At 37.9% G+C, this 72,089-nt stretch overlaps 1 protein-coding gene across 1 annotated transcript; it reads right to left on the bottom strand.

Moving 5' to 3' along the window:
- Window positions 1–64,600: 64,600 nt before the first annotated feature.
- Window positions 64,601–67,949, bottom strand: LOC107824872 (putative galacturonosyltransferase 9). Its single transcript, XM_016651677.2, has 3 exons — window positions 67,513–67,949; window positions 65,423–66,649; window positions 64,601–65,246 (listed from the first exon to the last, which is right to left on the bottom strand). The coding sequence occupies exons 1-3, from the start codon at window positions 67,651–67,653 to the stop codon at window positions 64,971–64,973; spliced, it is 1,644 nt and encodes a 547-aa protein (XP_016507163.1). The 5' UTR covers window positions 67,654–67,949; the 3' UTR covers window positions 64,601–64,970.
- Between the last annotated feature and the right edge of the window lie 4,140 nt (window positions 67,950–72,089).

Below are 72,089 nucleotides of genomic sequence, written 5' to 3'. Positions count from 1 at the left end.
GTCATGATGGCGCCTAACGCCGCTGTTAGACAAGCCAACGGTGATTAATCAACTTAGTTACTCGTTTTATTATTTTCAAAATCATGAATCCCATTAAATAAGTTGAGTAAAATCTGGTACCAGTAGAAAACCCGTGATTTTATTTTCTAATTTTCAATACTCGTGATAATAATTACGTGAACTACAATAATAAACATCCAGTAGGAACCCCCAAAAATCGGTGTCACAAGTGTATGAGCATCTACTAAGGAGTACAATAATAATAAAACATATGTCTGGAATACAAGTTAGATCAGAGAGAATATAAATAACTCTGATGGAGACTTTGTATGCTGGGGATCGTAACATGGAATGCAACTCACCGTAACAAATCCCCGCAACAGTCGCGCCTTTACGCCCAAAAGACCACCAAACATATATATAAATACATGCACAATAAGTGCAGCAAGTGTAATATGAGTACGTAAATCAACGCATATCTAGTAAGTATCTAGCCTAACCTCGGAGAAGTAGTGACGAGGGGTCGACATCGACACTTACTAGTGGTCTAATAACTCAAATACAGTAGGAAGTAAACAAATATACGACAGGGTAATAAACAGTATAAACAAATATAGGTATGTGGTACAATCCTCCTCTGAACAGTAAATTCAAGCTTTCAACTATCAGTTACCTCCTCAACCGGAGTATATATGAAATGGACCTCACCAGATAGGTCGTCACAACTCAAATCAGGAAAACACACGGATACGCTGGTTTCTTGTCAAATATTATGTACGACACTGCCGAGGCGAACGGCTCGATCCCATGAGAGTATTTTATAGAAATGTCGAGGCGTACGGCCCGATCCCATAATAATATGTACACCGTCGAGGGTCGAACCACACGAACCATAGATGCATCTATTATACTGTCGAGGTGAACGGCCCGCTCCCATAAGAGTATGGTACATAATCCTGTCGAGGCGATCGGTCCGATCCCATTAGAGTAAGAAGCTTTAACGGGTCCTTGATCCCCTCACGAATAAACGTGTGAGTTATGAACTTTAAGGAAAGTTTTGCAATGAAAACGCACAATGCTGGAGGAATTCATAAGGGAAGCACAAATTATTCTGCGGATTATCAAGTAGCTCGTCACATCTCTACAATAGCGAGTCTATCACCCTATGCAAGTCTAGTCTCAAGTCGTAACGCGAAATAAAGGAATTAAACGAGCAAAGATGACTCAAATAGTTTAATTATAGTATGGCGTGAACCTAAGTCTACCCGGACATAATCAGGAGTTCTAGCATACGCACGGACACTCGTCACCTCATACGTGTGTTAGCTCTCACAACATGTGACACATAAGAATATAACACTTATGGGGTAAATTTCCCTTCACATGGTTAGACAGGAGACTTACCTCGCTCCGAAGTTCCATAATTGGCTCCAACGCCACTCTAACACCTCAAACAGATACCCGTCGCTCCAAAATTAGTCAAACAATGTGCAAACCAATAACAATATACTCTAATACTCGTAATAAATTAATTTATAACAATTTCCAACTCTGCTCGAAAAGTCAATAAAGCCAACCCCCGGGCCCCCAGGCCTACGTGCCCGGAACCCAACAAAACTCACAAAATCCGACAACCCATTTTATTACGAGTCCAACCATACTAGTTTCACTCAAATCCAACTCCGAATCGACGTTCAAAACTAAAAAATTTACTTTATGAAATTTTAAACAAAACCCCTCAAATTTCACTTTGAAATCATCAATCAAATTGCCAAAAATAAGGATAGATTCATGAAATATAATTAAAATCGAGTAGAGAACACTTATCCAAAGGCTCAAAATGCCCCATATAACATAAAAATCATGAATCGACGATAAAAATCTTTCTTTCAACTTTTAAACTTCCAAACTCCGACGAACGCGTCCGAATCATATCAAAATATTTCGGAATGTCGCCAAACTTTACGCACAAGTTACAAATTACGATACGAACCTATTCCAAGGTTTGGAACCCCAAACGGACATCGATATCACCAAAGTACTCCTCAAACCAAACTTAAGAAATTCTAAAACCTTCAAAATGCCAACTTTCCACAATGAGCGCCGAAATGCTCCCGGGCGACCCGATACTCAACCCGAACATACGCCCAAGTCCGAAATCATCATATGAACCTATTGGAATCTTCAAATCCCGATTTTGAGGTCGTTTGCTCATAAGTCAAACCTTAGTCAATTTTTCCAACTTAAAGCTTCCGAAATTAGAATTTTTCTTCCGAATCAACTCTGAACTTCCCGAAATTCGATTCTAACTACGCGTATAAGTCATAAAACATGAAGTGAAACTACCCAAGGCCTCAAACCGCCGAGCGACGCGCTAGAGCTCAAAACGACCGGTCGGGTCATTACATGGCAGATAATTACGTTTAACGGCTCGGCTTAACGGTTATCAGATTGTAAATATAGTAATCCGCTAACCATCCAATAAGACAACTGGCGGATTGGTATCGGATTAACAATTATCGGGCGATTATCGGCTAAACCAAATAAAAATATTTTGAACAACCATTCAATCAATACCAAATAGTTTCAAATCAATACCAAATTTTTAATACCATCTAAGATCTAACCAAACAGTATTTTTTAATTAAAAAGTCTTCAAGACTACTCATACTGTCATACACGTATTAACCAAATTTATCAAGACTGCTCATACAGACATACACGTATTATTCATTGAGATTTTGATTTTTCGACTTCTTTCTCAATTCTCAGTTCAAGAAAGAGACAAAACTGACGACTTCTCTGTCTCCGTTGGCGGCAGACAATTGAGAATTAGAAAATAAAAATTAGGGATTTAGCTATTTAGAATTTCAATAGTACTTTATATACATAGGGGTAAAAGTGTAAATATAAAAATTCTTAACGGGTTAACAGTTTACCCGATAAGAAAATTGAGTAATCTGTCCCCAAATCGTTAAGCCGTTAATTATAAAATCTCAATCTATTCACCATCCATTACCCAGATAATCCGATACCAATAAGCCAATAAATTATTGATTTAATTAACGGTTTCGGTTGGGTTTTGAACCGTAAGGCTACAAGAGAATGATTGCTCTTTTCACTCTTTTTTTCTACTTTTATGGCCCATTGAAGTGATATGTACGTACTTTTAAAAGTGGTTTAACATGGACAAAGGGAGTAAGTAAAAAGTAGTCAGTGAGAAATTCAATTTAAATGTGGGCATAATAAGTCAATTAGAGGGGAAGTTACACTACCACTTTGTCTTTTTTCTGTGGAATGCATAAACTCATTATTCGATGCCCACTGGAAAATTGGAAGTTAATCCACTTTTTTAGTTTTCTTTTTTTTTTTCTTCTTTTTTATAACACTATTGGACACTTTTGTGAGCTCATTTAACTTTTGAAGTTGATGGCAATTGACTTATTGACCCGAGTTTCTTCCCCTCCCTGTTACAGTTATATAAACCATACGATGACACCACACACGGCTTTCTTTTTTTCTTTTTTCTCTTGTCTCAATTATTAATTTTTTTATTACTAGGCAGCCACTACTTCTTGTTCCTTCAATATATACTTTTCATTCTTGTTAAAAAAAAATGTTTTTTATAAGTTGTTTAATTACCAAACTGGACTAATAAAAAAATCTTTGTTATGATCTTATATATCATACAAAAAAAATCAAATATTTTGACAAATGGTCTGCTTGGTCTATATACGTATCCAAAAGTAATCCATTGGATAGGTGGGCTGAGTTGAACTACGTTCAAATTGACCTGCCGTATAAATAGGGAAAATAAAAAATATCATATTTACGATTGATAATTGAAAAATAGTAACAATTTCAAAAGTAATAGAAATTTAGTCATTTTTTTATATAAAGATAAAATCTGAACAAAAATATCCTTAAAATCCGAAAATATTCCAGCATAATATGATGAAGTTCGAATTTTTTACTTATGAGCTTCCAGCATAATGTGCTAGAATTTCATAATGTGTTTGAGTTCCAACATAATATGCGGGAAGTTTATATGCAGGAGCTCTATAATCCAGCATATTATGCTGGAACTTTCCGTGTCTGAAATTCCAACATAATATGCTGGAAGTTTATACGCAGGAGCTCCATAATCCTGCATATTATGCTGGAATTTTTCGCTTTTTAGCAAAATAATGACTATTTTTCAATGACTTTATAAACGCTGACTATTTTTCAGTAACCGGTCCAAAAATTGGCTAGCCCGTGCTATTTTTACCTAATAATATAACACCACCCTCTTTATTTGACATTAAACTAATTGGGCGTGTGTAGAATGCGGAGGGTCGGCAACGTCTTGGAATGAAAATTGTGAAACAAATTAGAAGCAAGGTTATGTGCACTTGAAAATGTTGGGATGTTAGTGTCTAGAAACTTGGTACGGCATGATGATTTATAATAATTATCACAGTAATATATATACCCACCAAGAGAGTCCCTTTCGAATTTGACGTTGTATCCACATATAGGAGAAGTCTCCTCTTCTTTCAGTGGCAGACACTTTTTGCTAATTAGTATGTTCCACAATATGGAAAATGTGTACGATTATTAAGTTCAAATCTAATCCTTCTTCCCATATCTCAAACCCACCCGAAATATTTAAAGGAATACTCAAAGATATGGGGCGTCATTTATCAAATATATATGTGGTCAACATGTACTTCTAACTTAATTATGTGATCAGCACAGTAATACGTTTTTTGGAAATAATTCAGAATAATTGCACTAGCTATATATCGGAGTATCCCTTCTTCTTCTTTTTTTTCCTTTCACACTCTTGGATCTCATTTTAATTGACAACGTCTAATGGAGCAATGAAACTTGAAATGTTAATTTAACTTCTTTTTTTTATATTAATTGGTTAGATGTTGTATTTATCATGAAGAAACTGAGGGGACTAGGCGTAACCTCAAACTTATATCAGAAAAGAATGGTGCACCAGGCCATTCTTCAAAAAATTGGAGCCTTTAAACAAAATGACTCCTGAATTAGACCATAGAAATTAGCTTTATCATATCTAGCTATAAGGCTTGGCAGTTACCACTTATCAAGTTGAAGAGGTCCCTTTGCTTTTCCAGGTAGCTGCTGGAAGCTATAAAAGAAGTTAGCATCCTCCAATGTTGTTGCATGCTTTGCCAATGCATCAACAACATAGTTTGCTTCCCTGTAACAATGCGAAATTCTTATCGTTTGCAGTGGCGAAACCAGAATTTTCATTAAGGGTTGTCAAACAATAAATAATTAGCTACATCGAAAGTCAAGGGGAATCAACGTATAGTAAATATACATAAAATATAAAAAAGTATCTAGCAATATAGTGTAAACTTTCGGCGAAGGGGTGTCATTGACACCCCTTGGTTCAATGTGGCTCCGCCACTGCTCGCTTGGTCTATTCTCTGTAAGATATCCTCTATAACTTCCTTCAATTTGCAATTGTTTGTGTCTATGTTTTGCAGCATATCAACAATCATCAAAGAATCCAGTTGGAGCTCAAAATTGGTGATTCCATGTTGCAAACATGGTTGTACACCAGTTCTAGCAGCTAACACTTCTGCCATGATGTTACTCTTACAATGTACTGGTACTGAAAAAGCAACAATAAGGTCCCCAGCTTCATTTCTTAGAATACCTCCAATGCCTGCCTTGCTTTCTTCCTTCATGTAATTTTCATCAGTGTTCATTTTAAATTTACCTGGTTCCGGTATGATTCATGTAACTGGGAACACTTTAAGAACAGGTTTGAACTTCTCTATAACTTCACAGAGTCTAGTCCAAGGCCATGGAAAATCACAGTTAGGGAAACTAATTCCCAATGCTGCCTTAATATTCCAGTAGATGTTAGGCTCCATACTCCTATTCAAAAACTTTTTTTGAGTACCATATTTACATGAGCACCAACTTTTCCACATTTCCCATACAATCACCACAGGAGTTATCTGCAACAAATATTTGTGAACCTCATTTTTAGGTCTAACTCCCCACCATTGGGACATTAAACTTCTAATAGTGTTCATCTGCCCATTAACCCCCAAAGGAGCACCAAACGTTTTCCATAGATAAACAGCAGGCCGACTCTCTACAAAAAAAATGCTGAATTGTCTCACAATTGGGTATCACACAACATAGACCCCTAGATACCATTGGTTTTCCAAATCTGAATAATGTATCATCAAAAGGAAATTTTTTCTGAAGCAACCTTCATGTTAGGAATGATATCTTTGTTGGAATGTTCCTATTCCACAGTCTAGATAGCATTAAGTTTGTAGGTCTTCTTTTTCTAAGGACTTGCCAAGCTGAATCATAAGAAAAATTACCATCTGTTGTAGGTTCCCATAGTGCATAGTCATTTCTTATTTTGGTCTCCAATCTTCTCTGTCTGAACTTGTTGTACCATGTTTTCTGGAAGTGCTTCACTCAGTTTGTTTTCATCCCATCTTCCATCTTGTATGAAGTCTTTGACTGTAGGCTTGGCAGATCTTGAGACGATTGGATATGTATTGGCCAAAGGCCCTTTACCTGTCCAATTGTCCCACCAAAAACTATAATCTCCTTTGTTAATCATCCAACAGATATTGGCCTCTGCTTTCCCTCTCATTCCCAGTCATATTTCTCCAGATGTATGATTGCTTTGGTTGTTCCTTTGAGTACCACAGGGTGTCCTCTAGAGCAGTATTTTGCTCTAAGAAAATCTGTCCATAGATTTTGTTATGTCCTAAAATTCCACCACCTTTTGATAGCAAAAGTGCCTCCAATGTCTTCAAGGCTTCTTATACCAATATCACCTTCCTCTTTGGGATAGCACAAATTACTCCAAGAGCTCCAATGGTATTTTGTCTTGTCATTAGCACTTCCCCAGAAGAAATTGGCAAAATATTTCTCCAAAATTCTGTATATAGCTTTGGGAGGATTCATTGCTGCAAGAGTGTAAGTTGGAATAGCCTGCAAAACATGTTTAACCAAAAGTTATTTTTCCTCCATAAGACACCAATTTGCCTTGTCATCCATTGAGTCTCTTAGCTATCTTAGAAACAAGACCATCAAAGTAGACTATCCTCTTCCTTCCAACAAAAATAGGGCATCCCAAATAAACAAAAGGAAAAGCTTTATTGAGAAATCTTGTACTTGTTCTCATTCTGTTTATCCTAGATGGTGAAGCTTTAGGGTCTGTCAAGAAGAAACTCTTATCCTGATTGACTAATTGTCCTGAATCTTCTTCATATTTCTACACCACCTTCATGACAAGTCTAATTGACTTAGTGTTTCCAGCAGTAAAGATCACAATGTCATCTGCATAAGACAGATGACTCACCTTAAGACCCATGGGACTTATAGAGAAAGGGGTAAAGTTACAATTATGTTATAGATTATTAAGTATTCTGGAGAGAATTTCAGCTGCCAACAAAAACAAAGATACGGATTATGGATCTCCTTTCTTGAGCCCTTGTGAGGAAGTAAAAAACACCCTTTTGATTCCATTAATAATGATTGAATACCATACATTTGAAAGTAACATCCATACCATTTCAATCCACTCTTCACTAAACCCAAACCTTCTCAGTACAGATGTAACAAAAGACCATGATAATCTGTCATAAGCTTTTTTCATATCCAACTTAATAACCATATTACCACCTTTGTTGGGTAAAAATATTCCTTGAACAATTTCTTGCGCCATTAGTACATTCTCTGTAATAGATCTACCTTTTATGATACCGCTTTGATTCTCAGAAATCAATCTAGGGAGCATAGGATTTAGCCTTATGCACAACATCTTGGAAATAATTTTAAAGGAAAAATTCGACAGGCTAATTGGTCTCATATCCGAAAATTGGATGGTGAGTCTATCTTAGAAATCAAGGCAAGGCAAGTATGACTAAAGAACTTAGTAATATTGCCCCGGTAAAGAAATAACTCACAAAATTAGTAACATCTGACTTTATGATTTCCCAACATTTCTGATAAAAAAAAGGCCACTAAAACCATCCAGTCCTGCTGAACTAGAAGGACACATGTTGAAAACAACTTCTCTTACTTCTGCCTCTTCAGGAATAGAAGTTAGATAAATATTATCTGCTTTTGTTACAAAGCAAGGGATATAATCCCAAGAGTCTTCTGTTCTCCTTAGCTGATTTTAGATTAAAAATGGCATTAAAATGTTTGATAGCTGCTTTAGTAAATTCTCTCCCCCCCCCCCCCCCGGATCCAATTTTCTCTATGATTCTTGATTTTGTGTATTTGCATTCTTCTCCTTCTATCCCTTATGACGCCATGAAAGTACTTGTTGTTATCACCTGCTTTAAACCATCTCAATAGAGCATCTTGCATGGACAACCACTTAACATATTTTGCATGAGCTTTATTAAGTTCCTGCCTAGTAACCTCATCATTGTTGATCGGTTCTTGTTCCTCGAGTCTCTGTATTTTCGACTCCCATTCTGCTAAGTTAATATACACATCACCAATAGATTCTTTAGACCATACACTGAGTCTCTTGCTAAGTGCCTTCAACTTTTGCTGTAAAATCCACATCGGGTTGCCTGTGATATGGGAATTCCATACTTCCTGTACTGGCTCCTGAAAACCATTTTGTTCTGTCCAGAATTCAAGAAATCTGAAGTACTTTATGATTTCTTGTTGGTTATTAGAGCATTTCATGAGTAAAGGTCTATGGTCTGACCCTGTTCTCACAAGGTGTGTCACGCTATTATTCTGGAATTTCTGCAGCCACAAATCATTAACCATAATTCTATCTAATCTCTTCCAAATTCTCTTTCTTGGTCTTCTATTATTACACCATGTTAATTCACAATTGTTCATACAATTAGAGAAATCAATACTTCTACTGATTCTGTATGGTCTACCTCCAAGTTTCTCATCAGGATCCAAGATTGAGTTAAAATCTCCTCCCACACACCATGGGCCCCTTACCAAAGTACTGACACTTTCCAAGGTATTCCAAAGTTCAGTTCTTTCTAATAAGGAACACTTAGCATATACAACAAAAACAAAGACCCTCACGTCATCCCTCCCATCCTTGATATTTACAGTTATTTGTTGCCCATCACTTACCAGAATGGTTGCTTGACAATTTAATGTCCAAAAGCACCATATTTTGCCATTGTCATTAGAAATATATTGATGGAATCCTAGAAAAGATCTGTATCCCTTAATTTTTTTTGTATGAACAAAAGGCTCCATAATGGCTATAAATTCTATTTTGTTGATAGAAATTAAATGTTTTAATATGTGTATGGTCTTTTTTGACCTCACTCATCTTATATTCCAAAAAATTGCGTTGATCATAAAAAAAATTATGATAGTTTTGATACCCCTTTCTTCTGGTCAGGGGCAGTTCTATTTCTATTTCTGTATCTTTTTCCTTCCCTTTTTTTTTTTTTTCGCTTGTTCCTCTCCTTCTTGGTGACAAGTTTTCTGTGTCTGCAGATTCTCCTGTTAATTTGTAATTCAGATCGTCATCTACTTGATCTGTTGGAATGTTTGCTTCCATGATACTGTTTCCAATCTCTTCCTCATTGTGTAGAATGTTCTGTCCACCATTCAGCTCTACAAACAAACTAATACCTTTATGATTTCTAATTTCTGTTCCGACACTAGAAGATTCTGAACTTGTTTCTTCCACCCTTTGTATGCTGTTATTTTGATCCTTTAGAGTCATATCGATTCCTTTTGTGATTTGTAGTCTCTTGTCCTGTAATATTGAGCTTGTGTCTTGTGACTCATCTTCTAGTTGCTTTTGTTTCACCTCCGGACTATCACTCCTCCTTTGAGAATTTACTTCATGTTGTTGTGTTTCATGGTTCCCAACATTAGAACTTCCCATATTGTTACATAATTCATTAAAATACTTTGTCAATTGTGCTGGCAAATGAGTAATTTTTTCTCTATTTTTATCCCTTTTACTGGTTGTTTTGAAAGTTACTTTTTTCCTCTTCTTTGGCACCTTCTTGGTTTCTTTTGTTCTTCTTTTTCTTTGTTCTGGCATTCACCTCATCCATTCTTTTATTTTCTTCTGGTATTATAATCTTATTGTTCTCACTGGTGGTAGCAATAGTTCCACCCTTGTCTTCATTGTTTGTGACCTTCACTTTATTTTGCGCGCTTCTTGATTGTTTTTCAGTATCGGCTGCAACTGCTTTCTTTTCCTCTGCTGGTCTCTCCTTCTCCAAAAGTGCCCCTAGTTTTGGTGTCTCATTGCTTTTTGTTTCAGTGTCCCTATTTTCATTTATTCTTCTTCTTTCCAATAATCTGCAGTTAATCAGAGAATGTCCCAACTTCTTGCAATGCTTGCAATATTTAGGAACGTTTTCATACTCCAATTTCTGTTCAAAACCTTTCAAAGGGGAATCATCATCCCCATCCCCTACCCAAACACTAGTAAGTAAAGGTTTGAGCAGATCAACTTCTAACCTTACTTTAGCCATACTTGGTCTTGTTTTGCCTCTTGTCGCAATGTCCATTTCCAGAGGAATTCCAGCTTCTTTTGCTATTTGTTTCACATAGTGCCATGTATGTAAGTGGAATGGTAAATCAGGAATATTAACCCACACTGGAACTATTGGTAAATCTTCCTCAGGCTTGAAGTCCGGACTCCATTTCTGGAGCCACATTTGGTGTCCCTCAATGTTATTATACAAGAAGTAATAATCTTCTACTGATCTCCTATACCAAACCGTGTTATAATCTTCATCATTTGTAAACTCTAGGAAGACGTTGTGATTGTCATAAACTCCGATTTTAAGCACATTATTATTATTATTATTATTATTATTATTATTATTATTATTATACAAGATGTAAGAGAGATTAGATGAATGGCAATTTATACTATACAAACATCGTGTCAGAGTGTAAAAATTTACTCTTATCGGTCCACTTTAATTGATTTTTTGGCTCTTTTCATATATATTAAGGAATTCACCTTTAACACTAATTAATAATAAAATTAACCATATTAACCTTAATTTATTCATTGAAAATATAACAAATACTCTTACGTTCTTTATTTCAAGATAACTTTGGAAAAAGAAATTAATTTTTTTTTATATCTGAAAAAATCAAATATTTTGGACCACAAAAAAGGACCAAAAAATGAATTAAAGTGGATCGGAAAGAGTACACGGGCAAGAATCTAGACTTAAAAACTGGAGAGATGCATCAATATGTAGAAGTACTTCCAAAATGGCTGTAAAGACACGTGGTGATGCTTGTTGGCATAGCAAAAAGTGTCTTGCCATAGTCCAATTCCATGAGCTGGTTTACCACCTCAGTTTTTCTTTTAGCACCAAGTTATTTTTTCAAATTCCAACTCTAGTGTCTAATTTGCCTGAACCTGTAGAAGGAAAAAGAACTTAAATTGTAGGTTAGAAATGCATGGTAATTTCCCTAGCTAGTTTCCCTTTTTCTTAATTTTGCTTTATTTCCTTTTTCTGTTATCGAGTACATTGAATGTTTATTAATCACGAGTCCAACTGTATTTGCAGTTATTAAAATCTGGAGTAGTCATTGGTTCATCTAAGTTAAGATCACTTAGAATGAACATTTCTTGGGCACTTGCGGACACCAATGGAAAGAAAAGGTCATTTAATCACCATCTTTTTTTACAAGACATTGAGTCCCTAATCAGTCTAATGCTATCTTTTGTTTTGCAAAAACTTTACCAGTTAATTTCCTCAAAGGCCAGTTTAACTTTATCATCTGTATGATGGAATTTAATCTTTACAACTAATAAAGTAGTGTATATAAAAGGAGTAATTGTAACCGGCAAGCTTAACTCTAATCTCTAGTTTATCAGTTCTAGCGTGTCATGGAAAGTTGTCTTTGGCCCATTGCTGTAATTTTTTATTAATATCCGCCAAAGTTGTAACTTAATGGCCAAGAGAAGAAAACCAATTCACTTTATAACCATGATTAACTGAAATAGTTAGCGTCCCTTTGATAACTTGCAATGTCATGACACATATTGTCCGGCTTTGACCTAACAAATTTTAGGTGTTTGTCTCTTGAACTACACCGTCATCATGTCCAAAAATATGCATATTATATGTACTCGTGTTATATCTTATAAAATTATATATTAATTTTCTACTCCCCATTTAAATATGAGATTTGCCAAAAATGTCCCGTGTAACTCTCCTTCGGATGCTTGCTAGCCCTGAAATCCATCAATTATTTTCTTTAGCCCGCCTTCTTTTTTGGCCTGCCCTCTTGGCATTACATGCAATTATCTCCAGAACTTCATCATATGCTAAAATTAAATAAAAATTAAAAAAATACTATGTTGGTAAGAGGCATTTTAAAAGAATATCGTGCTTCGACGCTAGTGGCATTTTAGCAATTTCAAGGAGGGTTGGGCAAGTTGTATAGCTCTATAAAATAGCTAAAATTTCCACCTGAGTACATATGCCTAGAGCTTTGTAACAGAAAGTAGAGAGAGAAAGAGAGATAGTTATGAGAGAAATAAACACAAAGGCAACATCAGACAGCTCCTCATCATTCTGGACATGGAGATCTCCACTTCCTTACCTTTTTGGAAGTTTGGCGATAATGTTGGTACTCATTGTAGCCGCACTCATCGTCCTCGCTTGTTCCTTCCATAAACGCCTTTCCTCCTCCGCCACCTCGTCGGAGAAATCTGCACGCCCGGCGCCCAAAATAATTGTGGAAATGTCTCCGAGAGTCGTCGTAATCATGGCCGGCGATCAGAAACCCTCTCACATCGGAGTTCCTATTTCTTCATCATCTGATTATAAACCTTCTGACTCAGCTCTGTGATTCACTCGGTCTTCTATTGTACTTGAAATTTTGCTTTCCCTCTTTTTGTAATATTTCGGAATATGTGAAAAAAAAGGTTGAGAAATAGTAGATCGTTTTCTGATCAATCATGTGTTTTTGGCATAATCTATTTAAGAGTTTTAATTTGCTATATATAATCGTGGAAGAGAGATATTTGATTTGTTCGGTTGAATCAAAAGTACTAAAATTAGTACGAATTTATAGTATGGGGTTTCTGTGAGCAAAATAAAAATCTAAGGTGAATCAAATTAGGAATTTTCTTTTTTCATGTGTCTGGCTAATTTGAGGGCTGAATTTTTTTTCTTTCAGTCCTGTGCTTTCCCTTACTAGAGAGTCCGGTTTTTACTTCTTGTTGGAGTTTACGCCAGGGGTAGGCCTAAAGATTTATCAAGAAAAAGTTCTAAAATTTAAATTTATTACTGGAGGATTGCTCCATTCATTTGATTACAGGGAGAGAAGAGACTCAAAAATATATAGTATAGTACAATTCAGAAGTATGAACATGGACATACTGCTGAAAATGGAGTGAAGAAGAAGAAGAATTAGGAGTTTACAAAAGTGTTGCTAGTGGGGTTTTAGTGGTAAATGTGGTTAGTGGCAATAACCTTTTTGTGGGAAAATGGATAGGGATGCGGCGAACCGTTCACGCAAAAAAGAGGAAAAAGTTGGAAGAACGAATAAATGAGTAGATGATGACAAAGAAAGAGAGAGAGAGAGATAAAATAAAATTAAAATATTAAAATATTGTCATTGGGAAAAGGCAAAGAGCAACAGAGAGCTAAGTGTAATTCGTGTCGATACAGTGAGTAATAAAAACACTTGTCAGAGAGGGCTCTCCTTTTTCTGTATGTGGCACTCCCAATTCCTAAACGCAATGTCTGCACTTCATATTTTTTGCATATAATATTCCGTCGGATATTCCTTGCTAAACGTACTTCCACGGCCCGCCGCGGCTGTACAAAATGGTCAACAACCAAAAGCACCTGAGATTTCTTAGTAATAAAGCACTTGATAATTTTTTTTCTATATAATACTTTGCTTCCCATTTATTTACCCTCGGTCCCTTACTTTTTGCTTTTCAAACTTATTAATTTTAAGTATGTATTTAAACATAAAATCTTTTTAAAAAATTAAGAAAAATTCACTTTGAAAACTATGTAAAAAGTTACTACAAGTTACAATATTAATAATTCAAAACATTTAAGAGACATATGAAAAAGTTACGGTCAAAATCTAACTCTCAAAATTCAAACACAGTCACATAAATTGGAAGAAAGGAGTAGTTAATAAAATTTCAAGAACGAGTGACATTATATCATATCTAAATTTATATTTTTCTTTTTTATGAGATAATGTTTGATTGTGCACATACTTTGAGAATATAGAAAGATTTTTGAATCATGTGGTCTAAAATAAGCTAAACAAATTTATGTAGTTATAATTCATCTTATATAGCATAAATTTAAAAATTTAAAGTAAATTAATTTATTACGTAACAAATATAGAAATATATTATTCTGTTTTGGACGAATTAAAAAGTAAAAAATGACACATAATTTCGGATAAAAGGAGTATAGTATTTGCACAATTTCAAGAATATAATTCATTTCTATTCACTATTCAAAGTTTAAATTTCGGTGTGATGCTTTATCTGATAATCTATAAAATGATAAGTTGAATAAAATACTTAGTAAATTAAACTAATGAAAATTATGCTAGTTAAAAATGGTATATGATATTAAGATTTAATGGCGAGGAGTAGTTTAATTGGAAAAGATTATATTAGTCAAAAGCCGAGAAACCTAAATTTGACGCTAAAGCATAGAGCACCATCACAGATTACATATCTTCATGTTGGCCCAGAAAGATAGCGTTTCATAATTAACTCAGACATTTACACGTTAGTAGCAAGTCCACAATGCTCTGAAATAAATATTTATTTGCTTTCTATGTTTACACTAAATTAATTAATTTAATCTTAAGAGTTTATGTGCAAGAATACGAATACAGGGTGCAGATAAGTTTTATCATTTTCAACCTTGTTGAAGTCCAATCCGACCATATGTCCAGGAATAGAAATAAACAACACAAACTAGATTGCTAAGGCAGGTAATGAGCAAAATAAGATACTACAAAAACAAAATTATGAAATTTTCATTTCTAAAATTTGGATTAGGTTCGACTTTTACTTCAATAATTGAACTGTACGAGGTTGAATAAAATGAACTACTCCAATATGAGCATAATAGATGTAGAGAAATATATTGCTAATTCTACTAGTTTATTGGGCTAAAGATAAATGTTGTTATTGTATTTGAAATGTATGAGTACGTAGATACACATATCATTGCAACTCTTAGAAATGCATAAATCTAAATTCTCTAAAGCAATTACGAATAAACAAGCAGCCTCTCTGTCGTAGTACGTATCGCAACCTTTTCCCAGCTCATCACCTCCTCACACGTTGCAGAGCTAAAATAGTTGAAGAACATTTATAGGAATATGAGTCGAAAAGAGAAACTTTTGCCAAAAATAATAATAATAATAATTTTGGGGCAAAGATGCATGGAGCAAATTTTTATTTTCAAATATTTATGTAAAAGAACAAGGATTTTAGATAGTTCCATTTTTATTTTTTTTGTGTGTGTGAGTGTTTTCTGTGTGACAAGTATGTGTGAATGAAAATTGCTTAGAAGATCTTATTAACCCATTAATTTGCTCACTTGAATCAATAATATGATTCGTAAAATTAAAAAATGTTTCGGTTAGATGCGTTCTTCTTTTCATCTTTCCAAATTAAGTACATAGATCTTTACTGTCATATCTACCTTCCAACTTATTGGTCAAACACTTGCACAAAAATACTTATTACTATTAATTTGTGAACTACATCCACTAAATCATAAAGAAATGTGGACATTTTAGCCCAAAAAAGGGGGAAAAGGAAACAACCAATTTAGTAAAACATGAATAAGAAATGTTGTTTTGAAATAAAAGCAATTTAGTAAAACATGAACAAGAAATGGAGATAGAGGGAAGGAAAAGATTTTCTTCTTCAATTGTGTGTATTTTCTTATCTATTACAAGACCTTTATATAGGCATGAAAAGTGAAGAAAAATATGTCATTGAATATGTCATTAAGCATTTGAGAAGATCATGGAAGAAGAGTAGACATCCACCATAATTTGATTTTTCTTATAACACTCCCCCTTGGATGTCCATAGATAATGTGCCTCGTTAAAACCTTATTAGAAAAAAACCCTATGGGAAAAAAATTCTAGTGAAGGAAAAAGAGTACACATGTTTAGAAATATGCCTTTTGGTTGCCTCGTTAAAAACCTTGCAAGGAAAACCCAGTGGGACAAAACCTTGTAAGGGAAAAAGAATACAACACGTATTAACTCCCCCTGATGAGAGCATCAATTCATATCCTTGAGCCTTCGTATCCCAATCTTGTACACTAGTTTCTTGAAGGTTGACGTCGGTAGAGATTTGGTGAACAGATCAGCCATATTATCACTTGAATAGATCTGTTGCACATTGATATTACCATTCTTTTGAAGATCATGTGTGAAAAATAACTTTGGTAAAATTTGCTTTGTCCTATCCCCTTTATGAATCCTCCCTTCAATTGGGCTATGCATGCTGCATTGTCTTCATACAAAATTATGGGTAGTTTGTCACACTTCAAACCATATTTGTCTCGAATAAGGTGTATTATAGACCTCAACCATACACATTCTCAACTTGCTTCATGAATAGCAATTATCTCAGCATGATTAGATGAAGTAGCCACGATTGATTGCTTAGTCGATCGCCAAGATATGGCAGTGCCTCCATATGTAAATACATAGCATATTTGAGATCGAGCCTTGTGTGGGTCATATAAATACCCAGCATCGGCATAACCAACAAGATCGGGACTGCAATTATTGCCATAAAATAATTCCATATCGGTAGTCCCTTTTAGATACCGCAATATGTGTTTGATTCCATTTCAATGTCTACTTGTAGGTGCAGAGCTATATCTTGTTAAGACATTAACTGAAAAAGTTATGTCAGACCTTGTAATGTTAGAAAGATACATTAGCGCACCAATTGCACTAAGATATGGTACTTTGGGACCAAGAAGCTCTTCATTATTTTCATGAGGTCGGAATGGATGTGCTTTATCCATATAGAATCGCTTTAAAATCATTCTAGTATATGCTGATTGATGGACAAAAATTCTATTTTTCATATACTCAATTTGTAGACCAACACAAAATTTTGTCTTTCCAAGATCTTTTATTTTAATTTTTTTCTTTAAATAGTCTGCTTCTTTAGGAAGCTCTACTCCTTTAGGAAGCTCCCTAGGAGTTCCAATGTTATTTAAATCATCAACATACATGGTGATTATAATAAATTTTAATTCAGATCTTTTTATAAAGACACAAAGTCAAATTGAATCATTCTTGTACCCTTCTTTCAACAGGTACTCACTCACGCGATTATACCACATGCGCCCTGATTGTTTCAATCCGTATAAGGATTTTTGAAGCTTTATTTAATAAATTTATTGGAAACCTTAATACGCTTCAGAACAATTTAAATCCTTCAATGATTTCTATTATACGCATATCACGTTTTTCTTGTATTGCCAGATTAAAACCTGTAATGGCGACATCCACCACAGGAGAACATGTCTCTATATAATCAATGCCAGGATAATTACAAATCTTCTTGTGACACAAGTCGTCTTTATGTCTATCGACTTGACCTTTTTTTTGTGCACAAGAACACATTTATACCTCCACTGGCTTTATACTTTTAAGTGTTGGGACTATCCGTCCAACTGTATATTTTTCAGGTGAAATCAATTTTCATTGCGTATTTTTCATTTGGCCAATCATTTATCTGTCCAAATTTCATGATAGATTTGAGCTCAAGATCCTCTTCAATATTAATAATATTGAGCACTACATTATATTAACAATATCGTCGACGATAATTTTTTTTATTTTTTTATTTTTTTATTTTTTTTATCGGTTCTACTATTACCCAATAAAGACATAACTTATTGAGATCTCTTTATCTTATTATTTTCAGGTATCTGAGCCTCTCTCATGAGGTCTTATGAAGTGTTATGTCGTGGTGCTCTTCTAGAGCACTTGCCTCCTTATTATGACCATCTTGAATATTTGCTCCTCTCCTTCTTCGAGGAGTTTTATCTTTGGAACCGATTAGTCTATTATGCTTTATGCATGCCATAGACACTATTTATTATAAACTTTATTTTATTTGGAGCATTAGCAGCTGAATATGACATTTAGCTTTGGGTCAGCAAATACTCCTGGTAATATTTTGCAAATGAATTATCACTTGAACTTCAAGTTCACATTTCCTCGTACGAGAATCTAGATGTACTCATAATAATTTATTACATGCATTACTTTTTCAGCTGCCTATTTTCTTCCCCTATTGTTGGGATCACCAACACATATCCCTAGCCTTATTTGGGGATCCATCTTTATGCATTGTGGTGGAACAATTAAATCATATAGCACATTCATATTTCTAGATGAAAATTATTTGGTTCTTGACCCCGAATCGATTGTGATAGGGAGAACTTATCATAACTTGGCTAGATGCGTACAAGTGTTGTTGTATATTAAATAATACATCATATACCAAATTTTATTTTGGCAGTTTTGTTCTCATAACCAATGGTTTAGATATACATGGAGGCATACAATTTCTGCTAAACCAACTTGGATTTAAACCAGTATTATCAAGATAAATCATCATAATTTATATTGTGGAATTGTGCTCTAATAATTTGAGCAATCAACCTTGCAAAAGCCAAACTGCAAGTTGATAACAAATGCACATGTGACCATAGAATAGATGCATCTATTAAAATCATATAATAGTAAATGGTCCACATGGAAGGTGACTGGGCCCATATATTTATCACCTTTTATTCATTCCAGAAATCAAGGGATTCAATCCCAACTTTAACTGGTATATCATGAGAATAAGCAGCACAAGAGAATTCTTGAAAAATCTTATATTTTTTCAATATATGCCAATGTAATTCTCAATTAATTTTTTCGCATCATAATTGAACTGAGATGGTCAACCGGTCATGCCAACTAATATTTATTTCAGTAAACCTCTAGTTTACTTGTGGCTTGTGATTGCATCATCATGCTCATACTTGTGTAGTACAAATAAAAGAAAAGTCAGGTAACCTTTCATATTTACCCGATATGATTATAGTAATATAAAGATATTCAATCTTTTTTTTATTTATAGTCTCAATATGCCAACCACTTTGGCTAATATATTTGAAAATCAGAATGTTTCTTTTGAGACTTACTACAAAATTAATGTCATGAACAATTTCATTCATCCGGATAGTAACAAATTAGTTCTCTCAGAGTTCTTAACTGCTTTTGTACTACAAGATCTTTTGTCACACCATCCATATAATGAATGTCTCCTTCACAAAGAGAATCATATCATAATAATTTTCATGTTCAAAATCATCATAAGCAAAATAATTTTTTACTTTAATTTTGCTTTTAATAACTTTCATAAGGCTTGACAAAATATTTTTGGCGTATCACATGTATGCGACCAATGATATATTCATGTAACTACACAGTAATATTCATTATCTTTCTTTGTCTCAAACCTCCCTTAGAGGTGAGTTGTAGTATTTATCCAACCATGCACAAGTATATTATTATGCATAATCTTTATCACATATATATTTTTACATTCACTTTCAGGAATGAGTATGCAATCTCAATGTTTATCACAAGTCACATTCTCTTCAAAGAATTTTTTCCTTTTTATAATTACCATAGTGATAATTATTATTATTTTGGCCTTTCGCTCGTTCAAATTCATTGGTCAACCACTTGTCTTTATTTAGACTTATCATGCACTGCTATCACATTAACTTCAAGAATGGAGCAAATCAAGTGGGACAAGCTTCATGTTTTTTCATGAAAAATACATTATTTTTCTTTAGTTATTATTATTATTATTATTATTATTATTATTATTATTATTATTATTATTATCAATATGGTGCATTAGGACTCAAACCCAATGCCTTACCCATATAAAGGCATGCTAGGCCATAATGCGTTGGAACTTGAATCCAGCATCTTTTCATCAACATAGTGCGTTGGGACTTGAACACATCGTCTTACCCTCAATCTTTGGCATAATAGGCCAAAATTCACTAGGACTTGCACTCGAGCCTTTAAAATATTATTATTTCATAATTATAGGCATAAGTAAATTAACTTTCAAGAAAACTTATATAACTATTTCAATCTTGAAACAGTTCCTCTGCAACAAAAATATTAGTTAGGATATACGCCATTTTTATTAAATGATACAATCACTTTTATATTTTAATAAATTAATTAGAAAAAATATGCAGATAAGCTATAACCACTTATATTTCAAATACTATAAGAACTTCACCAAAAATAATTCAATACGGAGGAATGAGCCTTATGTTTCCAGCAAAAATATTTAAGGCTTAATGCATAACTGTGACTATTATAAATTATAACTATAATGCGTTTATATTGATTGTATATTCGAATGCCAAATTTGCAAGGTACCATAAAATCGCCTACATATTTGATAATTTTATTTTCAATGAAATACATCATGTAATGGTAAAAATATTATTACTAAATTACCTTAATAATTATCTAACATAGTATGTAAACGGTCAGAACATATATATACGTTGGAATATTAATATTGTCTTATAAGAGATGTAACAAATAAAGACATACCTTTCCAGTTCTTTATTTCACTGGATACAATTGAAAAAAATATTTTAACTAAACACTGCACATAAAGTTAATGCAAAGATATGAAAGTATGAATGTGTTTAGATGGATGTAAAACTTATCTTTATATTATCATCCAAGACATTTTCCATTGTACTTGATCTCAGTGTCTGCTTATAATTTACATAGTCTTGACGTAGAAGATCATGAAATGAGCAATTCGTGCTGATAACGTGTTATAAAATAAAAGCAATTTAGTAAAACATGAATAAGAAATGTTGTTATGAAATAAAAGTAATTTAGTAAAACATGAACAAGAAATGGAGATAGAGAGAAGGAAAAGATTTTCTTCTTCAATTGTGTGTATTTTCTTATCTATTACAAGGCCTTTATATAGGCATGAAAAGTAAAGAAAAATATGTCATTGAATATGTCATTAAGCATTTGAGAAGATCATGGAGAAAGAGTAGACATCCACCATAATTTGATTTTTCTTATAACAACGGTATAGTTTTTGTTTTTTTTTAACAAGAATAGTAAAAGTTGGATAAACTTCATTAAGATGTTGAAAGCGCCAAAGGACTAAATTCGCTAATGGGCAACCCTTGGTTAACGAAAAAAATAATAAAGGAAGGTTCAATTGACCACTTTTGAAAAAGAGGTCTAAAAAGCAGAAGATCTGAAAACTCATGCTTTTTTTTGTGCATTCATTGGCCATAGGCATCTCAATGAGTTATTATCATCCGTTTGATCAAGGATACGCTGCCCATAAACCTGTTCCAATAGGGTATTTGGATTGGCTTTTAAGCTCCTCAAATAAGCTTTTATGTTTTTTTTAGTTTTTTACTGGTTGGCAAAGTTAAAAAGTACTTAAAATAAATTTAAAACTATTTAAAATAAGTCAAAAGCAATAAGTTGGGCAATCCAACTTATTACTTTTTAACCTATTTCCGCTGAAAATTAAGTCACTTTTTCAAACCAATCCAAACGGGCTCTAAATTGGCTCTAAATATGAACCTTTCACGTGCAAATTTCTGAATTTAGTCCCAGGCACCTCCTAAGTAATTAGGGAGCGACATCTAAACTAATAAAGAGATAGTGAGGCTAACCTTAATTTTAGGAATAAGTTCACTTTCTTTTATTTTTGTTATGAAAAGTGAATGTAATTTTGTTTAACATCTTATGATGCTCATAACTTAGCGTGGCAAACGGGCGGGGCGGGGCGGATAGGGTGGGTAGAAAAGGGGTAAATATAAAAATGAATAAATTATTTGACCCGACCCATATTTAATACAGATAAAAATAAGTTAACCGCGCGGATAAAATGGATATTAATATTATCCATGGCTTCTTGAATGTGATCACTTTTGTGAGAATTTCTAGTCTTCTAAACGCGAGGAACCTCTAATTTGAAGCTTTACAAATATAAAATTTAAACTTATTAGTTATTTATTGGTTATTCATTTTCTAAGGGGTCGTTTGGTATGAGGTATAAGAAGGTATAATGCTGGTATAAAAATTTAATACCAACTTAATACTTTGTTTGGTTAGCAAACCTGGTATAAGTTATCCCGGGATTAAAATTAGTATCGGGATAACTTATACTTTGTAGAGGGTGGAGTAATTAGTGCCGGAATAACTTATACCTTATTCTTAGAAATTATACAATTGTCATTTTTAATACGCCATACCAAACAATGGATAAAAAATAATACTAGGATAACTAATCCCATCATAACTAATCCCAGCATAACTTATCCCGGCATAAGCCGTATTCAAACCAAACGATCCCTAAGTGGATAATATGGTTCTTATCTATATTTGACCCATTTTTAAAAAGTTTATTATCCAATCTATTTTAATGGATAATATGGATGGATAACTATTCTTTTATCTATTTTGCCACTTGTTTACCCCCAAAATCGGATAACAATTGAATTTATACGCGATTTTAAGGATATGCGATCTAATTTGATACAAAGTGATAAATCAGATTTAATATGGAAGGATAAATAGAAAAATAAATGCAAACCATGCAGATTGAATAACTTGAGCCTCGCAAGGTTAATTTCTTTTGAATTTACATGTGATATTATTGAAGCCAGAATAATATGAACAAAGCTGGAAAAAATAACATCTTGTTCTCTTAAGTATGTTACAATCTCCCTAATGAATTACTCCATTCACTTTATATATACAAAGAGATGAAACCTTTAAGGTATTATTTTATAAGAAATTATGTAGACGTTGGTTACCTTTTTGACTAAATTCCGTAATTTCCGTCATAATGATTGGTTAATGGCGAGAATCACGGATACTTGCCGTGTGAGTTGGCAAAGCTTTTCTTCGAGCTCGTTATAAGCGGGGTCGGTCATGCCTCCTATAAACTCGAGGGAAAATCTGATGGTCTTGTTCGAACTTTGATCCTCGATATCGAGCTAAGTTACATCTGTAACTCCGATATCTTACGTAGGTGCCGAGCCTTGACCTATTTTTCCAGATGCCTCGATTGGGCGTAGAGCTCGGTTCTACCCGTATACAGATAGTCCCCTCATTTTTTGAAGAATTAAGCGATTAAAACGATATGAACCCTCAGCCCTTGCTTTGATAAATCATGACGACGGGTACATGACGTAGGTGATAAGAATAGTGGAAACGTCCCATCAGTCCGGTCTTCAAGGCATTTAATGTATGTCAGTTGACTGTCGTCTACCTCGGGAGATGAACCGCCGCTTGAGGAACCTATAAATACCCTTTAATCCGTTTGTTAAAACTTTTACGCTCAAATCCTTCTTGCGTTCGAAGAGCTTCTTCTTCTTCATCTTTTTCATCTTCTGGTTTTCTCATTGCCAATCTCAAAGCTTCCCCTTATCAACAATCTCTTTCCTTCAGTTTTTTATAAAAATGGCAAAAATTTCAAAGTCTGTTCCTCAAAAAGAAGCACCTTCTTCTTCAAAACCTCCCGAAAACGCTCCTTACGTTGCTACTGAGGAACCCTCTCTAAGATCATACATCCCTATTGGGTTTGCCCTACTATGCCTAATTTCAAGGTTGAGAATACATCCATGGTTCCGGATCGATGCAAACCGGTCTCGAGGTACATATGTACGATCACGGACAACATCCTCGATAAGGTTAAAAATGATTGCAACTGGGTAGGCAAACATGTAGTGGTTCCTACTCATGAAGAATCAATTACCACCTACGTGGAGGGTTTCTTAAGTGTTTATACTTACCCTTTCACGTTGGGTCCTCTAGACCCAGTTATCATAGCCTTTTGTAAAAGGTATGATGTGACGCTCGGGCAGATACATCCTTCATTTTGGAGGATCGTGATTCTGCTTCGATTCTTTGTGAGCAAGGTCGAGGAATGTCCATTCACCATCGACCATCTCATGCACCTGTACAGTCCTCGACTTTACCGATGAGTGTTAATTAAGCTTGCACGCCGAGACACCAAGACCGTGTTCTCAAGTATCGATGAGGATCGAGACTAGAGCTGGTTTGGTAGATTTGTTCGAGTAAGGACCTCGAACTTAATCCCGGCTACGGACATGCCGTTCCCTGAGAAATGGAACATAAAATGTAAGTTTGGCTTTGCCTTCGGTATTCCTTTTATTGCTTTTCATTCCATTTGGTTTCTCATCGATGTTATGTGATGCAGTTGTTGCCCAGATGCCAAACCCCGTTCCCGAACTTAAAGAGTAGGTCGAAGGTATTATGACACAGACACCTTATTCCGAGCGCTTATGGCGTGAGCTCTAGAAGGGTCGATGGGAGACTCGTAATCATGGTAAGGGTTTTTCCCTAATAATACATCTGATCTCATTTTTTTGTCATCAGTCTTTGATCCGTTATATTTTCATTTTGCAGGTTTAGGAAAGGACGTCGAGATGAGGCCTCTATCAGCTGATGATGATATACATGTCGATCCCCCTGCTTCGAAACAAGGCAAAGAGAAGAAGAAAAGAAAAGCTTCGAATCCCTCGACCACTGAAAGGAAAAGACCGAGGAAGCAACTTGCGCAGAAACCTAAGAAAACCAGCTCCCGAAGACTTTCATCGAACTTGCTCAATCGGTTGAGGGATGAGTCCGAGGAAGAAGAAGATTCTGAGTTAGTGTCCCGTGTGAGAAGCGGCTCCGAAATACCTCGAGCCATGGAGGCCGTAGAATAAACAGTGGTTGAAGTCTCAGAGAGGGTCGAGACCGATTTGGCCCGAGCTAGTGAGGTCAAGAAAGAAAATGTGACCGGTACATCCCGGTCAGAAGATAACGTACCCAAAGAGGCACTTGGGGTGATTGACCTTTTTCGGTCGCCTTCGTTCACAACTTCTATGATAAACGAGGCCCATGCGTTGAAAGGTAACCTCGGCGAAGGGGCCCAAGGAGTAGCCGATTCTTTCCATAATTTTTTCGACGACCTAGATTCCGCTGCTTCGGAGGATGTTACCGATTTGAGCGACCTACCGGTACCAAGGAAGATAGCGTCTGCGGGAGCTGGGGGGTCCTTTTCGAGCCCGAAATTGGTGAACTAGTTCCCTGCTCCGAGTATTGATCCTACTCGGAGGCGAGCAATATATATGTCCATCCCGGAGGATGCCCGAGTTCTTTCCGCTCTGGTGGGAATTGCTAGTTACCTTCGGTGCTTGGTGACCGAAGAGTATCAAATCAAAATAAACAAGGTAGAGGCGCCCTGCCTTTTCAACGAAGCTTAACAGGTGCTGAATCGGGTAATTTTGCATATCCCTTTGTTATATACTTAGATTCAATAGTGAATAACCCTAACATCTTCCTTTGTGTTTGTAGTCCTCGGTGCTTCATCATGAGGCCTTTATTCGATACCGGGAGGAGTTTAAGCATCATGAGGCCGAGACTCGGGAGCTTGCCGAGAAGAGAGGATACTGATAAGTAGGGATTTTAACCTATTAATTAGTCTCTTTTACTTGTGTTTTGGGCCTAAAATGTGTGAAGGTATTCTCGAAAACTAACTTAATATGCTTGCTTGTAGGGATTGTTCAAAATGAGCCAAAGGAGCCATAATCAACTCATAAAGGAGTCAAAACTTGAACAAAAACCAAAACTAGGCCAAGAGTTGTGGAATGCGGACCGTGAAAAAAAAGTGTGGCCGCGAAAGTATCAATGTGGACGCGACCATTATTTTGCAGTCCACGATATGAAGAATCCGAGAGATGGTTTTTTAGGCACAAATATGAACGCGGGCTGCGACAAGAAGATGCAGCCGAGAAAGTACCAGCGCGACCGCGATGGGAATTTCGCGGACCGCGGTTGCTAAGGTTCAGAGAGTGCATAATTTGAGCAAAAATGAGAAGGGCGGTCCGCGTCAAAGTTACGCGGCCGCAGAAGTCTCTCACGCGGATGCGGTAGAAATTATGCGATCCGCGAAACAAGGTTCAACCCAGGTCCAGATGTGAAGAAACATGGACCACGTTAAGAATTACGCGGCCACGAAAGCAAGTGTGCGGCCGCGTTCAGAATTAAGTAGCCGCGAAAGCAAGTGTGCGGCCGCGGTCAGAATTACGCGGCCGCGAAACTTCTGCAGGGGTATTTTTGTCCGAAAATTTTAGCTTAGTATAAATAGATCTTTTTGTTAATTCTAGGTTATGTTATGTTTTTGCTGAGTCCGTAAGACGGCTAGGTTTACCTTTTTGGGCAATTTTGTACAAGATTTACTTTATAACATTAGATTTTCATCTTTTAATTTAGTATTGTGCATTATATCTTCTCATTTTCTTTGATTTCTGCTATTATTATGAGTAGCTAGACTCATAGCTAGGGTTGTGACTCAACCCTAGTGTGGGTATTTAATGGGTCTTGAATTTTAGGGCTTGAATGTCTATGGGTTAGTGATATTTAGCTTAGTTCTTGCTAGAATTATAGAATTAGTGGTTGCAAATACTAATTCATGCCTTTATGATTTGGTCTCTTCTTGAGAAAGAGGGATTAAGTCTGGGAAAACTAGGCTAACAAGGAATTGGGGTGAACTCAAGAAATTGATAGCCCCAGTTAAAGGATTAAACCTACAGATAGTAATACCCGACTTGAGCTAATATCACATGACTTGTATGAAAATCCAGTTGGACTTGAGAAAGCCAAATTGGGCAAAATCACTCAAACTATTGAGAGATATAGAGTGAGTACTTAGGTGTGATGGCTATATTACGATCCCAAATTAATCAAGCTTTCCCTAGATTCTTACTACCCGTTAGATGTCCACCTAGGCGAAAGTCACTACCCTAGTCCTTTTAAACACTTGAAAACCAACATAAAAAATATTGTACTTAAGTTTAATCTTAGCAAACAATAGAAATAGAAGTAGAATCAACACCATCATGTTTGGAAGTGCAATTAGGAACAACACATGCATATAGATTTAGATAAATACCTAATTCCAAATCAATTAACTCCCTGTGGAAATCGATCCTGGCCTTGTTAGGTAAAACTGCATCGACCATCCTCACTACTCAATAGTGGTGTAGGTTTGGACCCGATCAATTTTTGGCGCCGTTGCCGGGGAGTTAGATGGCTTTAGCTATATATCTAACTATTTGTGTGTTTTGTTTTTCTTTCTTTCCGTTTTTTTAACTTTTGTGTGTCAATTGCTTTTAGGTACCAAATGGCTCTTAACAAGGTCCTCGGACATATTCCTCAGGGGGAGGAGGTAGATGAAAATGAAGTGGATGAGGTTCATCTTGAACCTCAAGTACAAAGAAGAGGCCGCCCGCCTCATGACAACGTTCCAAACCTTCCCCCACCTCCTCCAAGGGCAGCACACCGGGTGTTGCCCAATGAAGGCTACGCAAGTGCAATTGTCCCGCCCCGAATTCGGGCAGGCAATTTCCAAATAACCAATGTCATGCTTACTCTATTGGAACAAAGGGGTTTATTCACCGGAGCTCCACATCAGAACGCATATAAGAATCTCAAATGATTTGTAGACACATGCTGGGGGAGCAAACAGACGAATGTATCTGAAGACGCTTTGAGGTTGAGGCTTTTCCCTTTCTCACTTAGAGGGAAGGCTTTGGATTGGCTTGAGAGGCTACCCAACCATTCCATCACCACTTGGGATGAGTTGGCCGAGAATTTCATAGCAAAGTTCTTTTCTCCGGGACATATGGCAGCATTGAGAGATGAAATCCTTGCTTTTAGACAAGAGCCAAATGAACCATTACATGAGATTTGGGAACGGTACCGGACAATGGTCAAAGAGTGCCCCAACAACGATATGACTGAAGCAATGATCCAGCAAACCTTTTATAAGGGTATCAACACAACTAACCAGTGTGTGGTGAATCGGATCGCAGGGGGTAACTTCATGAACACGCCATATTCAGAAGCATGTGAAATATTAGATGAGATGGCAGACACCTCTTCAGCTTGGCAAAGTCGGGCCAACGTTCCTTAGGGTGACCCTAATGTTATCCACCTTCACAAGGAACTCCATGATCACGGACAAGCCATAGCAGAGTTGGAAACTACCATGAATCAGTTAGCCAAGGCACAACTTCAGCAGGTTCAGGGGCCAAAGCAAGTAAATGCCATGGAAGGAGTGAATGTAATGGTTAACAAGAGGAGACAAAGAGGTCAACAAGTTCAACACAATCAAGATCAATTTGAGCAAAGTGGTAGTGGGTACAACCAAGATGAATCTTATGACGATCAAAGTGAAGAGGTTCAATATGTGAACAATTACCAAGGTCAACGGAGCAATGCTCCAAATCAACAACAGTGGAGATCACAGGGAAACAATCAAAATTGGGGCAACCAAGGCCAAGGGAATTGGAATAGTGGCAACAACAACAATTCGAACAATTGGGGGAACAACAATCAAAATTGGGGGAATCAAGGAAATAACCAAGGCAATTGGGGTGGCAACAATAATAGTAATTGGGGAGGCAATGGAAACTAAGGGGGTTGGAACAATAATAATCAAGGGAACCAGGGGTCGGGCCCTCAAAGGCCCCCGATGTATCAACAACTCAACAACCCGCCTACATATCCGTCACAAGGGAAAAGTTCTTCCAACAATGAGATGGGACGAATATAAATTATGTTCAAACAAATGATGGAAAGAAACGCCGACTCTGATGCCCAAATAGCCTCCCGCAATACTTCTATCCGCAACTTGGAAGTACAAATGGGTCAAATTTCTCAAGCGTTGAATACGCGCCCTAAGGGGGCACTACCAAGTGATACGGTAGTAAACCCGATGGGTGGGAACAATACATGCCATGCTATGGCGGTGACCACAAGAAGCGGTAGAGGTGGAGATGCAAGTACCTATAATTCAAGAAAGATTATGAATAATGATTTGGTTGTGCAAGAAGATGATGAGATCCAAGCCAATGATGAGAAGGTGAATGATGAAGTGAGGATAGACATTAATGACAACGTGGAGGAGACACAAAATGATGTGAACCCGTCTAGGGAACACGTGATAGACATACCGGAAATGGTAGTGCCCAAAGCCAAGGCCCTTTGCCAAGGCCTCCTCCACCGTATCCTCAAAGACTTGCAAAGCAAAACAACGAGAACCAATTCAAGAAATTCATTGATATGATGAAAAGTTTGTCCATAAATGTACTTTTGGTTGAAGCTCTAAAACAAATGTCGGGATATGCCAAGTTCATGAAGGACTTGGTAACAAAGAAGAGGTCAATGAACTGTGAGATGATCAAAATGACACATCAAGTGAGTGCCATTGTGCATTCCATGGCTCCAAAGCTATAAGATCCCGATGCCTTTACAATTCCATGCACTATCGGTAGTGCCAATTTTGCCAAAGCCTTGTGCGATTTGGGAGCAAGCATTAATTTGATGTCATATTCTGTGTTCAATACATTGGGGATTGGGCAACCAAGACCTAGTTACATGAGGTTGCAAATGGCGGACCGAACAATGAAGAGGCCATTAGGAATAATTGATAATGTGCTAGTTCGGGTTGACAAGTTCATACTTCCCGCAAATTTTGTGATACTCGACTGTGAGGTTGACTATGAGGTGCCAATCATATTGGGGAGACCTTTCCTAGCAACAGGGAAGGCATTGGTTGATGTGGAAGCTAGGGAGCTCACCTTCTGGGTGGGCGATGAAAAAGTTGTGTTCCACGTGTGCAAGTCAATGAGGCAGCCAAATAGCAACGAAGTATGCTCTTTTGTGGATCTAGTGACGGAGGTGATTGTTGATGACACGAGTGCTATGATCAATGTGGAAGACCCTCTGGAAGCTGTGTTGTTGAATCAGGAGGATGATGAGAAGGCAAGCTTGATAGAATATGCAAATGCTTTGCAAGGAATGGGATCCTACACATATGAACCCCGTAAACTTTCCTTGGACCTTGAGAACCGGAAGACTCTTCCAACAAAGCCCTCAATCGAGGAGCCACCAACATTGGAGTTGAAGCCCTTGCTCTCACACCTCAGGTATGAGTTCTTAGGCCCTTGTTCCATATTACCTGTTATTCTTTCTTCGTGCTTAACTAACGTGTAGGTAGATTCCACCCTTGCGGTGCTTCAAAGAAGGAAGAAGGCAATAGGCTGGACATTGGCGGATATTCAGGGTATAAGCCCCGCCTTTTGCTTGCACAAAATCATATTGGAGGAAGATGCCAAACCCTCCGTGGAACATCAAAGGAGGTTGGACGAGGCCATGCAAGAGGTAGTCAAGGAAGAGATCATCAAGTGGCTAGATGCAGGGGTTGTGTACCCCATTTCTGATAGTTCATAGACTTCGCCGGTACAATGTGTCCCAAAGAAGAGGGGCATGACTGTGATCACAAATGATAGAAATGAATTGATCCCCACAAGAACTGTCACCGGTTGGAGGGTATGCATGGATTATAGAAAGCTGAACAAAGTGACCCACAAAGACCATTTTCCATTGCCATTTCTCGACCAAATATTGGATAAACTTGCAGAGCGTGCTTATTATTGATTTTTGGATGGGTACTTCGGGTACAACCAGATTCTGATTGCACCTGAAGATCAAGAGAAAACCACCTTCACCTGTCCGTATGGCACATTTTCATTCTCACAGATGCCGTTTGGTTTGTGTAATGCACCGGCTACCTTTCAACGGTGTATGATGGCAATATTTACGGATATGGTGGAGGACTCCCTCGAGGTGTTCATGGATGATTTTAGTGTTGTGGGGGATTCCTTTGAAGAATGTTTGGATAATCTTGACAAAGTGTTGGCCCGATGTGAAGAGACCAACTTAGTGCTTAATTGGGAAAAGTGCCACTTTATGGTTGAGGAGGGCATTGTCCTCGGCCATAAGATATCCAAGAACGGTATTGAAGTGGACAAAGCAAAAATTGAAGTGATATCAAAACTCCCTCCTCCGACTACCATCAAGGGAGTGAGGAGCTTTCTTGGTCACGCGGGGTTTTACCGAAGGTTCATCAAGGATTTCTCAAAAGTGGTGAACCCCTTGTGCAAGTTGTTGGAAAAAGATGCAAAGTTTGTGTTCAATGATGATTGCATGAAAGCTTTTGAGCTTATCAAGTATAGATTGACTACCACTCCTATTATTACCGTACCCAATTGGAGCTTACCATTTGAGCTCATGTGCGATACTAGCGACGTTGCGGTAGGAGCGATTTTGGGGCAAAGGATCAACAAGATATTTCATCCGGTTTATTATGCAAGAAAAATAATGAACGACGCAAAAGTCAAATATACGGTGATCGAGAAAGAGTTATTAGCCATTGTCTTCGCCATGGAAAAGTTCAGGTCGTACCTCATGGGTGCTAAAGTGATTATGCACACCGATCACGCGACACTTCGTTATTTGATGAGTAAAAAGGACTCTAAGGCTAGGTTGATGAAATGGGTTCTTCTTCTACAAGAATTTGACCTTGAAATCATAGACTGAAAAGGGAGTGAGAATCAAGTGGCGGACCACTTGTCCCGCTTGGAAGAGGAGGGAAGGCCCCATGATGGCCTCGAGATTAATGATTCGTTTCCGGATGAACAACTCCTCTCCGTGTCTGTGACTGGGATACCTTGGTTTGCCGATGTGGCTAACTTTGTTGTGACCGGCATTATCCCGAATGAGATCTCTTCAAACTAAAGGAAGAAGCTCAAATGGGACTGCTTGGATTATTATTGGGATGAGCCATATCTTTTCAAAATTTGCAATGATGGTGTTATCCGGAGATGTGTTCCGGAAGAAGAGCAATTGAGTATTCTTGAAGCTTGCCATTCCTCGCCCTATAGTGGTCACCATGGTGGGGTGAGAACTGCTACAAAAGTCCTAAGCTGTGAATTCTATTGGCCTACCTTGTACAAAGATGTTAGCGAGCTCGTTAGGAGTCGCGATGAATGCCAAAGAGCCGGTGGAATTTCCAAGAAGAATGAAATGCCTCTCACCACCATCCTTGAGATTGATATTTTTGACGTGTGGGGCATCGACTTTATGGGGCCATTTGTGAGTTCATATGGGAACACTTATATTCTGGTTGGTGTTGATTATGTTTCCAAATGGGTTGAAGCTGTGGCTCTGCCCAACAATGAGGCACGGAGTGTGGTGGCTTTCTTAAAGAAAAATATCTTCACAAGGTTCGGCACCCCCAAGGGCTATCATTAGTGATAAGGGTTCTCATTTTTGCAACAAAGCCTTCGACACTTTACTTTCTAAGTATGGTGTCAATCATAAGGTGTCAACCCCTTATCACCCATAGGCTAGTGGACAAGTTGAGGTCTCCAACAGGGAGATCAAGAGTATATTATCCAAGACTGTCAATGCAAACCGGACTGATTGGTCAAGGAAACTTGACGATGCTTTATGGGCCTATCGTACAGCTTACAAGACTCCAATTGGTATGTCACCGTACCGGTTGGTATTTGGGAAAGCATGCCATCTTCCGGTTGAATTAGATCACAAGGCCATGTGGGCGCTGAAGAAGTTGAACCTTGAATGGGATGTAGCTGCAAATCTCCGAGTAGAGCAACTAAATGAACTTGATGAGTTCCGGTTCCATGCTTATTCAAGCTCGTCCTTATATAAGGACAAGATGAAGTATTTACATAAAAAATATATCCGAAATAAAGAATTCAAGGAGGGTGACTTGGTTCTTCTATTCAACTCTCGGCTACGGATGTTTTCGGGAAAGCTCAAGTCAAAGTGGAGTGGCCCTTTTGAAATGGTGCATGTAACTCCGTTTGGTGCTCTCGATTTGAAAAATAAAAATGGTGAAATCTTTAGAGTCAATGGGAACCGAGTGAAGCATTACCTTGGCAAGATTGATGATAACCACGTAGTGGCCTTGATCCATTTCAAATGATGATGGTAACATGCGCCGTGCAGCGACGTTAAATCAGGCGCTTCTTGGGAGGCAACCCATGTGTTTTTCTTTCTTTTGATTTTCTTCTTAGATTAAGCATTGTTTTGGATTAACTGGTTGTGAAGTGTATGTAGGAATTGGTTGTGCAGTGCAGGAATTTGACAGAAAAAATTTGACTAAGCGTTGGATGTTCGCGGACCGCGCCCAAAATTTTGCGGTCCGCGTGAGCATTTCACGGCCGCACTTTTTTGGTCCGCGGACGCGTACTTGGAAATAGCAAAATACCAACTCTCTGAAGTTGGACTGTCAAAAATCCTTCAGAGATCGCGGTCGCGCTCCAATTTTCGCGGACCGCGTTGAATTTCGTGGCCGTGGCCAATATTCCGCGGACCGCGCCCATGTGCTTGAAGTTGGTCTACATGAGGTAACATAGCGCGGACCGCGATAGAATTTCGCGGCCGCGCTCAGGTAAGGCGGTGGGTTTCACAGTTGATTAGTATAAATAAGGGTTCTTTAAACATTTTACAGTTTTCGAACCCTAACGTTTCACTGCACAAAAAGCATTGTTCATCTCATCCTGCTCTCAATTTTCATCTAATTCACATTAAGAGTTCATTTCCTACTACAATTTTACAACTGGTATGTTCAATTCCATGATGTGATTTTATCATTTTTCTTTTCTTTTCTCTTTGTTTTAATTTTTCTTTGTTAGTTAGGGTTAGATGCATGCCATGATCTTAAATTAATGCTTAATTGATACTTAAATACATGTGGGTAGTATTTATATGCCTAATGGGGATTGGGGTTAGTAAATTTGCATGGTTAATTGAATTAATGTTTGCACACTTAGTGAAAACCCTAGTTATCAGTGTTCTTAGTACTGATATTATTGGAATTTCGCGGTTGCGGTCCATTTTATGCGGTCCGCGATAGGGTAGGCGGCCGCGTTCATTTGTTTCGCGGTCCGCACTACCCCAGCTTTTAGTTACTGAGTGAGTGCTAAGAGTTCGCGGCCGTTGTCACTTTTACGCGATCCGCGGCTGGTCCTTCGCAGTTGCGTTCAAGTTTTCGCGATCCGCACTTGTGAACTTCAAAGAGTCTGTTAATTGCTTTTGCGGCTGCGTTCATTTTTTTGCGGTCCGCGATTGGTCATTCGCGGTCGCGTTTAATTTTTTGTGGTCCGCGTGTGTCTAAGATCATAGAGTCAGTAGTCTGAACCTGACCTCTTCGCGTCCGCATTCACTTTTTAGCACTCTGCGATGGGCATTCCGCGGTCGCAGCCAATTTTTCGCGGTCCGCAATTCCGTGTTTTGAGAAGCCATGTTGTTCATTTCATATGTAGTGCTTTAAGGCATGATTGAACCCCAATTCTAATTATCTTTCACTAATTGTGTGTTGTAGAAAATGGTGCGATCTCGTGGAGGAGCAGACAAATCAAAAGGGAGAGCAGAATCCTCCCGAGGCCGGGGCAAAGGAAAGCAAGCTTGGCCCTTAGCAGCTCAAAGAATCATAAGCAAAAAGAAAACCCTCACTAGACCTCCTGCCGATTCATCAGACACAAGTGAATATCTCCCATCCCAGGATATTTCTGAGGGGGAATCTACACAACCTCGACAAGAGGCCCAATCACAACCCTTTCGCCTAATCGATGAAGCTACATCCTCTTTTGGGTCGTCTGATGGCTAAGAGGGAGGTAGTGAGGCATCAGAGCCATCTCCCCCACCTGCTGCAACTCCGGCCTCAACAGCTGCTTCTATCAATGTAGATGAGGATGACGAGGTCTCGGATGATGGGAGAGGGGGTGATACCAATGTGGGTGGTCTTGCTAGATCAAGGAAGCCTGAGGTGTGGGAGGATAGATTCGTGAGCAAGAAAGCATATCTCAAATTCCGGGAATGGTGGCCCCAAAGGTCGCTCACCCTTGAGCAACAATTTATAGAAAAAGATCTCCTTCCTCACAATCCAAATGTCAAGAGACAGTTTGAGGAGAGAAAAGGGTGGAAGTACTTCACTAGCAAGGTTCCGGATGCCAATGAGTACCTTGTCAAGGAGTTCTACGCAAATGTTGCCCACATAAAAAAGGGCACCACTGTGACAAAGGTACGGAACTTGAAGATACGGTTTGATGGCGACACCTTGAACAAATATGCCGGTTTTAAGGATGTGAAAGTTGTACAGTATTTGAATAAGATGGCCCTAGATGAAGCAGCCCGGCCTTGGCTAGCGGAAGTAATAGCCATCGCAGGAACAACACTGGCCCGGCTCGCAGCTGGAGTCCCAATCGCCAGAAACACCCTCAGCTTTGAAGCCAAAGGGTGGTGCATATTTGTATGCAGCCTGCTTGATCTTAGACACCATGATAGTGTCATCCCACTCTCCCGGGAGATCCTAATAGCTTCCGTCATGGCTGGATATCCAATCAATGTGGGGAACCTTATGTCCCACCACATCTCCAAAGCAATCGGAAAAGGAGAAAGTTCCTACCCCTACCCCAACTTCATCACTATGTATCTCGAGGACCAAAGGGTAGAGGGGAGGCACTATGACACGAAGGTAAAGCCGAAGAAACCTTTCTCCTGGTATAGACTCCAAGCACCGGACAACCCTAAAGCAAAGGGTAAAGCCACTACCTCTACTGGCCAGTCTGAAGAGCCAAGGGTAGAGGCCACCGGGTCAGAGCCTTCCACAGTAGCGGGACCTTCAGCTTCCATGCCTCCTCCTTCATCCAGGCTATCTATCACTGTGCCACTATCTGTGCCCTCATCTTCGACTTACCCCCAAACTGCACTGCGGTTTCTCAGACCTTATCCAGCATCAACAATTGGATGCAGGCAGCTACATCAAAGCTGTCTGTCCTATCCAGTGCATTAGCAGCACAGTCAGCCCCGGCACAGCTTCAGGTACCTCCATCAGTGGAGGATTCATTGATGGAGCTTTTGGCCAACCAGAAGAAGCTCTTGGACAACCAAATGAAGATCCTGGAGACTTTGGATACTCATGGCAAGGTGATTAAGGATCTGGGCAAGCAAGTAAAGAAGATGAGAAGGCCTCAGGCCTCAAAGGAGTCAGTGGAGAAGCTGAAGAGGGAGATAGAGAAGTTCACTTCTGCTGGAGACATCCCATTTGACTTGCTTATGGAGGAGATTGCCCCACCGGCACAGGCAGCAGAGCATGAGGCAGACAGAGCTCTAGTTAGAAGATTTGTGGTCCCCCAGTCAGAGGATTTGGAGATCCAGTTAGAGAACCCGGAGGGAGCTGATGATCCGATGCAGTTCGAGGACCCCACCCATGTTCCCCACCCCATACAGACAGAGACCACATAGGTAGTTTTCTTTACTCTCTAACCTTTCCCTGATCTTATTTTGATATTAGCATTTAGGACAATGCTATCTTTTATTTGGGGGGGGTAGTCCATTTTGATTTGGTGATGATTTGATAACATTGGTATGTAATAATTATGATACTATTTTTCTTTACCTTTACTTATCATTAGTTTCACTTTCGTTATTTTTCACTTTTGGTATGTATATAACTTTACCATTCGATGTATATATTCATTTCCATTTTTGTATATATTCGTTTCACTCCATTATTGTACATATTCATTTTACTTTCCGTAGTTTACTTTATAACTTCTTTCGTATTTCTCCTTAATAGCTTAGCTTTTTATTTCGTTTAGTATCTTATTTTTGAGTTTTTAGCTTCTTTTTACATTCTGCGTGATCAATAAGCCTTTGGTTTTCTTAATGCCACGGTTCTTTTCAAAGGTGGATGTTGTGTAAACCGGGTGGCTCTTTCCAACGATGGATGGCATGACAACCTTCTTAAGGAATCGAGTCCGTTTTGTTTTTGTTTTGGTGTATATAGTAGTAGTAATAAATAAAAGTGTCTCAAGAAGGCTTCACTTAGTACTAACACATTTACCTTCGACCTCATGGTTAGAGACAAGTTAATTGGCAAAGATTGGCTCTAGTTGTGACCTTTAGACTCTTGCGTTGGCTAAAAAAATTATCGAGTGGTTTCCTTGAGCCACTTGTGATTTTCAATCTTAGCTAGGGTTGTTGTGGGCCCTCGACTCTGTTCTCTCTAAAAATCCAGTGGCTCGAGAGGTGAGGTATTGAATTGCAAGTCCAAGTCCCATGCTAAAAAGTCTAGAACTTGCCCTGAATCTTTGTCTAGGCGAAATTCTAAGTGTAGCTCGACTTGAGAAATGATTGTAGGCTCTCCTTGGTCCAAGTTGAACTTTGAAAGCTTCCGTAGCCTACCAATATGATATCCCTAGTCAACTCCTTTGAGCCTAAGACTTTTTCATTCAATAGCCATATTACAAGCCTTTATCCGTCCTATAATGACCCTCTCTTGGCACCCAATCTTTCCTTAGCATTCATGATGAACAATTGGCAAAAGCATAAGTTTGGGGGAGAGACGAGTAAATTAAAAGTGATAAAAGGTTCAAAGAAGAAAAAGAATTGTTGAAAAGGAAAGGCAAAGAAAAGGAAGAAAAGCCAAAAAGAAATACGTCAAAAAGAAAGAGAAGGTTGAAGGGATTCAAAGAACATAATGATGAAAGGCAAGGAATGATGAGAAAAGGAGAAAAATGATTGTCATGAGTAAGAAAGAGTGACGGTTTGTCTCTCTAGTTCCCCTAAGGAAGAAGAAAAATGACTCAAAAGGTCAAGAAAGTTTGAGCCGAAATGAGAAAATTGAGTTCTTAAGGAAAAATGAAACCATCATAGTTCGTTATGTCCTACCTTGATCCAAAAGCCTTCATTACATCCCTGCTAAAGCCCTATATGATTTCAAGTTGAGTGAGCTTACATTAGTGGTGATTTACATAAGGGGCAAGCTTATGGTACTTAGAGCCGGACTTGTGGCATTCTTTTGAGAGTGATGAGCGCACTTCTTCACAATCCTTGTTTTGAGGGTTACATTCTAAAAAGCGAGATTTTCTCATGGAGAGTAGAGGAGGAGGAGTTTAGGATCCACAATGATCTATGTGAGAGAGCGAGCTTCCTTGATGAATTGAGTCAACTCTTGATGCTCTAGTGTCACATTAGAACTATGGAACTCAAAAGGGCATAACACAAACGTTGTTGATAATTCATTTGTGTTGAGGGTAATTGTTAGTCCCAATTGATGCTTGATGAAGGCACCTTAGGCCAGCTGAAATGTCCTTTTCTTTTTCTTGTGAAAGTGGGAATTACCTTATTTGCTTGAGGACAAGCAAAAGCTTAAGTTTGGGGGAGTTGATAAGTAGAGATTTTAGCCTATTAGTTGCTCTCTTTTACTTGTGTTTTGGGCCTAAAATCCGTGAAGGTATTCCTGGAAACTAACTTAATATGCTTGCTTGCAGGAATTGTTCAAAATAAGCCAAATGAGCCATAATCAACTCATAAAGAAGTCAAAACTTGAACAAAAACCAAAACTGGGCCAAGAGGTGTGGAATGCGGACCGCGACAAAAAAGTGAGGCCGCGAAAGTATCAACGCGGACGCGGCCATTATTTCGCGGTCCGCGATATGAAGAATCAGAGAGATGGTTTTTTAGGCACAAATATGAACGCGGACCGCGACAAGAAGATGTGGCCGCGAAAGTACCAGCGCGACCGCGATGGGAATTTTGCGGACTGCAGTTGCTAAGATTTAGAGAGTGCATAAATCAAGAAAAAATGAGAAGGGCGGTCTGCGTCAAAGTTACGCGGCCGCGGAAGTCTCTCACGCGGGCGCGGTAGAAATTTCATGGTCCGCGAAACAAGTTTCAACCCAGGTCCAGTTGTGAAGAAACATGGACCGCGTTCAGAATTACGCGGCGGCGAAAGCAAGCGTGCGGCCGCAGTCAGAATTACGCGGCCGCGAAACTTTCGCAAGGTTATTTTTGTCCGAAAATTTCAGCTTAGTATAAATAGATCTTTTTGTCAATTCTAGGTTATGTTATGTTTTTGCTGAGTACGTGAGACAGCTGGGTTTACCTTTTTGGGCAATTTTGTACAAGATTTACTTTATAACATTAGATTTTCATCTTTTAATTTAGTATTATGGATTATATCTTCTCCTTATCTTTGATTTCTGCTATTATTATGAGTAGCTAGACTCACAGCTAGGGTTGTGACTCAACCCTAGTGTGGGTATTTAATGGGTCTTGAATTTTAGGGCTTGAATGTCTATAGGTTAGTGATATTTAGCTTAATTCTTGCTAGATATATAGAATTAGTGGTTGCAAACACGGATTCATGCCTTTATGATTTGGTCTCTTCTTGAAAAAGAGGGATTAAGTCTGGGAAAACTAGGCTAACAAGGAATTAGGGTGAACTCAAGAAATTGATAGCCCCAATTAAAGGGTTAAACCTAGAGATAGTAATACCCGACTTGAGCAAATATCACATGACTTGCATGAATACCCAGTTGGACTTGAGAAAGCCAAATTGGGAAAAATCACTAAAACTATCGAGAGATATAGAGTGAGTACTTGGGTGTGATGGCTATATTACGATCCCAAATTAATAAAGCTTTCCCTAGATTCTTACTACCTGTTAGATGTCCACCTAGGCGAAAGTCACTACCCTAGTCCTTTTAAACACTTGAAAACAAACACAAAAAGTATTGTACTTAAGTTTAATCTTAGCAAACAATAGAAATAGAAGTAGAATCAACACCATCATGTTTGGAAGTGCAATTAGGAACAACACATGCATCTAGATTTAGATAAATACCTAATTCCAAATCAATTAACTCCCTGTGGAAATCGATCCCGACCTTGTTGGGTAAAATTGCATCGACCATCCTCGCTACTCAATAGTGGTGTAGGTTTGGACCCGATCAGATACTTACAAGCTTCTTAGTGAGAAGCTTCAGGCCGAGTTAGAAGCGGCTTGGAAGGAGCATGCCGGTTTGCTCAAGCAGGTAATACGAATATTAGATATTAGCGATGATGATTTAGATATTTTGGCTAACGACCTGAAACTACAGGCTTAAAAGAGACTTGACCAGGTCGGGCAGCTTCAGGCAGAGGTGGACGCGGTGAAGGCCGAGGCCGAAAAATGGAAGAAAAACATGGATCGTCTGGCCTCGGGAAAAGAAACCACCGAGGCACAATTGGCTTCTGCTGAGGTTCGGTTTCGGGTTGCAAAGGAGAAGAACTCAACGCAGGCAAAATCGATCAAGGAACTCCAATCCCAGCTAAGTTTAGTTATTTCTGGCCAAGAGAATCTGGCCAAGGAGCTCGAGGCTACCAAATTAGAGGTCATTATGGCCCGAAACGAAGCTGATAAAAGGGTGGCCCGGCTAAAAGTTGATGCCGAGGCTATACAGGAGCAGGCAAAAAGTATGGTGAAGCATGCGTAGTGGTAATCCCGAAGGAAGACCCTCGAGGGAGTCCATGCCCAAAATTTCAACATATTGAACGAAATTGATAATGCCAAGACATGCGAAGCCAATTCTCGAAGGCTAGCTTTTCCCGAGGAGGATTTCGATGTGTCTGAAGAGTCGGGTGAGTTCGGTGGCGAGGGAGACTCCGAAGGCGATGATGCAACCCCCGGTGAAGATTAGGTCGTTCAAATTTTGTATTTTTCCTTTTTATTTAGGCAATTTGGCGTTTGTATATGACATGTAACGGGGTTATTCAGCCTTTGTAAAAAAAACTTTGATATATATACAACGCTCCTTTCATAGCTTTAGATTTTCTTCTTTGCTTTATTACTTATTTTCACAAAGGTCAAGATGCCTTAGCATGAAATAATCAGGTTGTGTTCGAACAAACCTTGCCTTTATCGCCTTTTTGGGTTAAGGCTTTTGTAGGGGTTCGGTGTTACTGATATTTTTTCCCGAAATATTTTAAGTTTATAGCCTTGCAGAGGGTAATATTTAGAACCGGGCAATGCCAAATAAGCTTCATACCTTCGAGTTTTATTAACTCTGACTGGCCTTAGCCTTTAAATTCGGGAAAATGCCAAATAAGTTTCATGCCCTCGAGTTTTATCAACTCGAACTGGCCTTAACCTTTATATTCGGGCAATGCCAAATAAGCTTCATGTCCTCGAGTTTTATTAACCCTAACTGCCTTAGCCTTTAAATTTAGGCAAATGCCAAATACGTTTCATGCCCTCGAGTTTTATCAACTCGGACTGGCCTTAGCATTTAAATTCGGGCAATGCCAAATAAGTTTCATGCCCTCAAGCTTTATTAACTCGGACTAGTCTTAACCTTTAAATTCGGGCAATGCCAAATAAGCTTCATGCCCTCGAGTTTTATTAACTCGGACTGGCCTTAGCCTTTAAATTCGGGCAAATGCCAAATAAGCTTCATGCCCTCGAGTTTTATCAACTCGGGCATACCTTAGCCTTTAAATTCGAGCAATGCCAAATAAGCTTCATGCCTTCGAGTTTTATTAACTCGGACTGGACTTAGCCTTAAAATTCAGGCAATGCCAAATAAGCTTCATGCCTTCGAGTTTTATTAACTCGGACTGGCCTTGGCCTTTAAATTCGGGCAATGCGAAATAAGCTTCATGCCCTCGAATATTATTAATTCGGACTGGCCTTAGCCTTTAAATTTGGGCAATGAAAAATAAGCTTCATGCCCTCGAGCTTTATTAACTCGGACTGGCCTTGGCCTTTAAATTCGGGCAATGCAAAAATAAGCTTCATGCCCTCGAGTATTATTAACTCGGACTGGCCTTGGCCTTTAAATTCGGGCAATGCCAAATAAGCTTCATGCCCTCAAATTTTATTAACTCGGACTGGCCTTAGCCTTTTAAGTTAGGCAATGCTTACAGTCCCCGAGCGAAGTGAATGTTCGAACTCGGATTAAGGTGGTCCTTGAGCTTGATATATGTAGGAAAATTCTTTGAAAAATGAAAGTGATGTTTTTTGAAGATGAGATGTTTATATGCAAAGAAGAGTCTCCTTTTTTATTCTACGCATAATGGTTGTACATGTATACACGTTTTGTGCCAGGACTTGAATGATCTGAGCTGGCACGGTTCATTTGACCGTTTGGCCCTTACAATAAATCCTGTTGGTCGAGACCCTTCAATCATGGAGTCGAAATGCCTTGTTAAATTCGATATCCGAGGATATTTCCCTTCAGTGTTCAAGGTTAACCGATGAGAGGCCTCGAATGCTGTCATGATCATTGTCACCAGTTTGTAGCCCACCTACGATTTCTAAGTTAGCACGATTACTTGTTGCCTCGTTAAAAACCTTGCTAAAAAACCCATTCGGGATAAAACCGGTACAAGGAAAAAAGAGTGCAACGCGTGCTTTCAAACCTAGGATCTCGTATCATCTTTTGTGAGTTGCAAGTAAGTGTGAGTTTGAGATTAAAAAAAGGATAAAATAGAAGAAAGAATTGGGGCCGTACCTTAGCAATAATATCGTTTTAAGTGAGATACATTCTAGTTGTTCGGTAAGTGTTTGCCGTCCATTGTTCCAAGCTTGTAGGATCCTTTTTCGGTGATCCAGATAATTTGGTACGCTCCTTCCCAGTTTGGCCCTAATTTCCCTTCGTTCGGGTTCTGGGTGTTCAGTGTAACTTTTCTTAATACTAAGTCCCCAATATTGAAATACCAAAGGTTGGATCTTCGATTATAATATCTCTCGATCCGCTGTTTTTGGGCGGCCAAACGGACAAGGACGGTTTCCCGCCTTTCATCTAATAGTTCCAGGCTAGTATTCATAACCTCGTCATTTGATTCCCTTGTTGCATGTCGGAATCTGATGCTTGGTTCTCAGACCTCAACCGGTATTAAAGCTTCGGTGCCGTAAACCAAAGAAAATGGTGTGGATCCGGTACTGTACTTTGAAGTTGTACCGTACGCCTATAAAACCTCAGGTAGCATTTCTTTCCATTTTCCTTTGGAATTAATCAACCTCTTTCTGAGGTTCTAGATTATGGTTTTTTTGTGGATTCTGCTTGTTCGTTCCCACTAGGATGGTAAGGAGTGGATAAGATCCTTTTGATCTTATACTCTTTAATAAACTTGCTTACTTTACTGCCAATAAACTATTTTCCATTGTCGCACATAATCTCGGCCGGTATTCTGAATCGACATATAATGTGATCCCAGATAAAATCGATGACTTCTTTTTCTCCGACTTTTCATATACCTGTGATTCCACCCATTTAGAAAAATAGTCAGTCATAAATAAAATAAATTGCGCCTTACTGGGCGCCCGTGGAAGGGGGCCAATGATGTCCATCCACCATTTCATGAATGGCCATGGTGACAAGACTGAATGTAACGGTTCTCCTGCTTGATAAATCATCGGAGCATGCCTTTGGCATCCATCGCATTTTCGAACGAACTGCTTTGCGTCTTTTTCCATGTCGATCCAGTAGTAACCAGCTCTAATTATTTTTTGAACCAATTATTCGGCTCCTAAGTGATTTCCACAGGTACCTTCATGGATTTCCCTCAAAACTTATTCGGTGTCCCCTGGTCCCAAGCATATTTCCATCGGGCCATCGAACGTTCTTCTGACTAAGGTTCCATCCTCGGATAAACTAAATCGGGTTGCCTTGGTACGCAGCGCCCTCGATTCTTTTGGGTCCGAGGGTAGTTTTAAGGTCCTGATATATTCCACGTATTTATTCCTCCAGTCCCAAGTTACGCTCATTGAATTGATCTCGACGTGGCCTTGTTCCACCACCGATCTCATAAGCTACACAATTTCTCCCGAGTTGATCTCGTTGTCCTCGACTGCCGATCCCAAGTTAGTGAGGGCATCGGTTTTGCTATTTTGATCCCGGAGTACATGTTGCAAAGTCCATTCTTTGAATTGATGTAATGTCACCTGCAACTTGTCCAAATATCTCTGCATTTATCTTCTCTGACTTCGAATGTCCTATTAACCTGGTTTACCACAAGGAGTGAGTCGCACTTGGCTTCAATCACCCTTGGCCCCAAGCTCTTTTGGCTAATTCGAGGCCTACAATCATAGCCTCATATTCAGCTTCGTTGTTAGTCAATTTCACGGTCTTAATAGATTGCCTAATTATATTACCTGTCGGTGACTTTAGTACGATGCCAAGCCCGGACCCTTTCGCATTTGAAGCGCCATCTGTGAAGAGGGTCCAGATTCCCGAAAAAGTCCCTGAGTCAATCAATAACTCTCTTTCGACCTCGGGTATTAAGGTCGGCGTAATGTCGGCCACGAAATCTGCCAAAATTTGTGGCTTAATGGCGGTCCGGAGTCGGTACTCAATATCGTAACCACTTACTTCCATGGCCCATTTGGCCAATAGGCTTGAGAGTTCGGGCTTATGCATAACGTTTCTTAATGGGTATGTTGTTACGACACATATGGGGTGACATTGGAAGTATGGTTTTAATTTCCTGGAGGTGCTTAGCAAAGCGAACGCCAATTATTCTAGGTGGCAGTATCTAGTTTTGGCCTCACTCAAGGTCTGGCTAACATAATAAATTGGAAATTGCGTACCTTTCTCTTCCCGAACTAGGACTCCACTTACCGCTACCTCCGATACTGCCAAATACAAATATAGTTGTTCGTCTGCTCTCGGTGAGTGAAGCAGTGACGGACTCAATAAATACCGCTTAAGTTCTTCCAAGGCCTGTTGGCATTCCGGGGTCCACGTGAAGTTGTTTTTCTTTTTCAGTAACGAGAAAAATCGATGACTCTTATCGGAGGGCCTCGAGATGAATCGCCCAGGGCGGCAATGCGCCCGGTTAGCCTTTGCACGACCTTCACATTATCCACTATCATGATATCTTTGATAGATTTAATTTTGTCGGGGTTGATCTCGATTCCTCGGTTGGATACCATGAATCCGAGAAATTTACCTGATCCGACTCCGAACGCGCATTTTTTCGGATTCAGCTTCATGTTGTACTTCTTCAATATACCGAAGGTTTCTTGTAAATGCTTTAAATGGTCCTCTGCTCGCAGGGATTTAACCAACATATCGTCAATGTAAACTTCCATCGATTTTCCTATTTGTTCTTCGAACATCCGATTTACGAGGCATTGGTATGTAGCACCGACATTTTTTAATCCAAACGGCATTACATTATAACAGTATGTGCCATTTTTAGTGATGAAGGATGTTTTTGCCTCATCACCTGGGTCCATCCATATTTGGTTGTACACGGAATAAGCATCGAGAAAACTGAGGATCTCATGGTCGGCCGTGACATCGATCATACGATCGATGTTGGGCAAAGGAAAAGAGTCTTTGGGGCATGCTTTATTCAAATCTTTGTAATCTACACGCATTCATAGTTTATTCCGTTTTTTAGGGACTACCACTACGTTTGCTAACCAATCTGGGTATAAGGCTGGCATGTGGGACGGTCCCGGGCCAAGTGGGACAGTCCAAACGGTCCCGGTCCCGGGCCTATCCCAAATTAAACGGGCCAAACGGTCCCGGGCCAAATGGTCTTTTTGTTGGAACCGGCCCGGGACCGAGCCCACGAACTCATGGTCCCGGGCGGCGGGCTAACTTGGCTAAGTGGGCCCAACGGATTTTAAAAAAAATAAATAAATAGAAATTAGAGACAAAAAGATGTTAAAAAAAATATTTAAGGCAATGCCTTGTAAATTTTATTATAGAATTGTGACCTAATTTTTTTTAATTCAAATTTAAAGTCTAAAGACAAAAATATTGTAAAGAGATATTCAAAGCAATGACTTATAATTTTATTATAGCATTACAAAAATATGATAATATCTTTCTTAGTCTTCCTTCCCCCTATGGAATGAGCACAACAAGGTGCTAATACCACCATTGAGAAGAAAAAGAAACTAATCAAGATGTGCCAAAATACAAGCTACATAATACATACTAATTTTTGTTCATACAAGTTACATGGTATCTCTTACAAACTTCATAAATCCATCAAGGTCCGGAGGAATTTTCGTTAGTAGCGGCGGAAAAGTAGAGAGAGATTGTGATAGATTGATGATTTTGTAAGGAAAATAAAAGAATGAGGGGATATTTATAGTTAAAAATAGGAAAAAAGTATAATTATAAAAGGTTTTGGGTTAAAACAAAGTTGGGGGGAGGGGGGGGAGGGGTTAAATGTCTATTTTGTAAATAGCCAACAACTATTTGGTGATAGCCCCCAAGGGCTAGATTTTAAATTTCAGTTTTATTTTTTTTGAAATTTGACCGTTGGGACCGTTTGGCCCACCAGGAAACGGTCCGGTCCCGGTCCCAGCGGTCCCAGAACCAAACGGTCCCGGTCCCAATTGTCGAACCGGCCCAGAAGCCCGGACCAGGCCCACGAATACTGATCTTGGCCTTTTTGGCCCGCGGTCCCGGGTCGGAACCGGCCCACTTGCCACCTTATCCGGGTATTTAACCTCTCGAATGGACCCTATTTTTAGGAGTTTAGATACCTCGTCCTTGATGAAAGCATGTTTGACCTCGGACTGGGGCCTCCTCTTCTGCTTGAACGGATTAATTTTTGGGTCCATGCTTAGACTGTGACTGGTTATTTCTCATGGGATCCCTGTCATATCAAGATGAGACCAAGCAAAACAATCTATGTTAACTATAAGAAATTGAATAAATTTTTTACTGAGCTCGGGAGTTTGTCCCGTGCCTAGGTATACCTTTGGATCAGGCAAATGCTCGATTAATACAACTTGTTCCAGTTCCTCGACCGTCGATTTGGTTGTGTCGAAGTCATCGGGGATTATAAAAGATAGGGAAACCCCGTAACCATCGTCTTTGTAAATATTTTGCTTATCTTATTGAATCGTTACTGGAATCGGTAATTGCTATTTGGCCTCTGGGTCGATGCCAGAATTCGGTTCCTTCAATATTGTTGATATCGAACCACTTCTTCAATGGCAAACATCTCTTTTGCGGCTGGTTGTTCCCCATAGATTGTCTTGATTATCTCTAGGACTGGGAATTTTAACACTTGGTGAAGAGTCGAGGGTACTGCCCTCATGCGGTGGATCCATGGCCTTCCGAAAAGGGCGCTATACCTCATATCCCCTGCGATTACATAAAACTTGGCCTCCCGTACGATTTTGGCGCTACTGACCGGTAATGTTATCTCCCCTTTGGTGGTTTCACATGCCATGTTGAACCCGTTTAGGACCCGGACTACTGACACGATCCTGTCTTGTAGACCGAGCTGTTCTACGACCTTCGATCGAATGATGTAGGCCGAGCTGCCTGGATCAATTAACATACGATTGATTCCAGTTTTATTTACGAGTACAGATATTACCAGTGCATCATTGTGAGGTTGTATGATCCCTTTCGCGTTCTCGTCGCTGAAGGATAAGGCTCATTCAGATATGTAGTCTCGAGTTCGTTTCTCCCTGGTGGCGGAGACTCTAGTGCATTTCAACATTGGCCCTTGTGGGATGTCGACTCAACCGATGATCATATTTATGACGTGTTGAGGTTCGGTCTCTTCTTGTCCTGTCTGTTTGTTAGCATTCCTGTTTTTAAAGTGGTTCTTGTCTCGGTCGCTTAAGAATTCTCGAAGGTGCCCTTTGTTGAATAAACGAGCTACTTCTTCTCTCAGCTGTCGACAATCTTCCGTTCTATGACAGTGAGTGTCGTGATATTTGCACATCTGGTTAGGGTCCCTTTGAGCTGGATCGGATTGTAAAAGTCGAGGCCATTTGGTATCACTGATGCGCCCGATAGCAGATACGATGGCGGCATCATCAATATTAAAGTTGTACTCTGCTAGCCTTGGTGCCTCTTTGGGCCCGATGGTCCTGTTGAAGCTGTTTTTGGTCATGAGCCCCCGGTTGCTTCGACCTTGGTCATTTCTCCTGTCGTTTCTTACGGGGTTCCTCCCCGAATCACTTCTAATTCGATCTCCATCATAGGGTCGATATCGATTCCCATTTGATCCTGGTTCACGATCGATATCCCTTTTGGCTCTATGGAGAATCCTGGCCGGATATATAGACTTCGAAGGTGCCCCGAGTTGATCAACTTCGACTTTGATTTTTGACCGATACCGATTGTGTACATCGGTCCATATAATGACATGGTATTCTATCAGGCTTTTCTATAATTGATGCGAAGCCACCGAGCTTCGAATATTGAGTCTCTGAGTGAAAGCCTAAACAACCCAACCATTAGCGACCGGCGGCAGATCCATTCGTTCCATTTGAAAACGGGACACGAACTCCCTGAGCATCTCGTTCTCCTTCTGTTTGACTTTCAAAAGGTCTGATTTCCTGGTTTCGACCTTGATGGCACCGGCATGTGCTTTTACGAAAGAGTTTGCAAGCATAGCAAATGAGTCAATAGAATTTAGAGGTAAGTTGTGATACCATATCATGGCTCCCTTCGACAGGGTCTCCCTAAATTTTTTCAGCAAAACAGACTCGATTTTGTCTTCTTCTAAGTCGTTCCCTTTGATGGAACATGTATAAGAGGTTACTGTCACGACCCAACTCGTAGGGCCGCGACGGGCACCTGGTGCCTAACTCAACCGAATACCACCGTAACATATCCTTCTTATCATACTATCATGGGTAAATGAACCGAAAATGCCATCATGAGATAACTAAAATTAAATATAAGTGAATACTTGACATGGGATGATCCAACATGATATAGAAGTTTATGTATGTGACATACGGGCCTATAAGGCCGACATGATCATTTGTATACTTAAAACATAGGCCGACAAGGCCATACAAGTATCCATATGCATGACATCTGTCTACAAGCCTCTACGAGTATATAAATATCATAAAGTTCGAGATATAGCCCCGATATACCAATCAATACATATCCAAATCATACTGACCAGATAGGCAACTCTGGAGCAAGTGGAGTGCACCAACACCTTCCGCTGAGATGATAGCCTACTAGGAGGACTCTCAACCTGTCTATCGGGACCTGCGGGCATGAAACGCAACGTCCCCAGGCAAAAGGGACGTCAGTACAAATAAAGTACCGAGTATGTAAGGCATGACAGTAGTATATAAAAGACATGAAAGAAACATGGAGTAAAGAACTCAACCTGTAATTCTGAAAAGCTCTATGAATCATGAAAAATTTATAATGTCATGCATGTGTGTATAAATGTCATACCATACATAGGTATATGCATACATAACGTCATCAAGCCTCTGAGGGCATCCCATAATATCATCTCAGCCTCTATGGGCGAAATCATAAACGTATACCAGCTGATCAGGTGGTGGTGCGTATATAATGCCATAACCTTTCCCTCATACCCCAAATACATATACTATACACGTACATAACGCCATAACCTTTCCACCATACCCCATATACATATACTATACGCGTATATGACGCCATCTGATCATGGGTCAATATATATATACAAATAAATACAGTGCATAATGAAATAAGTCAATAAGATCTCTCGGAATATCATGAGACCCATGAACAGACGATACGATAGTAGGGCATATGGGGAATCAAGAACATAGGTAACCCTAGTACTTCTAGGAATAGAATCATCCGTGAAAGTGGCGTGCTTGCTCATTTCGTTGTATCATATGGATCATGCCAAAAGGAAAGAAGGGATAGCCTTAACATACCTTAACTCCATTGAGTCCTTAATACCTTCCAAGCAATTCTTCAAACAACTCAACTCAATCTACCATTGCATAAGGAGATTCAAAATCAGTGTTGAGTAGAGGCTAAGTCCACAACTTAAACTAGTAGCTCATTTATGTAAATTTGGGCAGCATCTCCCTTGTAACAAGAGTCTCCTCCAATACCATATACCAACAACAATGACCCGAGAATTCTAGCAATACATAATTATCAATAACAAGACACCATATAACAACAACAAGTCACAACTACTTCACGAAGAGCTACAAGCCCAATTGGAATCTGTATACCCCGTATCACCCCTTATAGACTTCTTACTTTAAATTACTAGTATCATTAACAATCTTATTGAGCGGCATGCTCGTTTTTACTCATAACAAGATATAAATTGAATCCAACTCTTATTCCATAAATTAGTTTACAACCTTCAGAACATTATACTTATATGTACTATATTATTTCTAGTTCAAAACATCCATAAAATGCCCTCCAAAATAGCCCCATACGTCTAGCACATTAATTTTGATCGTCAATCACTTGTTTTTCATCTTTTCTTCTTCAATCAACTTAATTAATACCTAGAAAAGCTTAAAAACAGTAGCCACAATATTATCAAATTATTTTTCACAATTTTCAGCCACCACAAACCATATTTTTAGCCACAAAACAGTCCAACCAAAAAGACAACCATATCCCTTGTTCTTTCAAGTGCTATCTTATGGTTTTTCACTCAAAAAACACAAGATTAACCTTAGGCAAAATGAAGAAGATGTTATACATACCTTGGACATCATCTACAACTCGAAACCCTAGCTCAACTTAGCTCACAATAGCCCTCAATCACACCACAACATCATAGATGCATTCTCTTGTAGTCTTTAACACCTTTGATGATGATTTGAGTTTATTTCCCTTGAGTTTGGTTCTTGGGATCTTGGGATATGTTGGGGAGGGTTTTGGAGAGCTGTTGAACGAAATTTGGGTGAGAAATGACCCGAAATGAGGCTGAAACATCTTTTAAAAGACGTAAAGTCGGTTTCCATCTCAAGTGGATCCCAATCGGGCTGTTTGCGCAGTGTTGCAAAAATACGGATATCTCTCTACTCCAATGTCATATCGACGAACCGTTTACAGCGTTAGAAACTAGATACATGGGGATTTAATCAAATATAAATATATACCTGTAACTCTTAATAAATTAGGAGAAAACATCCTTGCAACCTGGCTTATAAACCTGCCAGTTTCTCCGAAGTGCGGAGACGTGACTTGGCGACCGTACTTTAAAAATCCATATTTTTCTACCCCGATATCGTATAAATAAATGGTTTGGATAGTTGGAAACTAGGTTCAAATACCTTCATTTTTGTATGATATATGTCCCAAAATGACATCATAAAGCTTACGAATATAATTTCTCAAAATGGCTCGTTACAAGGCAAATCTTAGCTCGATTTTTCCGCAACTTAAAACTGTTTTTTCCCAAATTTTATATTTCATATCCAAACATCATATATAGCCATATCATGACTTTAAACTCATTTAAATCATGATTAACAAGTCTCATATTCATCTTAACTTACTTAAGTACCTTTTTTTATCCTTGTAGAAGGATTTCGTCCTTTTTGAGCTTACATTAGATAATCTTATAATGACAGTGACGTCTGAAGTATGAGGTGTAGCAACATTTCCCCTTAGAAACATTTATCCCCGAATGATAACTCTTAAAGGCTTGTGAAAATGGGACGTAACATCACTAAATCACTTTATATACTTTCAAAGAGGATCTCATTCTCAAGCTTACATCAATTGACTTACGACGTACTTTCATGTAAGAAAACATGGGGTGTAATATTATTCCCCCTTTTGGTACATTCGTCCTCGAATGTTGACTGATACGCTTATCATTCTCATAACCTATGGCTCTTATAAATACTTTAATATTGTCCTTTGCCATCTAAGCAATTGTTCTATGAATAAATCCAAAGGCCAGGGCATCCCCTCTTTAGGCCTCTTTCTCACGCCACGACTCGTGGTCAGAATTCTTCCAATCCCGTAACTATTGCTACCTTCTATCATACAGCATGTACGACGTTTTCCTTGTATGTGTGCCTATGCGACTCTTCTCTCATTTTCCTCCAGCTTTTAACCAATCTCTAGGTCTCACTTTGCGAATATATACGGGACTACGACAAGCTGTCCCTATGGGCATCTATAGGTATACTAAAGTTTTTCGCTTGGTACTTTGTTGAATGTACCACTATTACTATATTTTTTTCCCAGCCTTGGTTATTTGTCCTTATGGCTTTAGTGCATCTAGATAGGTCATACCGTACTATAACACTTACTTTGATTTATTATTACCGAGGTCTGCTACCCAACTCCAGGTTACTCTCTCACTGCTTATCCCATATGTATAAATCTAAGTCATTTAATGCTTCCTTATTACTGTTCATCTAAAGAATGGCATCATAACCTCCTCTTATACTTCGGAATTTTTATCCATCTATTGTTGATGCACCTTAATGTTGATCTATATCTACCACTGATAACTTGAGACCTCTTACGTAATACATTGTCACTAGGGCTCACGTCTCATCGGGAAACATCTGAAGTGATTTTCCTGATCCACCTAGGGGTGATACTATACTTCAATAACCGTATTTCATAGCATCCCGGCGTGATTCATATTATATGGGTATTCTAATCCCATGCAATTCATGAAATCTCTTTTCTTAAAATCATCGCTCATTCATAAGCCTAAACGTCATCCTCTTATTTATCACCATTACACCCTTATTCTACTACCAGGGCAGCATTTCATCTCTTCTAATTGCTCATATTCTTAGACTCTTCTGAGTTCCTTTAGACTGTACCGAGCTTACTATAACTTATGGAAACCATCAGCTCTCTTGTTTTGATAGGCTTAATCTCGAGGCCTTACCTGTTCTCGTCACCTTCTCACTCACATTTTCATAACCTTACTCTTGTCTACCTATAACTTTGTCGCTCTATCATACTTTAACTTGCGACCTACACATATCTATTTATACTACTCGCAATCTTCCTTTAAATTGCTAACACCATATATTTCCTTTCGTGCCTTCTCAGTTATCTTTAAATGTAAGCAATTACTTTTCCTGGTCGTTCTACCACTTGTTGCATGAATACTTGGCTTATCTTGTTGCCCACGAATACTGGAATTTCCTGTTACTCATATGATCTCAAATATCACCTTTAATTTTTACTTCCTGTTCATTAGCCACGATGGTACCACTTTCTTATGGAGTGTATATAATATTGTAGTGAGACTATTGTTACAAGACCAGTTCTTCTTTATGTCACTATCCTTAGGTTGAAGCCTTCTTCCTTATTTCTTCAGCTAGTCTTTCGGGTAGTACATAGTGGAGACCCTCTGACTCCTATAAAGCTACGAGCTTATTACATCGCATACCCGAAGGAATCTTTGATGTTCGTACTCGCTTATAATTATCCTTAGTTACATACCTCCGTGCTCTTGTACTCGTAGGGTTGCTTCTGGACTGAAATTTTGAATGTCTCCCCAGTGGCACTCTCTTTTATTTTTGGAACACTTATACAACACCTTTAACTACCCCAACTCCTATCTGAAATTTTTCAACAATTGCGATCTCGTATCTGCGAGACTGGATTCCCTATGTTGGGGTTCACTATGTTTATATTGCATGATCTGTTGATTTATTTGTATCCTTTTGTCTAGCCATAACTAGATTCTTTCTGAATCCACTACAGACTACTCGTTGGTCCATTCTTATATCTATATTCTATGTAACCCCTCTTGGGTTATGTCATTTATCTTAACTTACCTCTCGTACTAGCTCCTTATGTATTAAGTGTTCATTCCAACTTATTTATCAATATCATCTGGTGCGGAACCCTTACTGTCTCTCTCCGGCATCATGCTTGCATAATGTTCTGGAGTCGTATCATATCTGTAGGATCTAAATAAATGCAATCTCATTCCTTTCACCTTTTTACTGCATTCTTTCTTTACTATTCCATAGTTACCTCTTTATCTTTGGCATCTTTTCACACCTTTACTTACATCTTACCCGCGTTGCGGTAATCCTTCTGTACCAAGGATAACTAAAGTTCTTACGCACGAGGGTGACACCTAGTGTAACTAGCACACTTAGTCCCTTAAGCTTAACTTTGCTCACAGTGCTCGCTTTAGGGAAGCGTCTTCGTGAATGACCTTTAAAGGTTATTCTTTTGTTGTCCATTCTATTATTGCCAGAATACTATCTCTAAAATTCTCACGATGTCGACTATTGTCAAATCATTCGGTCCCTAATTCATATTCATTTTATCTTGTTCACCAGCTCATACTAATTTCTATTACTCTGGGGTCTAACGTTTCCTTCTGGTAATCACGTTGGAGTCACCAACTTATTTCTCGAAATGAAGGATATGACTTTATGGCTTACTATTCTATAGTTTCAAGGCATGTCTCCTCTTCTCTTTTCCTTCACTTGACTATAGATTCTGTCATCGTGTCATATTTTGATTTACCGTTATCACCCATATATCACATCTTACTCATGATGCTTCATCTACTCTCTTTTTATTCTCTTGATAATATTTTTGTCTATCACTTTATTCTGAAAACTTCAACAAAATGTTCTTTCACTTTTAGCTCCCCACGCTTAATCTCACTGGCTCTTCGGAATGCCTAACATTCTCTTTTTTTTACTCAGGGCTAGAGTCATCTAGGGGGAAGGGAGATCGATGAGGATGTCACACACCGTATCTTCGAAAATGTTAGCTAATGATAATAATCCATCCACCATTTTTGGGTTACTCTAACCCCAGTTGAATCTTGATATCCTATCCTTCTCTTAAACTATATCTGCTGGCTCCCATAGGGCATAATTAAGATGAGTGTGGCCAATTGTATATAACTCTATTACTGTTGAAAGTAACTCATAATACTTATATTTATCAATCTAAATTGCAAATACTTATAATCTTCATTAACTAGGTACCTCGTGCCCTTCTTCATCTTGCTTCTTTTACTCGCCGAAACTTGTATCTACCTTCTGATTCTCTTATTTCTTTTTACCATATGGGTGGATAGATATTCTTGCCTTAGGGCTCCTTATCAAGAAGCTTACACATCTTAGTACACATATGATCTGCTGAAGACCTCACATTTACTCATCATAAGCATGATGCAAAATTGAGTTCCTCTAACTCAACTATTCCACAGTCACATTCAATCTCTTACCAACTGTCTTTTTGGATGTAGGTATCGTTGTATTACGAATAAAATAAAATTTAGGAGTTTGAATTCTTACAACTGAGCTCTACCACACGATCTAGAGTAAGAAGAAAGAGTGATAATCTTAAATGCCCTATAGTCTCCTGCTTATAAGTGTGGTGCACAACACACCCATAAACAAGACTCTACTAGACACGGCTTGTAGACTCCCTAGGACAGAACTGCGCTGATACTACTTTTTTCATTACCTAACCAGTAGGGCCGCGACGGGCACCCGGTGCCCTACTCAACCGAGTACCAACATAACATATCCTTCTTATCATACTATCATGGGTAAATGAACCGAAAATGCCATCATGAGATAACTAAAATTAAACATAAGAATACTCGACATGGGATGACCCAACATGATATAGAAGCTTATGTATGCGACATACAGTCCTATAAGACCGACATGATCATTTGTATACTCAAAATATAGGCCGACAAGGCCATACAAGTATCCATATGCATGACATCTGTCTACAAGCCTCTACAAGTACATAAATGTCATAAAGTTCGAGATATGGCCCTGCCATACCAATCAATACATGTCCAAATCATACTGACCAGATAGGCAACTCTGGAGCAAGTGGAGTGCACCAACACCTTCCGCTGAGATGATAGCCTACTAGGAGGACTCTCAACCTGTCTATCGGGACCTGCGGGCATGAAACGCAATGTCCCCAGGCAAAAGGGACGTCAGTACAAATAAAGTACCGAGTATGTAAGGCATGACAGTAGTATATAAAAGACATGAAAGAAACATAGAGTAAAGAACTCAACCTGTAATTCTGAATAGCTTTATGAATCATGAAAAATTTATAATGTCATGTATGTGCATATAAATGTCATACCATGCATAGGTATATGCGTACATAACGTCATCAAGCCTCTGAGGGCATCCCATCATATTATCTCAGCCTCTGTGGGCGAAATCATAAACGTATACCAGCTGATCAGGTGGTGGTGCGTATATAACGCCATAGCCTTTCCCCCATACCCCATATACATATACTATACGTGTATATAACGCCATCTAGTCATGGGTCAATATACATGTATAAATGAATACAGTGCATAATGAAAAAAGTCAATAAGATCTCTCGTAATGTCATGAGACCCATGAACAGACGATATAATAGTAAGACATATGGGGAATCAAGAACATAGGTAACCCTAGTACTTCTAGGAACAGAATCATTCGTGAAAGTGGCGTGCTTGCTCGTTTCGTTGTATCATATGGATCATGCCAAAAAAAAAGGATAGCCTTAACATACCTTAACTCCATTGAGTCCTTAATATCTTCCAAGCAATTCTTCAAACAACTCAACTCAATCTATCATAGTATAAGGATATTTAAAATCAGTGTTGAGTAGAGGCTAAGTCCGCAACTTAAACTAGTAGCTCGTTTATGTAAATTTGGGCAGCATCTCCCCTGTAACAAGAGCCTCCTCCAATACCATATACCAACAACAATGACCAGAGAAATCCATAAATACATAATTATCAATAACAAGACACCATATAACAACAACAAGTCACAACTATTTCACGACGAGCTACAAGCCCAATTGGAATCTGTATACCCCATATCACCCCTTATAGACTTCTTACTTTAACTTACTAGTATCATTAACAATCATATTGAGCGGCAAACTCGTTTTTTACTCATAACAAGATATAAATTGAATCCAACTCTTATTCCATAAATTAGTTTACAACCTTCAGAACATCATACTTATATGTACTATATTATTTCTAGTTCAAAACATCCACAAAATGCCTTCCAAAATAGCCCCATACGTCTAGCACCTTAATTTTTATCGTCAATTACTTGTTTTTCATCTTTTCTTCTTCAATCGACTTAATTAACACCTAGAAAAGCTTAACAACAACAGCCACAACATTATCAAGTTATTTCTCATAATTTCCATCCACCACAAGTCATATATTTAGCCACAAAACAATCCAACCATATCTCATGTTCTTTTAAGTGCTATCTTATGGTTTTTCACTCAACCAACACAAGATTAACCTTAGGAACAATCAAAAAGATGTTATACATACCTTAGACAGCAGCTACAACTCGAAACCCTATCTCAACTTAGCTCACAATAGCCCTCAACCACACCACAACATCATAGAAGCATTCTCTTGTAGTCTTTAACACCTTTGATGATGATTTGAGTTGATTTCCCTTGAGTTTGGTTCTTGGGATCTTGGGATATGTTAAGGAGGATTTTGGAGAGCTGTTGGACGAAATTTGGGTGAGAAATGACCCGAAATGAGGCTGAAACATCTTTTAAAGACGTAAGGTCGGTGGTCGTCTCAAGTGGGTCCCAACCGAGCTGTTTGCACAGTCTCGCAAAAATACGGATATCTCTCTACTCCGACGTCGTATTGACGAACGGTTTGCAGCGTTAGAAACAAAATACATGGGAATTTAATTAAATATAAATATATCCCTATAAATATTAATATATTGGGAGAAAACAACCTCGCAACCTGGCCTATAAACCTGCCAGTTTCTCCGAAGTGCAGCAACGTGACTTGGCGATTCTTCTTTAAAAATCTATATTTCTCTACCCCGATATCGTATGAATAAATGGTTTAGACCGTTGGAAACTAGGTTCAAATACCTTCATTTTGGTATGATATATGTCCCAAAATGACATCATAAAGCTTACGAATGTATTTTCTCAAAACGGCTCGTTACAAGGCAAATCTTAGCTCGATATTTCCACAACATAAATCCGATTTTTTTCAAACTTTATATTTCATATCAAAATATCATATATAGTCATATCATGACTTTAAACTCATTTAAATCATGATTAACAAGTCTCATATTCATCTTAACTTACTTAACACATCGATAAACATTTCTTATCCTTGTAAAAGGATTTCGTCCTTTTTGAGCTTACATTAGATAATCCTATAATGCCAGTGACATCTGAAGTACGAGGTGTAACAACATGTCCTCTTAGAAATATTTGTCCCCGAATAATAACTCTTAAAGGCTTGCGAAAATGGGATATAACATCACTAAATTACTTTATATACTTTCAAAGAGGATCTCATTTTCAAGCTTACATCAATTGACTTACGACGTACTTTCACGTACAAAAACATGGGGTGTAATAGTAACATGCTCGTTTGGATCGGTTGCTCCGTTGTACTTAGGTATTTCGGGCATACGAAATTTCTTGGGGATCAGTTTTGGGGCCGCGCTTGGAGGAAAAGGTTTTTGTACGGACTTCTTGGAATCCAGTCTTTCAATATCGGTGGTGCTCTTGGGATTTGATCTACCCTGGAATTATAGGTTTCAACCTTTTTATCATTTGCTTCGATCTTATTTTCCCCTGACTCTATCCGTTTTTTCAGCTCCTCGAGTATTTTTATAATTTCGGGGTTAGTCCCCTTGTTCATTCTGCCTTATCACGGTCGGTTCTGTTCTGTGGGTGACTTCTTGGGATGGATCGTGTTCAACCCTGCTCGGTGCCTGGGTTTGGCTCTGCAACTGAGCTATCGCTACCTGTTGAGCTTGTATCATTTCGAAGATCATGCGTAGGCTAATCCCGTCTTCTTCAATGTTCTGTGAGTTTCGAGCTGCAGATCGGGCTACACCACGGACGTTATTTTCAGGGTCGGTACGTAGGTTCGCGTCTATGGCCACATGTGAATTTACATCGATTGGATCTGCAGTCTGAATCCCAACGACATCAGCGGGTGGCCCCGCATTAGTGGGCGCCACGTTGTTATTCTCACCTTGATGATGAGCCTCGTTGTCGATATATAGAGGTGCCAATTGAGAGTTTGTCATTTTTGGCCTGAGATCAAAGATACTTCAAAGAGCAAGTGTAAAGTAGTGTGTGTTATGAAGATTTGTATCAAATAACCATTATTATACTTAGCCCCATGGTGGGCGCCAAACTGTTTACCCCCAAAATCGGATAACAATTAAATTTATATGCGGTTGTAAGAATATGTGATCTAATTTGATACAAAGTGAGAAATCAGATTTAATATGGAAGGATAAATAAAAAATAAATGCAAACCATGCAGATTGAATAACTTGAGCCTCGCAAGGTTAATTTCCTTTGAATTTAGATGTGATATTATTGAAAACAGAATAATATGAACAAAGCTGAAAAAAATAGTATCTTGTTCTCTTAAGTATGTTACAATCTCCCTAATGAATTACTCCATTCCCTTTATATATACAGAGAGATGAAACCTTTAAGGTATTATTTTATAAGAAATTATGTAAACGTTGGTTCCCTTTTTGACTAAATCCCGTAATTTCCGCCATAATGATTGGTTAATGGCGAGAATCACGGATACTTGTCATGTGAGTTGGCAAAGCTTTTCTTCGAGCTCGTTATAAGCGGGGTCGGTCGTGCCCCCGATAAACTCGAGGGCAAATCTGATGGTTTTTTTTAGAACTTTAATGCTCGATATCGAGCTCAGTTACATATGTAACTTCGATCTCTTACGTAGGTGTCGAGCCTTGACCTATTGTTCCAGATGCCTCGATCGACCATAGAGCTCGGATCTACCCGTATACACTACTACTACTCATAACCAATTATATCCATACATATCTTTTAGGTACCAGAAGAGAGCAGTATCACCATTACCATATCCATCTCAAAGAGATATGACAAAGAACTGTCTGAATTATTCTAAGTGTGTATGTACGTGTGCTAATGTATTTCATTATTTTTAAATCTTGGATCCGTTTATACACCACTCTAATCTGCTAAAGCTATGTATGATGCAACATGTGCTATATCCATGACATTGCTAAAAAGGGGAGAAAACCGGCTGCCAAAACTGACCAATATTGGTCGATAATTGGTAAAAAATGACTGAAAACCGACCGATTCAGACTTCAGTATATACTGTGGCAAGATACTATTATAACACTAGACCATTGGTGCATTTTATTTTAATACTGTCTTTTATTTCATTTATACTCTATAATTGCATTTTCGCGCGAAAATAACCGACCTATATCGGTCGGTTTTATTAAAAAATAAAATTACTGACCGAAATCGGGCGGTTTTTTAAAACGACCGGCCGAAATAACCGACCGATTTCGGTCGGTTTTTTGAATTTTAATTTTAATTTATTTTAAATAAAAAATAAACCAAAGTTGATCGGTTTCTTAAAAAATAAATTTTACGGGATGCAAAAATAATTTCTCGCATTCTTGCGCCAATGCGCTAAAATAAATCCGACCAAAGTTGGTCGAATTAGTAAAAAATATACATGTATTTTAAAAAATCGACAGAGTTTGGTCGATTTTTCTGCCGATTTTTTGACCGACCTAGCGATCGGTTTTGGCCGAAATTCTACTAGTGTATATTACATAAGACCAATCAGAAACTTTATGAATTTTAACAAAGACAAAGCACACATCGGAAGTACAAGTGCCTTAATTCACTGTTACTAAGTGGACTCTTAATTAATACTAGTACGTATCTAAAGGGCACAACTTTTCAGAAGAATCTAAAGGGCACATTTTAGAATCTTCCGTCTTAGCACTCACAATTCTCACCTTTAAAAGGAGCTGGTAAATTCCCAACACCATGACGCTACACCAAAATTCCACACCTTAGAATTAAAACACACAGAGATCATAAAAACGAGGCTTTCGAATTGTGATAGACAATATTCTTGCTCAGTCTGGAGATGGAATTCTACAGTCCCTTATCTTTTTGGAGGCTTAGCCATTATATTTCTACTCATTTCTATAGCAATTGTCATCCTTGCCTGTGCATATTGCAAGAAGAAATGGCGTATCTCATTGCCAATGACAAGGGGAGAGGTCATAGAGGAAAACCATGGAAACAGTGGAACGTTAATGCCCGGAAATGTTAATAACCAGATTGACATCATTGTAATGAAACCAAAGATTGTTGTCATCATGGCTGGTGAGACAAGCCTAGCTACTTGGCCACTCCATCTCTTGCTTGAACTTCTATAATAAATTTATTTTTAGTTCTTGCTTTTCTAATAGTTCTATACTAAGCTATTATCAGACTATATATGGTAGATAGATTGCATACAATTCCAGAATACTGGGAAATATGGCTAGAGAGCCTTGTAGTTTATGTTACAGTTTATACTAGCAGGACGCATACTCGGATGAGACTCCAGCCTCCCCTCTCCGATTTTCTTTCCATAGATCCCTCATGGTGTACTCCAAACGGCGGCCAAAAATAATGAAGTTGTAGATGTAACAAAAGCAACAAATAAAGAGAACGACTAAAGTATCCTAATTTGGTTGAAGGAACGGGTTGAGTGTTCTAAATTGGTTGAGAGCATGTGTTTTGCTCATATGATCTTGAACAATTATCACCTCATGAACAAGCTTTTGGGGTTGAGTTAGACCCAAAGTACATTTTCTTTACGCATACACTAATATTAGAGTAAGACTCATCCACATTGTTATGTTTGCAATATTGAACCCCGTGTTATGTTTTCATGCTCCAAATGTCCGGTCTTTGGTGTATAGGAGAAGCAAAGAGGATGTTAGAATGTCTCACGTTGATTATGATCGGAAGTGTTATATAGTCTTGGATAATCTGTGCCTCATGAGTTCACTATTGAAATTGAATTAGAATCAGTGTCATTTTTAAAGAAAAGAAACTATTCCTACTATGTTTTCAGGTGTTATTTTGTTACTTAGTCATTAGCTGGTCAAGAGAAACGACAAATGATAATATGAGAAAAAGTTGCCCGGTAAATGCGAAATGCAAATGGCCGTGGAAAGTTGGGTATAGGGGTGGGAAACGGGCGTGTCGGGTCGGGATATGAGCAGATCGAAAACGGGCCATTCAAAAAAAAAAAAAGGATAAATGATCCGACCCGACCCGTATTTGAGACGGATAAAAAACGGGTTATCCATCCATATTATCCATGGCTTCTTGAATATGATCACTTTTGGGAGAATTCTTAGTCTCCCAAACTTGAGGAACCCCTAATTTGGATTTACAAATATAAAAGTTAAACACATTAGTTATCTATTTGATTAACCATTTTCTAAGTGGATAGTATGATTCTTATTCATATTCGACCCGTTTTTAAAAAGTTCATTATACAATCCATTTTTTAATGAATAATATGGATGGATAACAGTTTTTTTTAAACCATTTTGCCACTAGTTGGGTAGATGCCTTCCTGCAGATGCCATGTCTAAAGAAGAACTTAATTAAGAGATGTCAAACTAGTGATTGAAAAGTGTCAAGAATATGCTTTACTAAAGTATTTGGACGCAGCGGCTCGAAGCTTATGATCAATCATGTTTTAGTGACTCAGATGCATCCTACTTTACTAGTTTAAGGAATGAGTCCTGAATACTTTTCATTTACTTACCTTATCAAAGAAAATAGGTTCTGAATACTTTTGAAAAGGAAAGGCACACTGCGAATGTACAATAGTGGCACACATTTGACGTTCCTCATTCTCCGACACTACTCTTTCCTACAACCTACTCTTTCATGTTTCCTAAGGTGCTCTAATGTTCTCAGGATATTCTAATTACTACTATACGTTTGTATAGTACACCAATAATGGGTGCTTTTACTAACACTAGCAAAACCAGGATGCAAAAAATAAATAAGACGCATATATTTGAATAAACAATTGTATATTTTCCAATAAAGTAATACAACATCCTCTAGTAATCGCTTTTTTGTTGGGTTATTCATCTATTAGTGTTAAATGATCTTAATTGATAAGATCCTCGGTTACATTACATCTTCACATCTTGGAAAAAATCTGATATGATCCTCTTAGATTGACATCCGCGGCGAATTTAAGATTTAAACTCTATGGGTTCAACTTTAAAAAAAATTAACATTGAACTTGTTATATTTTTAAAGTTGTGGGTTCATATCTATTATTTTTGTAATTTTAAAGAATTTTTACACATAATTTTTACTCTACATCGAAAGTTATGGGTTCAATTGAACACGTAACTGCCACACTGCATCCGCCCCATTGTTGCATGCCTAAAAGAATGGCAGACATAAGACACCATACAAACAGTAAACAGTTCAAATTCTCCTTAATCTCCATGTAAATCCAAATTAAGACATTTAATTTGAAATGGAGATTTGCATGTTAGAGCAACGACTAGATAGATACCTTTACAAATTGAACCTTAGGAAGAATAAAAGAACAACCTAGCTCGAACCACGGTCTCTTAGCATTTTGCACCCTAACGTACGTTTGTTCTGTTTTTCCAATTCAGAGCATACTTTCTGACGTTGGCAATTTAACGGCTTGTTTATATTATCATTTTTGAACTTATAAAATATCTATCTTCGGTCATTGAGCAATACACACTCATTTAGAAAGGGCAAACTTGAAAACTTACAAAATAAATAATTTTTTGTTTCCCTACCACTACCGCGTAGCCGCCGTGGTAGACTCCCACCATAATTTTGGCCTATCTAGCCTTTATAAACACAGTAGTTTCCAGCCCAGTGATGCTCAGTATTATTGAACCCATATAATACATTTTAGGTTCTCTTACTTTAAATTATGTTTGGAATCATTAACATTCAAATTAGAGATACCTATTTAAATTGGTAAAAAACAACTTGCGCTGGTCCGCATATAAATCGACTTTCTATATTAGTAATCCTAGAGCACTTTAAAAACTTTAAGACAAACCATTTTCACCTCGTACTTGCTACAGATTTGTATCATGCTAAGTAGCCAAGAGACAACTTAAAATAAGGACAAGAACAGGAGGATAAATTTTATACAAGGATGACATGGCATCTAATAGTCTGTCTTGCATGATTCATTTCTTACAACTAATTACTCTTACCTTTTCTACCATTTGAAAGGAGATATATGCAACATTATGGTTGATAGTCTGCCAATACAGATTAACCTCCATGTATACATGAAATGGAAATAACAGAACTGAATAAGAGACTTCTAATATTGCCCATTATAAGAATTTAGTAATTGGGAAGGGATAAAATGACTAAGAGTATACATTTTGAGTTATTGATCAAAAAGATCGGCAGAGGTATAATTGTGAAAATAGAAACATTATTACGTGTGAATAAGGAATTCAAATGCACTCACAAAAAATCAATTAGGTTTTTCTGCCATTAAAATTTTCAAAAGTATCATTAAACGTTATAATTGGCGCTCGCCAACATTTTAATCTACACAGTTATATATGCTTATTATGACATGATGACCCAACTCTAGGAGGAACAGATTGAGATCAGATTTAAGGAATATACAATTGAGCAGAGAAGGAGATGAACAAGTAAGAAGTGGAAGAATTAGAAACCTACTGTAACTGCAAACATTTGGGAAGATGAAGGCATACAGTACGAGGACACATTGTATGCAACAAATGGAACATTTCTATTGATGAATGCGAAAAGGAACATTATAGGGAGGTGCAAAATGCCAAGAGGGCTAATACTGCCTTTACTTGCTTATTAGTAATGCATTATAAGAAAATAAAAAGGATAAAAAGCTAACGTAAACAAACAACAACAACAAATCCAATGTAATCTCACAAGTGGGGTCTGGGGAGGGTAGTGTGTACGCAGACCTTACCCCTACCTTCAAGAAGGTAGAGAGGCTATTTCCGGTAGAAAAAAGCTAACGTAAACCTAATTCATTTATCTATAACTCTCATAAATATACACTGTTTCGAAGTACTTGAGAAATTAAAAACATTTTGGTCGTTGAGTCCAAGAAATAAGAGCTGCAATCCTATCCCAACTTCCCATTTGCAATCCAATTGTCAAAAGCAACTCATTTATTGCTGTCTTCATAGCATACTTGAGCCAGTAAAAAGAAACTGGTAACAGTTTTATACAAGTGCATTAATGGTATCAGGAATCTCTTAATTAGTCTCTAAACCCATCGTCCGTGCTAAAAATCCATTACAAAAGAATTACTTCACTGTCTACACAAGCAGAGCGTTTAATTTCAACTTTTTAAAATTACAATAACTAACAAGACAACAAATTTGGGAAACACTGTAGACAGAATCAACAGCCTGAGAGCTTCGCTCTGGAAGAAAATATTTTTTCAAGTATTCAGATGAACAATGAGTGTGATTTAGTTGCTGTTACCTCATTGTTGCTGAGGCGTAACAGTGTGCTTCTCTACACGCCAAAATTGCACATCTGCACAAATTCCATTTCAGAATCAATATATTTAGTCCATAGCTCCTTGTACTGGTTCAAGGCTATGTCCAGCCAAGGCTTCATATCTCCATTATAGTGAATCACAGCAGCCTTGTGGATTTCATCCATGCTTACACTTGGATTGTACCCAAGGCCAAGTACATGCCACGATTTATCCAATGATTTGGTTTTCGAGTAGAAGGTCATCAGCCCAGCTGGAAGAGTTCCCAATTTCCACAACGTCCGATCCTCATTCTAATTAAAAGAAATAATTGATAAGAACAAATATCATAATAGGGATACATGGAAAAAGAAAAGAAGTCTAGGTTGAATCAGATTCTCTAAGTCCGCCTATTGTTTTCTAAGCTATAATTAATTGGACCAAGAAAATCAACATAAAAAGATAAAAAGTAAAGCAAAAAACAACTCACCAAGTTCTGCCAGTAGTGATACTGCTCAGTGCATTGTTCACGCCTCCAGGCATCAAGATCAAATATATTCATCCCAAATGCCCAGGCACATGCCTTGGGGGTGAACTTTTCCCTAACAAGAGGGTGAGAAAAATTCAAATACTGAGCATAGCGATGAAAAGATCCAAAGCAGGTCTCAACTGCCCCATTGACCTTGCCATCCAAATCAATTGTCCACAATGCAGTCAAATCCTTCTGAACCACAACATCATCATCCAAAAACAAAATACGGTGAAGTTTTGGATACATCTCCGGCAAATAAAATCTTAAGTGATTTAACATCGACAAGTACTTTGGATTCTTAAATTTCATGTTGTTCACGTCCTTCGTAGCATTCTCTGCACTGTTTTGGAAGTAAAAGTTCTGAAGCTTTGCGGACTCAAGTTGCTTGAGCACTGGAACATAGGAAGAAGTTAAGAATGTAAAATCCTCCACAGATTTGATTTCTATGTGAGCTTGCCGAATAGGCCTCATCTTAAACCACACCTTCATTGCAGCTAGATTCATCTTGTCAGTAACGACATGGAAAACATGTTTCCATGGCTCCTCCGCATTCTTTATCACTGAATTCACAACTACGGATACTGCAATTACATTATCTGAAAATATGGCATAGTGATACAGAGTAGGATCCTCAAATTCAGGCTCCGGATCCTCATCCCTATATTTTTCAGGTTGTGAGATTCTCTCCTCCATAAGCCGCATAGCAAGACAATGTAAACTCTTTGGAGTTGATTTAGCAGCAATTAAGCTGGCAAAAGCTCCATTCTTCTTTGCCTTCACAAACAACTCATTAACAGCAAATATAGTGTCCTTCAGCTTCTGTATTTTCAATTGATTATCATAAGACTCTTTTGAGTCAGCAATCAATAACCTGGCAAACTTGACCTTATCCTTAACTTCCTTCTCAAACTGTTTCAAAGAGTCATCATCCAGGGGTCCATCAGTATCAAAAAGATTTGCACGGTAATTTGGCTTTGATTGAAGATCAGAAAAATTCTGGACCAAATCTTCAAACATCTTAAGCTGCTTAGAAATGTCCAGCTTCAGCTTCCTTGCATAAGCAGCATAGGCATTCACAAGTGCTATATGATCATTTGCTTGTTTATGTATTAAATCTAACCTAGTCTTCAACGGATCTGAACTCAACGCCACAAATGACCGATGCACGTATGCATTCCCAGTAGTCTGTTTCACATGATCAAATGTTAAGTCACTTTCAATGTAACCTAGACCAAAAATAAAAAAATGGATACTTCTCCATCTGCTTACTTCAGTTTAGCTTAATCTTTCTTAAATTGAAACTGAAGTAACGCATTATGTACGGAAGATATAAAGCATGCCATATCCATGGAGAATAAACGATTATGAGAAAGAAGTGAGACCACATCAAAAAACTAAAATCCAGTTTTACAATAATAACAACTACTACACCTCAATTCCAATACTGTTTTTTCAGACAAATTAGGGGTTCCTAAGATTGGGAATTTTCTAAACTTTACAACTTATTCTTCCGATGACATTCAATCCTTAACCAAATGGAAAAGGGCTCCTGTCAAATATTGAACCTAATGCAAGTGTACCAGCAATAATTATACATTTATCCAACAAGTTGCTCTTGCTATATAGATATTTTGCTTTAAGACACAAAAAATCAGCTGTTTCCACTCCAATCTTGAAGTGCAATTACTTTCTCTTTCTATCAGTACCTACAAATTACTTTCTTTTTAGATCAGTAATCTACAATTACTTTCTTTTTTCATTAAGTGATCTATAATTACTTTCTTTTTCGGTCAGTAATCTACAATTACTTTCGCTAAATAGTATATAGATATAACATACTTAGCCGCCTTTTATTACCATGCAGGTGCAAGCACATAGAAACATACAGTATTCGGAGCATCTCAATGCCAAGGAAAAAGATTTAATCTTCAAGCTCGTAGAGAGAAGCATTTAGTACATTCGCAAACAATATGCAATAAGCAAATAAGGTAAAGTTTGAAATTTTTGAAGTAATAAAGCGGAGAGTGAGGAGGAGATAGAAAACGTACAGAATCGTGGTGAGAGGAGAAGAGGACAGAGAGAGTGGCGAGAAACAGTAAAGTAAACATAGCGGACACGAAGATTCGGTATGAGAAGAAATTCCGAAGTGCCGATCCGCCGCCACGGCCTCCCCGGACTGCTACCGCCATTTTTTCAGATCTCTACCACGGATCTAATTGCTAATGTGAAAAGCACAAAACTATCTGCTCTGAGTCCGTATAACTACATATACAATTGGGAATGTGGATTGAGTTCAATTAAGCGTGTGGAATAATTGGGAATGTGTTTGAGAGTGGAGTTGATTAATGAGATCTGAAGCTGGGAGCTGAAGATGGAGACTAATAATCTCTTCCCCCGCGTCGGTGGTTTTCCTTTCCTATTTTTAGAAATTCAATCAACTCGGGATCTAACGCGATTACTCGTAGTAAAGATGAAAAGCCTGTTCAGTGAAAACACAAATAAACAAAATTAAAAATAATGAAAATAAAGGCCTCCTTGAATTTAGTTCTTCTAAAACAACCCCTGAACTTTCTTTTATGATATATTCGCGCTGTTTAATTGATTTTTTTGTGTCTGTCTTGCCCCCAATCTACTTTTTCTGCATTTCCCGAACTTGGTTTTGTCGTCATGTTTGGTTGCGTAATGGAACTTTGTGGGGAAATCAAATCCGTTACTACTCTCATGACCAGCAACGCATGCCTAAAAGTGGAAATTTTATTAGATTAACATAATATAATACGGGAATTTAATATGAAAGGATTATACGTGATTTTAATATGAAAGGATATATCAGAACCTACATAAATGATCAATTTTAATTATGTTAAGTAAACAATTATGTATTGTAGTTTAAAGGTATCTAATGTGATGGTATCTTACCGAATACTTCTTTATAGACGATGTTTTTTTTGTATATGTTTCCTTCTAATTCTTTGATTACTCTGCCATAACCAGAACTCTTGTTGTCGATATTGATATCTCTCTTAAAATTACAACATATAGTTATTCGTGTAAAAAAATATATTGTGGTAAATATAGTTCAATATTTAGGATATTTGTTCTTGTGCTTTATTTATTATAACTACAACATAAACATACTGAAAATTATTTTCACAAAATTTAAAAGGATATTCTTTAGTTTCGAAAGATGGAAGTTGAATTCGGGGATAAACACATACTTAGAAGTACATTGACCATTATCATAAGTTCTTCATGTATGACGTTATTGCCAAAACTTCTATATATCATATGTGTACTATTACATAAGCTATTCAGCGGATCTAAGTTTTCAGTAGCATGATGGACATATTTTTCTTCAAAATCAACCTATATGCAATGGAAGATCAATTTTAACTTAGTTTATTATATATATGGTGACACTAACATACGTAAGAAATAATGAACTTGACAAAAAACATGTACTGTAGAAGGCCATTTGGTATTAAAGTACTTAAGTATTCTTCTTGGTAGTTATTATTGGTATCATCTTCTACTGAGTCAAAACTGAAAAATATTTTGTTTTTACCATAAAACTTAGCAATCAACATTTTATTTAGTTAATCAACTTATTCATTTCTGCTAGCTAAGATAACTCTTCAATTTCTATCATATAATTTGCACAAATTGTATTTTAATCTAATGATGAAAATATTTTCCTTATTAAATGCACTACTATTACCATCGAGGTTGATAACCAAGTGTTCAAGAAGAGCCAAATCATCTTTTATTGGATGCTCTTCTTCGTTTCCAACACAAAGTAAGGTCACTGAATGCTGGATCTGTTTTTACTTTTATATTTCTTGTCATTTGAATATTTTTCATTTGAGGTCATAAGTTCAATTTTGGCAATCTAGCTTTTACAGATTCTGGTTTGGTCAACTTTGGAACTACTGATCGTATTGACAGAAATCACCTCCCAAACTATTACTTTCCCACCTAACGGTTCATCGATATCCAATATATCTCTAAAAATTCGGACAGTTGTTTCGATCGTTTGACGCTTAGCCATAAGCGCTTCATCCCATATTATCATTTTTGATTTCCTTATAAAATTAGCACTATTGCTCTGATTTGATATATTTGTGATGGTTATTTCAATTATTTGAAGATGTATATCAAATCTAAAGTGAATTGTACGACCTTATAATAAATCCGTTGCTGGTACACCACTTGTTCTTATTGCTAACAATATCATGCCTCTTGATATGACATTTGCAAGTAATTCATGACATATGAATATTACTTCGATTCTACCGGAGGCATCTGCAAAAGATAATCTCGTTATACCATAGTCAATTCTTTATAATATAGTCTTGAAAGCTTATTCTTGTTCAAGATTTAGCTTTGATTGTAGTTTCTCAAATACTTGTATGTGCTTCTTAATATTACTCATATTATGAATTTAAAAAATAATTTAATTGGATTCTCTTGCTAAATAATTAATTAAAAGATTTGATTATTTAGTTTTAACATAAAATATAATTTATTTTCTGTTGATTTAGATTCTTAATATTAGTTCATCTCATATTTGAATATTTAACCGTGATTATAATTTTATCCACCATACATTTTATTTTTAAAGAGTAAAAAAATCGATGACATTCTACTTTTAGATCTTTATGTTTGTAAAATCATTAGTAGTATTGACTCTTACCAACCTTTTTCTTTCTTTTCTCACACATTTATATTCTTAAAAATTTTCTTAGTTGTTCTTGAATAATTGGGTATATTTTTTTATATTACATGAAAAATTAATAATAAAAAATATTATTTGAGTAGGAAAGAATTTCAAATATAATATAATAATAAATTATCATGGGGATTTTCCCTCAATTTCAATGCTTTATGCAATTTGTTTAGCATTACTTTTATTTATTTTTGGTATTGAATATTATAGAGTGGTAATATATTATGAAATTGATTTTATTAAACCTTCCTCCATATTTTTAATAAGAATTCAATAGACAAGATTCTATTAATTTTAAAATCTTAAATATTAAAAAAATTAACATAGAAGTTATTGTAGTCCCAAAAAAGTTATTACAGCTATGTCCTCTCCCTATGAGTTCTTTTGTTTAATATTTTTGGTCTATTAATATTATACTTGTGCTTTTATAATAATATATAGGCTCGCCTGTTTCTAATTAATTTGGACAATATAATATGTTTTCAAATTAAATTAGTAATAGGAATTTTTTAAGAAGTATATCCTAAAAGTAATAGGATTACAAGGCTAATATTTATGCCCGAAAATAATTATACTAATAGGTGTAACGATCCGGCCGGTCGTTTTGAGAATTTAAGTCTCGTTCGGTGGCATAAGGTCTTGAGCAGCTTCGTATTATGTGTATTGACTTGCGTGCGTGGTCAAGTTCAGTTACCGGATGATTCGGAGTCAAATTGGAAGAAGGATTCAAGTTTTGGAAGCTTAAGCGGTAAGAGTTCACCTGTAACGACCCGACCGGTCATTTTGAGCATTTGTACTTCGCTCGGTAGTTTACGGGAGTGAGTAGCTCCGTATGATATTTTTTGACTTGTGTGAATCGTCGATTTTGGTTTTCAGGTTATTCAGAATCGAATTGAAAGAATGGATTTTATTGTTGAAGCTTTAAATTGAACCCGGAATGGAGTTTTGATGGTTCTGGTAGGTCCGTTGGGTGATTTTGGACTTAGGAGCGCGTCTAGATTGTGATTTGGAGGTCCGTGGTTGAATTTGGCTCGAAATGGCGAAAGTTAAAATTTTGGAAAGTTCCACTGGGAGTGGACCTTTTGATATCGAGGTCGGATTTTGATTCCGGAAGTTGGAGCATGTCTGTAATGTTGAATGTGACTTGTGTACAAAATTTGAGGTCAATCGGACGCGATTTGATAGGTTTCAGCATCAGTTGTGGAAGTTTGAAGTTTCAAAGTTCATTGAATTCGAATTGAGGTGTGATTCATCGTTCCGATATTGTTTTGTGTGTTTTGAGGCCTCAAGTAGGTCTGTGTTATGTTATGGTACTTGTTGGTATGTTTGGACGGGGTCCTGAGGGGCTCGGGCGTGTTTCAAAATGATTTCAGATCATTTTTCTTCATTTTGGTATTGTTGTGTTCTGCTGTTTTCTGGTATCTCAGTTCTTCATCGCGTTCGCGTGGAAAGTGTCGCGAATGCGTAGTGTATTTGGATGGCAGTAGCATTTCTTCATCTCGTTCGCGAGTAATGGTCCGTTTTCACATAGTGTTGGAGCAGCGTTCGCGTATGATGGATCGCGGACACGTAGGGTTGAGCTGAGAGCCGGAGGCCTTCTTCATCGTGTTCGCGTAGTTGAAGCCGCGTTCGCGAAGGTCTGAGCCAGCTGTGAGTCGCGTTCATGAGGTTTTTACCGCGAACGCGAAGTGTATTATGGTGGCAGATTATTTTGCTCATCGCGAACGCGATGGTGTTGACGCATTCGCGTAAGAGGATGCCTGGGCAGAAGTATAAAGTACTCTATTTCGAGGGTTTCAGCCATTTTTACATTTTGGGAGCTATGCAGCTCGGATTGAGGCGATTCTTGAAGCAATTTTCACCATATGAATTGGGGTAAGTGTTCTCTACTCTGTTTTA

This window comes from Nicotiana tabacum, chromosome 17 (assembly GCF_000715075.1).
Source record: "Nicotiana tabacum cultivar K326 chromosome 17, ASM71507v2, whole genome shotgun sequence".
NCBI lineage: Eukaryota > Viridiplantae > Streptophyta > Magnoliopsida > Solanales > Solanaceae > Nicotiana > Nicotiana tabacum.
Note: the sequence above shows the minus strand (reverse complement) of the source record. Positions and strands in the feature narration are given on the sequence as shown.

Excerpts from the sequence above, each read along its gene's own strand:
- LOC107824872 (XM_016651677.2), bottom strand. The coding sequence starts at position 67,653 with ATGGCGGTAGCAGTCCGGGGAGGCCGTGGCGGCGGATCGGCACTTCGG. Across the intron at positions 66,650-67,512 it reads TCTCCTCTCACCACGATTCT|ACTACTGGGAATGCATACGT; the intron begins GTACGTTTTCTA and ends CATGTGAAACAG. Across the intron at positions 65,247-65,422 it reads ATCACTACTGGCAGAACTTG|AATGAGGATCGGACGTTGTG; the intron begins GTGAGTTGTTTT and ends TCTTTTAATTAG.